Source organism: Glandiceps talaboti, chromosome 18 (genome assembly GCF_964340395.1).
Source record: "Glandiceps talaboti chromosome 18, keGlaTala1.1, whole genome shotgun sequence".
Classification (NCBI taxonomy): domain Eukaryota; kingdom Metazoa; phylum Hemichordata; class Enteropneusta; family Spengelidae; genus Glandiceps; species Glandiceps talaboti.
In genome coordinates, this window is record NC_135566.1 from 18010938 (window position 1) to 18076932 (window position 65995).

Sequence of the window (65995 nt, forward strand, 5' to 3'; positions counted from 1 at the left end):
TGCTCTGAATGTGCAACTGACAGAAAAGTATGTAATTCAAGCCAGGAGAGCAGACAGACGGTCTCAGACGACATTCACAGACACTGTACAATCATAAATCATCTAGTAAACAGAGTCCATGCAGAGATGAAACATAATATTGCTGGGGCATAGAAATAATGTAAATTTCATACTTGGAGCAACACAAGACAATATCTGTACGTTGAAGACAATAATACCTTTTTGGCTTTTTTTTTAACTCAGAACTGAATTCTGAGGCAATATCACTGTAAACAAGAGAGATGAAATAAACAGAGTCTCTCTCTGTTTTTCATACACGTTCATCTCTATAAAATCTTAAAAGTCATATATATTTATAAAGGTGAAACTCTGTTTTTGTAATAGACATATTTGACCGGATCTGTGATCTTTAGAAGTGTGAATATATATCAATATAATACATGAAGCCCCAGGATGGAGTGCATCTTTACACCTCTCATCTGTGTGATGTTCTTAGGATCTCAGCTACAGCTGTTGAATTGCAAATGTCACTTAGTTTGTGTTTCTGTTAAAAGCCATTGTCTTATTTCTTAAGTCTCATAATCTAAAAGTTCGGCTAACAGAGGGGGAATCTCCAGCAACGGACACTCTTCTCGAAATTCCTTCATTTTCATATTATAAAGCCTGGAGACGTTCCTTAGTTTGGTCACCTGCATCAAGGTTTTTGCAAGTAATTGCTTGTTTTTCCAGTCTCGCCTTGTGATTTCTCGGCATAAACAATCCATAAACTGTTCCTGGAGTTTTTCCACTTTAGCTGGGTCCTTCAAACCGGGACGATCTAAGGATGTTAAAAAAGGTAATGACATTGTAACTACCAAGTGACCATAAAGGAATGACTTCACTATAGGATATATATATACGTTCACAAAGCACAACACACACATACCTAAAAATTTGCATGGATTTCCAAACATTGTGGCATAATTTTGATGGGGAACCCTGCTAACTGAGGTAGGAAATCTGGTAAAATTTCAATGGTTTCAATAATTTGGCGGGGAACCCCAGGTATAGTGGAAATCTAATCAAACTCACATAATTTTGGTGGTTTGGTGGGGAACCTTGTAAAAAAAGGTAGGAACTTGGTAAATTTCACCTGCTACACTTCACAAAAACACTGCATAAAATACAAAGTTGGTTTTATCACATATATAGGATTTCTATATCTTTGGTAAGGCATCCTGGTAGAACATATGGATATCTCAAGTAGAGTTTATTTCTGTACTAACCCTAACAAAATCACTGGCTATAAAACATCTTTCAATGGTTTTCAACCCACGACTGCAGTAAGACAATATTTTTATTTTCAATTATCCTGATCAATATTCTCAATTAATATCAATAATCAGATCACATTCACTTACAAAACTGAACAATAACTTAAATAATGTTCATCAGTATCAGTTGTCCATCATTTCATATCTGATTTCCATACCTCTGTAGATCTGTCATACTTTGATAGTGCTATTAAAACATTTGCTGGCTACTATAAGTACCACATGTACACAATTTTCTTCTGATTATGAAAAATCGTTTTCCACATTATTACAATAATAAATAGTTTGTATCCAATTACAGATTTGCAATCATATACACAGTGTATCAGTAAATGTACTAGCTGCCACAAATATATCTAGTTCACTGAATTTTGTCATCAAATACCCAAAATGTTTACTGTTAGCATTTCCAATAATTCAACAAAACAATTTTATTTTGCAGATGCTTATCTTTTTCTGCGCGTAACGTTTCTGACTTACGAAATCTGAATAAAACGTGTCATAAAATGGAAGTCTTTTCTCTTTGTTCTAAATTTGTCCCCAACATTGTCAAATCTTAGTACCATACTATACGGTTGTATAACCCCTTTACATAGTAAAATTACAGGGATGGCCCACACTGGACTTCTTGGGAGACAGGTAGTATAAATAAAGATTATTATTATTATTGAAAGATAATATATGGTTCTATATCATCAAATTCCTTGAAAATAGGATATGGATTATTCATTTTTCTTTGTATTATGTGAATGTCTTTGCCTCAATTCTGGCTTTGGTTAAGAAACGCATTTCGAAAAATATCCACAGAAATTCAATATTCATGAAAATCGATTCTTGGGGTGATAAGTTTATACTAATGCAACGGTATCAGAAGTACTAATTAAAGGGAACTTACCTCGACAGAGAAGAACCACCGCAGAAAAAAGAGCAACCTCTACATCGATGAGTTTGTTCTTGCAGAAGCCCTCAGTAAATTGAAACACGGATGACCACAATTCCTCTAGTTGTGAAATCTGAAACAACTCGGAACGTAAAAACATAGGACCAAAACCAAACCAGACTATGTCTTTTCCTTGTAATATGCTTTCACTACTCCTTACCAGCCAGATCTCAAAGAAACTTCCCTTCAGGAGAGTCATCTGGTCCTCCTGTTGACACATAAACAAACAAGAAAATTAATAGAATTTTGCACCTTGAGGACCAAATATGTCACTAAAAGTCCTCAAATCTCACCAAATGTTGCCACATGAAAGCATATGCCTCTAATTAAAACGATTGTGGCCTGTAATTAAAACGATTGTGGTTCACTGTCTTGCTTTCAAGGAAACTAATATTCATTAATTTTCCTATACAATTAATGTTACGGTAGTATTCAGATCAACACACACACACACACACACACACACACACACACACACACACACACACACACACACACACACACACATGTGCACACACAACCTACACACATACGTATATACATACACCCACATACACACACCTACACACACAACCTTCACACACACACACGCGCACGTATACACATACACCCACACACACCTACATACACATGCACACACACACACACCACACCCATACCATTGAAAAATGTATTTTCACAGATTCTACCTTTCAAATCGAGCCACACTAAGGAAATGAAGGACAACAGAAATAGACAGTAAAAGGACCGGAAGCTACACAGGGAAAATGAACAACAACCAAAAATAAACTGCATGGTAAAATGAAGCCCTTGCTTACACTCATTAGTAGTAGATTTATAACAGCCATACCTGTGAAAGTTCCATAAATCCTGGAACAAATTTAGCGAACTGCACCAAGTAATAGACACACGGCGTTAACACATCCGATAAAAATGTTGTCATAATGGCTGCATCGTCTTGGGGAATAGATATGTCATTTAACGGTACAACTGTAGAGGCTATGGGGGTTTCACTGTAACTTGTTCTCTCAGTCAATTCCTGATACCGAGAAAAAAGAGAAGGGGCAAAAATATGAATAAATAGTCCACTTTTAAGTCAGGAAATACCGCACACGTCATCTCATAAATATGCACTCAAGTTGAACTGCACGACTTCTTTTATACACACACATTTGGCAGCACCTTAGTAACGTTTAGTTGTAAAACATTATTACATAAATGAATGTCGACATGTAATTGATGTTGTAAGTTAAAGTACGCCCTAATCTACAAAGAACGACAACATTATTTATAACCACAATAATTGAGCAAGACTGAACATTGACTGTAAAATGAAGTCATTAATAAGCAGCATTTCACACATTCCACTCACCATAGTGAGTAGAATGCGGAGAGTGCTAGCCAAACAACTCCATTTTCAGTCTATCTTTACTGTAACAGATTTTGACACTGTATGTATCACTGTTTTAAAGCCCATGATTCAATCCCAAGTTTTTAAATTAATGTTTATCTTATCAGTAAAACCATTCCTTTTCTGTTCAGGACTAACCTTTTTAAGTAAAAAAAAATGTTTTCCACACTTAAATCAAACATCTTGATTACACGGTGACACGTTCATAAATTCAAATAAAAACACTCATTTTCATTTTTCATTTTAATGCGTTTTCATGTGTTTATGTGATAGGCCGTCAATCGTTTCTGACCGTTTACATGGAAACACCAAAGATGGAACAATTTGAAAATGGTGCTGTTGCACATACACAAACATTATAGTGACACGGTTGCGATGGGGTACGTAATTCCTGACTCAGGTCAAATTTGTGCGTTTTTCAAATTGTAGCATTTCGTTCGGTCTTTTAGACGGCACTGTTTTTGAATCTTTTCATTTTCACCCATTTACAGAGACTAGATCCGTTTTCAAATGAAATTGAATCAATTTTCAAAACAACCCTCTTTCAGCAGCATTTATAAATTGTCTAATCTCGTCATCTTGTATCCGGCATGTGCATCAACACAACAAAATAGAATCATAAAAAGTGAACCTAAATCCTACTCTGAACAAAGGCTTTAGTATTTACTTTTGGACTTCCGTAACTGTTTCTTGATGAAGTTAATTAAATAGTTACGGAAGTCCAAGAATAATAAATACTATGTTGAATCCTATCCATATTTCATTTCATTCTTTAAATAACTGAGCATATTTCAATCCTGTTATGAGTACCAACTTTAATTTTTGCTCAAATTATCTATCTCATTTACATAAATTAGAATATGGTTCCTTTGAAATACTAATTAAAACGACCAATAAATTTATAAATAACATATTTTGAGAATATACTGAATATGAAAATAGATGGAACTATAGCTGTTATGGATTTTTTAGTCATTTCTACTTCATTAACATAAATTTGTGCATTATCTATACTTAATCATACGAATCAGTAAATACGCCAGATTTCGGTATAGAAATTCTAGCCGCATTCACATGTGGTGACCACAAGAGGGGGCCCCAGATTTGGCAACGTGAGGGCTAAAATTTGGTTAGGGACACCGATAGCAAATATGGCAATACACAAAGCTGTGAACAAATTGTGTATAGAAGCTAGAACTTCCTTACAGTGGTGGTTACAGGCATATTTTGATTATTGGTTGGTATAGTGACAAATAAACTGTAGTAAAAACTTCGTGTTTGATATCTTTACGCAAAACTACTCAACTATTCTAGTCCTCATTTTTAGCTACAAAGCAGCTTACTAATAGTACTCCTATTGGCCAAACCATGAAATATTATCTCTCTGATTTACCTCAATATCATTAGCTTATTGAATTACTGAAATCCCTGTATATCAAGTTGCCATTCTGCGTTTAGGCAAAAAAAAAAAAAAAAAAAAAAAAAAAAAAAAAATTGTTTCTGGTCAGGACATTTTGTCTAAAGTGGTGCGATAACACAATTTGTTTTTTTTGATTGTCAAACTGGTCACTCAATCTACGATTTATGGCAGTTACTGTTCTTTTTATTCAGTACTTTAGAGTGAGTGTGCGTACATGTTCATGACTGACTCTGCAGTTGTCTTCACTTTAATAAGTAGGGAGGGGTATTTTTCTGTTTCTCCTCTGATCTGCAGACTGCTTGGGCTTTACAAACATGAAAAAAAAGACCGACGCAAGGGGTATTTAAGTGATGTGCATACTGACTAGAAACAATTCTTTCTTTTTTTGGCTTTAGTAGAGGTAAACTCTATTTAAATTCTTCTCAATATGCATGTAATATAATAATTATCAGACTACTGTGCAGTATTTTAGTTTCATATGTTCAAATCCTAACAACTGGTTTGCAAAACCTTATATTGCTTCATTAGTAATATACTCCTGTTTTTGATAAATTGCACTTAGAGCTTGTAAAAATTACCTGAGTTCCCCGCCCACTTTAACAGAGTTAAGAAGTGTATAGTTCCCAAGTCACTTCATCAGGGTTCAATGTAAGATAAAAAACTAATAAAATTCTTTTACTTTGAGGGTGGAGGGGGGTTGAGCCATTTTAGTTCTCATCCTACAAAAAACGATTTTACTTCTAATGGGTCTGATTTTGTACTTGTATATGGCTTTGTATTAATTCATAGTACTACATACTACTACATACTGACTTTGTATTAATTCATAGTACTACATACTACTACATACTGGCTTTGTATTAATAGCACTACATAATACTACATACTGGCTTTGTATTAATTCATAGTACTACATACTACGACATACTAGCTTTGTATTCATAACACGTACTACTTACTACTACATACTGATCTGAAATTGATTGTGCTGTCTGAACTAATGTTCAATTTTGGCCAATTTAGTTGGAAGGGGTTCAATGAGGCCAGGACAGTTAGCTAACAACAAGAATTTAGTTTTTTTATCCTACATTGAACTATTGATCTCACCCCTTATATGTAATGTGCAGAATGAATTCATCCAACAGAATCAGGAGTACAAATTATACAAGTCCACTATAATCCTGTGTTTTTCCTGCTATTTTCATTTTTGTAATATCAAAGATATGTAATTATACTTACGGGGATAGTCTTTGATAATATATAAGAATATTTATGACAGCTCGAGAAGGAAAATAATGATGCAGAAGAGATGTTTGAATTTGAAAGACATTTAAAAATTGTCTGCCTTATGTCAGAAACAGGTGGTCTGTATCTGTATCCATGCAGTTACGGTGAAGGACCTGTACTTAGAAAACACTCCAGTCAATCTGGGACTGATTATACTTCTGGGAAGAGTTATATGAATTTGAATAACATTTTCTGCCTTTTCAGTCTGACACATACAATGCAGGTATATACTTCTGATGAGATTCATTTGAATGTAAACATGTTTATTTTTGAAGTTGAAAACAGCGGATAGCCAATATATGACAATAAATGCTGGAGAATTAATTGTACCACTGTAAACATGTTATCACTGATTATATACCCCAGGTAAGTTTAGTTGATCCTGTGGGAGCCATGACGTACTGTATCACACCCTACCACCAACCTCATCATCTTCCGGAGTTAATGTAATCTGGTATTGTTGACACACAGTGACTGAAACCCAAGTTGGCTTTGGGCTGAATGGTTAACTTTACAGTTCTTTGAATTTTAAATTTATCCTGTCTCCAAAAACTCATGTTTTATGCATTTAGAATGTATAAGGCTTTCGGCAATTTAGTTCCCTGTATTAAAGAGGTCGAGACATCCCCACTTTACGATGGTTATTAGTTAGGAGACTTGGAGTACAATTTCTGAAGGTTAAAAGTAGTCTTGTACATGTATAATACTATTTTGTTGACTAGTGTAACAAAACACCAACTGTCTACAACTATAGTAGTCTAGTTCCTATATGACGCGTTACGATAAACTACATTCATTTCCACTCAATGTATCGTGAAAATCGTTATTCTAGCACAGAAATCTGTGCTACCTCCGCTGGGCAAAGGATATTAAATGACCCATGTTAGTAGTAATCCATCACACAATTAACAGGCAGTTGAAATTGGTTAGTTCCTTTTCTAGACAATTGCTCATTAAACGAACTCCACCTCTCAAGTCTGAAACTATAAAATCACATGGGGACGTGATACCGTATTGCTGTTTGTTTACAGTGCAATACAAGTAGGGTTCTGCTGAAAAAAGTGTACCTGTACTTAATTTCAATTAAATAATTCTGAAAAATTTTCAGAGATGAAAAGTTCATTTTCAATAGTTAAGTTTGAATAAATGTAAGCTTTACAGATAGACGGCTGGCTGATACAAGTAAGGTGAAATGGAATGGATTTGTTTGTGCTATTTTTAGTCTGAGGCAAGTTTTAATACTTAATGCTAATGAAATGCCGGATTTATTTCTGTGCCAGATTTATTGTCATGCTTGCTTAGCATTTGGTCGACTCACGTTTTAGCTTACACACTTTGATTGATTTTGTCTTAAAACATATATTTGGCTGGTGTAAGTTAAGGTTACACAAGTTGAATGATGCAAGTTTAACTGACAGGTTCTACATTTATTGGCTGATGAAAGTTTAAATGACACAAGAACTGACTGATATAAATTTGAAAGGACAAAAAATTGACTGAGGCATTGGTTTAAGTCACACAAAATTGACCGAGGCAAGCTAATAGCTGACACAAAATTGACTTGTGCAAATTCAACCAACACAAAATTGACTGGTGCAAATTCAACCAACACAAAATGGACCCCTAATGCAAATTCGGCCAACACAAAACTGACTGATGCAAATTCAACCAACACAAAACAGACTCAGAGACAATCTTAGCTGACACAATATGGACTGGGGCAAGCTTTCATAGCTGACACAAAATTGACTTGAGGCAAGTTTTTGCCAACTATTATACACAGAGTACAAGACCAACTGCTGCTAACTGAACGTGTATGTTGAAACTATTGTTGTACATGACCCACGATTTTGGCGTCAGTTAAAGTCTTCAAGATATGAATTTTTCCTCTTTTCATTACCAATTCTAACCCCAGGGGGCATGACATTTTCATCTGACTTCTAACATTACACTAAGTGAAAAGTTCAGGGATAACATACCGAATGTACAAATGTTAACCGTGTCATATTGCAATAGTACTGTAACTTTCCACTTGCCCTTTCCTCGAGTTTCTCTGACGTTTTGAATACCTTCATGAGGAAATGGCAATCTAACATAGTATATTCTCTTTTCCACAGATAATATTTATTCAATTGTGTGTGTGCGTGTGATACTAAGTATACTTTAAATATACTTTATTTGCACCAAATAAGTACAATGAAAGTATACTTTAAGTATATTTGATGTATATACTTTCATTGTACTTATTTGGTGCAAATGCTAGTATATCGCACACACGCGCACACACACAAATGGATAAATGGACAGAGCCCATTTCGGAACTAAAAAGATACTTTCCTTGCTTCCCCTAATACTTTATATGATACAGAATAGAGATCATGGCGTCTCTACTCAATTACTTTGACTCAAATTAGTCTGTTGCATACCATATAAGAAAGAGATAATTAATTAACAATATTATTGCCGAGGGCATAACCATAGTTACGGGGAATTTTTATTCAATTTGCTGACCTGGTAATGCCCTATGAGCAGAGCAAATCAGAATACCTAGAAACCTGTAGAGTTAAATTTTATTGAGATCATACTGTTTTCAATTTTTGTGTTTTTATTATAAAATTCAGTGTATAATTACCATATGCCTGCAAGCAAGGTTATCATTGGCTGTTTTTTCAAGAATTCTTACCAATATTCTTTCATACAAAGAATATACCAGTGCAATGAATATTTCTAAATGCAGCGTACATAAGATTAATTCCTCCACGAAATCAGAATCAAAGAACGTTAATTATACAAAACTTCGTCAATGACACAGTTCCCCCATCATGTGACTGACTCAACAAAATTTAGAAGAAACTGGTGCATGGTAGCCAATAGATACCACAAAGTATCCATGTTATCAAGGAAATGGCTGGATTTCGATAATTGACCCTGAATATCAAATTTTATGTTATTATATTCAGTACTGACTCTTGATATTTGTAGAGAAAACATAACAGGAGATTTTGAAACAACTTTAGCTGAGCTTACAAGTTGCAAGATATTCTACTTACATAATATTTCATTATGCACTTCATAACACACAACTATAGATATAACATTACATAGAACTGATTCCTTGACTTTGTGTAATTTGCATGTCCCATTTCACAAAGTACATACCTACCTGGCAGTTACCTGAGGGCACTTGTAACAATTCTTAGTCATAATTCATAACCCAAAATGACCACCTAAGTTCCCTTTAATACTACTATAACAGTAGAAGTTATAAGGCTAATGCCTACCTTGTTCCTTTATCCTGACTGACAACAAATCGTGCTTAAATGCAAGTTTTGACTCAGAATCTTCCAAGGCATGCATCTTTGTCCAAAGTTGCCGTGACAACCAGCCATGCTGATTTCAATACTTAGTCTGTGTCTGTTAATATCACCTTGACAGTTCAGAGGTTCTCTACATCGATCAGTTTCCTTCATACAGGAAGTTCTCATTTTTACGAACAACAAAAGGCTGTCTGTATAAGCTGATGTCAGAGACAATTAACGGCAACAGCCAATGGACAAAGATGCATTTTATAAAAAGGAGGACCTGACTGTGTCTCTCTCAAATTAAGGATGTGAATTCTTTCCGAACATTGTCACAACTGAAATGATCTTGTCAAAAAGTAAGCGCTTACCACCTTCACATTTCTGGTCGTTAATGCTGGACTCAATTCTGACTTGCTCCCGATCTTGCTTTTCAATTCCTGTTTTCAAAGATATACATATAAGATGTACTCGTGAGAAATATATTAGCATGCTTACTATGGGGCTCAATCCCCTTGTGAAACGTACTTGGAGTGTGAATCTAACACTTCCTGTATCGCCATCATTACATTTTGTATTTTAGTCATTTAAGCATCATTGTATGTTTGTTGTCATTGTTTATTGACTGTTGCCATGACAACAAGACAACAATAGACGATAATTGCTCCTTGTGATTTTTTTTTTGCAGAGATGACAAATCATGACATAAACGTCACTGAACTCAAAATTGCACTGCTGTGCAACTTTCACTTTTCAAAGAGTAGAATTAAATTCCTATATGGTTTGGGGTTTTTTTTGTCTTTTTTGTATTAGTTCCAACATCAGGACATAAATAATTAACATAGTATATTATACCATGCACAAGCCAAGTGTAACAAATATATGGAATACATACTGTTACCGTTCCAAGTCACGACAACATGTGTCTATGTCACAACAATGCATGTCTACATCACTGGTTCTGCTGTGTTCAAAATATGACTCAAAACGTTCAGAATTGCCATTCGTTTCCCCGATTTTTCTTTGATATTACTGGCACTGGTGTAATTATGTTATTCTCCAATATTTTTCATCATTCAGTCAGAAAATACTCGTCTAGCAACTCGGAGTGATAAAGGCCCTCGAGGTCACTCATATTTTCCTTGGCTGAACGAAGTAAAGTATTGGGGAATAACATGAAAATAGCAGTATTTGCATCCATCCCCTCAAGCCGGTTTAAGTGACATGCTGCGGTCACATGACTCGATCTACATCACTGAACTGTATACAATGACAGCTGAAGAAGAAGGCTGAGTAATTCATCCGATATACACTAGGTAAATTATTTATACTCTGAGTTTAGAACTAATACAAAATATTCTAAATCAAGGAAACCATGTATATTTGCTTGTGTTCTATACTTGTTCTGACATCTGATCTATATAATGGCTTCGAGCATGTGCTTGCAGTGCACCACTTTTTTTCAAGAGGCTGCCATGTACGAGTGACAATTACGTCTTTCTCAATGGAGTACAAATTAAAATTTAGTATGGCTATAATTACACAATTTGGCCATATTTTAAACTCCCTCCTGCATTATTTGAGTATCATTTCAGTTTTAAAGCCATTTAATGTTGATCAAATAACATTCAATTATTTTAGACTTCAAACAAAAATTCTCTCTGATTAGTATTTTACTATTTAATTTACACCAAAAATAGACTGGATGGCACTTTGATAGGCTCGGCTATGTATCAGATGTATAACATATATTGCACACAAGCCAGGTTGAACACATTCAAATAAAAAATGTGAGTTTACCCCAGCTGTTCTATGTCATGATATTACGTCTATATTTAAAAATTTGATGACTTTGGTTCTGTGGTGTTCAAAATAGAGTCAAAATGGCCATTAGTTTTCCTAAATTATGCTTGAGGGGGTATAAACTACCCTGTCCCCTTATATTTTTCTTTATTCTGCCCGAAAATACTCGTGATCTGATGGTTTGACACTACTCATCTAGCGACTAGTAGCTTAAAGGCCCCTTAGGTCACTCATATTTTCCTTAGCTGAACATAGACAAATACTGGGAATAATATCTCTATTAAACAAGCCTATCAAAGCACTACCCTAGACTTTAATTGACAGTCAACGACACGACACGACACGACATAAAATGTACACTGCCAACATCCGATTGGACAATAGTCAAATAAAGGGTGAGTGAACCACTCAAAGTCGTGCACCACACTCGTGCTTAAGTAAATTCAATTTGTCATTTTTATACCCTTTATAAAGTCATTTCCTGTGTGCTCCTTACAGAAAGCCATGACATGCTGATAACTCGGGGCATTTTTATGACAGATTAACATACACGAAGGAAGTATTATATCTAATACATGGGATTAATGGTTCCAATTTTCACTTATCTGTGTATTGAGAATATTAGCAAAGACTTAAAATTGTGTATCAGAGATAAATCAATCTGGAAGCAAATGACAAATATTGATACATAAGTTACCCCTAAATTCGTAGTATTCAGGAGAATGACTTATTTTCAGATCATTATTCAACTAAAGCTGAAAGTAGTTTTCCTAGATCTATACATTTGAGGCTTATTAGATAACAGGTTATTTGTCAAGTTCCATATTATTTCAAATAAATAAAGTTATAAGTCACTTAATCTTGATATGATGTTTACTAAATTTTGACATTTGGCACTTCTTTTCAAAGTTCAATGCAAAGTCATTCACTATTTCTCTTCTTACGATTTACCGTACACAAACAGAAAGCAAGGTATGAGCGATGAATATTTGACAATATTTTCTTCAAGCTTCTTGCACGAATGAATTTCTTTGCACTTTCTTCATTATACATGACAACTGTAATACATTAGGAGCCTTGTGGTATGCATATCATTGGAATGAACGAACTGTGGAACTTTGAAAATCTTCAGTACATTACATTTTTTACAACATCAACAGATAATTTTGTAGAATACTACCGTTTGCCACATTAAAATCTTTTTTTTTTCCATAGCCTTCACTTTTTTTAATCTGCAAATTAAATTACCATCTGCACTGCAACAAGCATGAGGCAATTTTTTTTTTAAATCCACCAAAAACATAACCAGATCCTTGAATACAGTGTCTAAAATCTGCAGTTATCTGTTTGCACAAAAAGATTTTGTACATCCTTGAAACTAGAAAGATGGTTCTGTATACATACCGATGTCTCTATCTTTATATACTTACACGCCCAAAAAGACGATCGCTTCATGTCATTCCTGTGTTTCTCCGTCGCGTTCCTGCTTGTACTTACAAAAACTCATTTAATTTAAATGGATTGATCAAAATAATTGGCAGTAAAGTTTTCACTAGAAATCTACACCAGTAGATCAAGAAGAAAACTTGAATAAAAATTCAATTTAATTGTCATTTCAGGGCAAAGACACATGTACCAATGCAATATACTCACTGTCGCAGTTTTGGGACAGGGTCATGTTATTCGACGATTAGTATTGGATAAACACTGCAAAAAAGTAACACCCATCATTGCTGCTTAGACAAAATTTTCCTTAGGATCTTTTTCAACAGGATTTAAAGTCAGAAATAACTTTGTTGATGACGAAGTCCCCAAATTTATAATGCTACATCGATGACTTAGTAATCAGACAACAGTATTGATAATCGGACACAAACTTCCATGCCAATTTACATATGTGTCTCGTAAATTATGAATTTCGCGTCTACATTTGATTTAAATATTGAGCAAAAACAATTATATTGTAATCACAGTTACACAAAAGTTGATTGTTTTTTGCAAAGAATTATCATGAACACTGTCCCAGTATACTGAATTTGACTCCAGGATTCCATCACTGTTCATGGCACTGCTTGGCAGTCTATGTCTTGGGTACACAAACGTCAGTACTGTCCGATATCTGAGACACTTTTTTGCTCCAGATACATACCATAATTTTGTTCACAAAAACACCCAGATTGAATGGAAAATATCAGTTTGAATGGAGAACTGGGAGAAAACTATTAATGAGATATATGTAGCGTTAAATAATAGCAAAATGATATTCAAGTGATTTTGTAACATTTCTGCGTATTTTGCTGTAGCGAAAACACTGACAACTACGGCAGCGTTGTTACATATGATAATTTTGTGATTGCTGATATTAGTGCTGTCAAAGCCGACACCACAAAATTAGCATTGAATCAAAGTTTTAGTATCACCATATTTAATATGAATGCTTGAGCACAACAATATGACAGTTCTGGAGAAAACAGCAAGACGGGATGAGTTGATATCTGTCCGAAAACCCCGACAGTGAGTATAATGATGTATTTGCTTGTGAATTTAATTGTCAACTGGTTTGAAAATTTGAAAATTTGAATTTTTGAAAGATGACATTTTAAATATCAATACTGTGTCTACTAGATGTTTTATGATGGTGATTCAGACATGACTACATGATAAAAAATAATTGCTCTACACATCATCATTGCATCAGCACTGGCTCACCTTTGACCTGCCATGACACAGGGCATTGTGGGAGACATTTTTTCGATTTTGAAGAAACATTACGACAAAACATTTCAGATTACTTTGAAATTTGCTCACATTCTGGAAACTTGGTTCAACAATTATAATGTCATTTTCTATCAGGAACACAACAGAATTACAAGAATGCTACTTTTTACAAATTTTACATTTTCTCCCTTTTTTCTGAAAACTTTGACTTTCAAATTGTTGAAATTTGATGACAAGCCAAAATGGAAGTTTTGATAGTCACATGTTTTTTCTTTTGCTTTTTTTTAAAAAATATGCATTTCTCCAAAACAACAGAATTACAAGAATACTACTTTACTTTTTTTGAAACTTTCACTTCAAATTCTTGAAATCTGATGAACTGGCAAAATGAAAGATATGAAAGTCATTGCTATTTTTTTTTAAAATATGCATTTGAATGACAACTTTCATATTAGGAAACTAAAAGTCTACATTCGTGAGACAACTTTTTTTGATAATTTTTTATATCTTCTGTTGAGCACAAATTTGTGATAAAACAACAACAGCGCTATCCTTATTAGTGCTAAGGAAAAGGGAAAGGTATATAGGGAAAGGGGCAAATGCAGGAGGCTTTGAACTTCAATTGACGTTACAGTATGATTACCACCAGGATGAAATAAGTTATAAGAAATATACCTCGAACATCCTTTCATGAAACAGTACCTTCATTTGAAGTTTAACACTTGCTGCAGTTACTGAAGTTATTTGTCTACAATTCACCTGAATTGCTTTATTCTTTTCCTGCTCATCTTTTGTAAATTTGGTTGTCTCTTGGGCTTTCACCACCGCTTGAATCAGATTGTACATCTCGATGTCTCGTTTCTCCATGGCGATTCGTTCTTCTGGCGTCACATTCATTGAGTTGAGTCGTTCGGCTTCAGCTTGGTTCTTGATCTTCTGTCGCTTTGAGTATCTGCCAACTCGGACAGCTGTGACATAGAATACACAAAACATAATCAGAAACAGGAAGAATACCATGTACATAAAAAAAGATAAAATTACCTAGATTAATTGCTGTAACTCCCAAATCATGGCCTTTAAATGTAAAATATTGCATTTCTTTTATTGCTTTACTATGCATGTCAGCCACAGCTGGCACTTTCTAACTAATTCCTCATAACATTAAACTGTGGAGCATCTTCCATTTAACAGCCAAAGCCTTTCACTGTACGGGTTACCTTCAAATTATGACACATCTGTGCAGATATTGCCATTCAAGTTTCCTTTGAGTCATTGGAATGAATTTTATGGCTTTCATATAGCAGTTTCTTCGAGTAGTCAAAATAAAACCTTCAAGAATATTAATCACCAGGTTTCAATAAATCTGATATACCTCATAATAAAAAAAAATGAAGGAAATGTGCAAGGAAGTACTTGATTTCAACAGACTCTGAGACGAATCACGGTGGGATAATTCCGAACATACAGGCTTTAGACAACATACAAGAGAATACACTCCAATGTTAAGTTAGTGGCTATGCTGTGTGAAAAACAACTTCATTTGACATTTGACCTTGAAGATTAAGGTCAAGGTCAAATCGGATAAATGTCAAAATAACAGGGACTGCCAAGATGATACGGTTACAGACACTGGATTGGTGTCTTAACCTGTATGATACAAACTGAAGATTTTATGTCCAGAAAACTTTCCAAGGTAAATGTTTTATGTTGAAACTTACACTGATCAGACTGGAATGAAATTGGTGGCTCTCCAGGGCTTGCAATTAACAGTATCCCCCCCCCCCCCACTCCACAAAGTACTAATTCTTGTCATGGGCTATCATAATTTATAGCTGGTAGCATACTCAGGTTACAATGTACCGTTGATTATGCAATTATTTAAAGAATAGAAGAATTACAGACATGAATTGTATTTTAATAACAAACGTATTTACAATAGAGGAACTGTTTTCAGTCCAGGGACTATTGGTCAACATCCTTGGGCTACCGCTTTCTGAAATTGGTAGCCCACTTAGCTGGGAATACCATAGAAATGTTAATTTCAAGCCCTGCTCTCAAATGTCATATTTACAGGTTTGATAATCATATAGAAAACACCTACTTTATCTTAACTTTCATCTGTAATAGTTAATGTACATGTACTATTACATGTGCATTTATAGGTTTTAAAAAAGTAAAAAGTAGATAATTGGACAAATTTGCATAATAACCAAATAATATTTCTACAATAACTGTGACCCCTTTGGGCTAAACAAGCATAGGATTTTGAAACACAATCGCATGCATATATCAAACTTTTGTCAATTAACCCTTGCGCAAGGTTTGATTGAAATCAGTTGCTGTGTACTGTCAGAGAAATTATCATGCTGTACATGAAAGCTTGGAGAGACAGGAAGGATTAGATAAATGACCACAATGAAATATCATAAGCTATGGGTTAAAGGCTTAATATCTAAGTCATATAGAAAAGTCATGGATAAAAAGCAGATTAATTTGAGTGAATTTTTTACATCTCTTGTAGGAAAGAAAGCTATTAAGAATAATAGATGATAAATGCTCAATTTATATGTCTAAATACTTTGAATTTCTACCATCAAGGAGATAAATACATGTTCTAAATTTAGAAGATCTAGTTAGCTACCTAGATCAAAATCCTAAAACCAAAGTAGATAGTATGAAATCATTTTTAAAAGCATGCCTGCCCATTGCACAAAATAAGTCAACAATTCAAGTCATTTTTTGTACTAAATTACTACTACAGCTAAAATGACATAGGCTTGGTGTTTCACCCATGGGGACAGTACGTTTTTGACACAAAGATAGACATATTTCAACTCTAGACTAACAGTAAAAGAGAAATAATAAACACAACAGGATCCTTTGCTGAATCACACTGAATACTGATAAGTATTGCTATTGTTTCACAGTGCAGTAGAAACAGGCTTCTAATGAAAACATTACACATGGACTTGATGATTTTAATGGCTGCAATTGTTTATTTTCTAACTGATAATCAACATTTCAACTTGACTACTTCTACATCCCTGTAGTGTCCGCGGCACCTATGTAATTGTTTTTTTTACATCAGAAGTTGTCTGAGGGACACTGAGGAGGAGGGGGGGGGGGGGGGGGGGGGGGTCTGATAGGCATCCCTGAAAGGCCCACTTTGAACAATTTGTGTGTGAAAAATAGTTGTCTAACATAGCTGCATAGAAAAAGTTGGTGCAGAACAAACATATCCTCATAGCTTGATTCAATGGTAAGATAACACTAACATGAGAACCTGGGATTGAAACCCTGGTCTTTAAAAGTATAATTTCAAAGAACTTAGTAAGCTACAGTTACACAATTTTGGGGGTTATTTTTGCTGCATAGATACAAGTTGTTCTGAAGCATAAATATATTTTACCATTACGAACTATTGACAGGAATCAAACTCGGTATTCCTGCAGGCATAATATGAACGATTCTAATCAATAATACTATACAAACTAAATGTCGTGGGAATTAACCCTGACTTAATATGCTGTATATCTCAAAGTAAAACCAAAATAACATCAGACTGAAGACAATGACATCAGAGGCTGTCATGTATTGATGGGATTATAGCATACTAAATAAAGATTTTATGTAAACTTATAATGCTCAGCTAAGAAAAAGTATAACTTCAGCTTATGCCATGTCAATAAATAGGTCTATCATACAATTTACAGATGTTCTATTGCAATGTCTCACGGCAATATTATTTGTACCACTGCAATGTTTCACTGTAATGTTTCATTGCAATTATTTGTACCACTGCAGTGTTTGACTGCAATTATTTGTACTACAATGTTTTACTGTAATTATCTGTTCCAGCTGCAATGTTTCACAGTAATGCTTCACTGCAACTATCTGTTGCAGCTCCATATGTTTTACTGTAATTTTCCACTATAAATGTTATGGCTAATTGGTAAGAATAAATGGTGGCAATTCTACAAGACGTGGCATTAACTTCTATTGGACATTTTAAGGTGATAATGACAGACCCCCCCATGATGCACGAATGCTAAATCTAGAATTGGAGTAACTTCATGAGTGCGTGTGGTGCACGTTCTCTGGGGCTATGATGAGCGTATAAGCGAGCAAAAGTGCAGGACAAAACACAGCCATTAAAGTCATGTTTATTCAAAACAGCATATTTCATGAAAAATATGACTACATATACACGCTCACATGATTTTGTACACTAATTTGAATACAAGTACAAGTGTATGCAAATGTAATGTTTTCGGTTATCGCACTTCAATGTGAATACCACTAGAATGCACATTCACCAAGGCAAATATTTAATGGTACAACTATAGTTGGGGCAGGCTTTTTAGTTAGTTAGTTTGTTTGTTTGTTTGCTTGTTTGTTTGTTTGTTTGATTAATTTTTTTGGCTGAAAAACTTGAATCTTATAATATATTTTAAATGAGAGGCATATTGAGAAAATGGAATTTGCAAACCCGCTTCCTTGAATATCCTGAATAGTGCATCATGGGTAATACGGTGATAAATATGAATCAGTCAGGATTGTAAACAATACTGTTACATTGTTTGTAACCACAAATAATGTAGTCATGGTTACCATGACCATTGTAGGAGGTTTTAATACTCTATCAGATTAGGTATTACGATAACTACAGATAATCCCATAATCCTTTGTGTCTGAGCATGCTCAGTCTGGATTGCAAGTTCCCTATTGAGACATCATGCCTCTTTTGTTTATTTTGTTTGTTTGTTTCTTTCTTTCTTTCTTTCTTTCTTTCTTTCTTTCTCTCACTTTTTTTTAGCTCAAAAACTTGAATGGGTGAGAGCTCTATGATAAGGTCGGAAACACTTTGAATAACAAGTTATACAATTTGTATATACCTGGGTAGTAATATGGTATATAATTATGCTTAGCGTGGGAACTAAAAGTTGAGGAAAGAAACCTTTATTATGCCAGTAAGTGTACTAATGAAACCAAAAGCTGATTTGCAATGTCATTTCAACGCCCACTACAAAAGCTTAATTTAGGGTTTATGCAAGCTGCTCTAGAAAATTATGAACTGGCTGTTCATACTGTCGATATATTTGTGTTGAAGAAAAGTATTTTCAGATGCTTGCATGTAAGGCCGAAAAAATGTCTGTGATCACTTACATGGATGATCCCATTTTCAAATGAAAACATAGAGTTTTTCAAAACAATTCATTTCATTCAAATTGAGGCATCAAATGCAAATTGAAAACTCACCTTTTCACTCAGTGTTACAGTGTGTATTCTATCAGAACTACTTTTACAAACATTTTTTGAGATTTGTTTGATATGTCCTACTCGAAACCTGTTTTTGATCATTTTTAAATCATGCTTTTTACTACTTTTAAAAATGTTTTACCTTTGTTGAGATGATGTTTCTGCACAACTTTTGTTTTTACCTTTTTCAGCCATTTTTTAATAACTTTTTTTCGAGCAGTATTTTTGTTTTTTATTGTGTTTTTTTTTTCTTCTTCTGTGAAGTGCTTATGAGCACTGTTGTAGATTATATGGCGCTACACAAATGTTTATCATTCTTATTATATTTTTATTATTAAAATTTCGGCATCTTCGTGTAAACAAATGTTGGGCTAGTGAACTCTCAAAATGGCTTATTTGATTTCAGTAGGCCATTTCAGACTGCAAACTGGAAATTGAGAATACAGCACCCTTGCTCAAATTGAGGGTATCATCACCTCACATTTACCATTTCTTATCCCTCGGTATGCTGTAGAATTGTATTAAAATCAGGGATGTTTTTCAAATTGTTCAGACATCAGGCCTATTTCAATACAGATAAGTTGATCTTGGTTTTATGCTAATTTTACTTAATGGTGGGTGACAATTATTTTTACGCCTACATCTCCAATATGTGTGAGGTCATAATAGACACAGATTATACGCTATTTACAAGTACTCAAGTTTTTTCAGGTAGTGAGATATGACGTTTATAAGAAGTTATTTACGCAAATTCTTAGGCGCAAGGTCATACTGCTCAGGTGATATATTAGTATCTAGTTTAACAGTGACAAATTTGGTGGTGATCTTCTGAGAACATGGATTATGGATAGCAAATATGGCAATGTTAACCATTTTTGTCATACCAGACAATATACAATGTTAGTAGCAATGTTGGTACGATATTTTTGTAATATCAAATGATAAAATGTAGCAATGTTGGTAAAAATATTTTTGTTAAGCCTGACAGTGTATGTAATTTTGTTTATAGTCACCTGGTTTCGATTGTACATGTCTATGCCTATGACAATGTACACATGTAGATATGTGTTAAAATATACTTCATTCGTATATTAGTGGACAGCAAACAAAAATTCTGTACCTATAGTCAATTAAAGTGGCCATATTGATGAGGAATGGCTATTCATTTTGGATTTTTTTAATTTATAAAACTATTTTATCATGGCTTCCTACTTGAAAAATCAGTGTGAAACAACATAGACCAAGTCCTTGTTTGTAACTTAATAAATTGCAAAAGACTGATAATTGTGTAAAATGTTTGTTAGTGTATGTATAATAACAAACTTTTTTTTTTACACATTTTTAGTTTTTTGCAATGTATTGAGTCAGGCCCTGAAGGTCTTGAAATGGGTTTGCCACAAATACTTGTCTCTGATTTAATTGCAAATATTGAAATACAGTGTGTTTTATAACAGTTACGTTCTGAAATACATGGTATGGTCCTACGTCCCACAACAATGTAACCTCGTTAGCTGATCTACTGGAGACACACCTTACAAGTTGTTTGGACCTCAGCTAATTACCACCAATAGAAATATGCACCTGCACCTCCATATGGCATAGAAAAACTAGGTCTTCTTATTGGATAAAAATTGAGAATATTAATGCGACATATTTCTCTTGGGTCTTATTTTTATCATTACACAATTGTAACAGAATATATAATGTCATCATAAAAGCATGTCACGACTGTTGAACGCTGACTTTTTCCAGAGAAGTCATGAACTACAATTCCCATTTGTTATATAGTCCAGCTAGTAATAGTTGACAAATCCTGATCACTACTTCGCCAAAGCCTAAACACAGATCACGACATAAAACAGACTGTAACTTTTATTGATCCAGGTGTTAAGATTTGAAACTTTGTCTTAAAAATGGTCAATCAATTGCCAATGAGCAGCATTCTAAGTTCCTTACTGTTAATAAGTGGTGCAAAAGCTATTCTGCTCAACCATCGACATGCCTTAATACAAAACATTTCACCATAAATACCAAATGTATGCAATTATCAATTATATGTCATTCCTTTCATCTTTTTATTCACACATGTTGTTGTACTTTCTTGTAAATAAACAACTTACTTGTACCAACAATATCATGAATGTACTTTACTCATACCATTGCCATGTTTCCTATTTCTTTCTCAAACACTAACATATCGAACATTATTCCTCCTGCCCACATCAGACTTCCATTATTTCTATGCAACTGCACGTTAAAACAAACCTCCAAATAACATCTTTTAGAGTAGAACAAGTGCACATATAGCCTTGGTTACCCAGACTCTCACTGTTAGGGGCTCTTCTACGAGACCACCCAGATGATCAAGCGTGTGGGGAAACAACATTCCAACTCGCCCCGCACCGAAAGTCACACAGTACATTTCTTTCAAGTCATGAAAAATGGGCTTACAAGGCATGTTTGTCGTACTTAAGATGTATCAAATCACATCGTTTCATTTTCGAAAAACATACTAAAGGTTTTTTATATTTGAAATCCAATACAAATACTTACATGCATACAATTCATATGGCTAGTTACTCACTTAGCTTGCTACCATACACAGCATCATAGCAACTGCTCAAATATTTCACCTTCTACATTCATGACTCGTATATTTAATTCATAAAAAGACACTATCAGACAGAGAAAATTCCCTCTCCCCTTCAAGCTAAATTTATTAAAACACAATAAATATTAATATCTATGCACTATTGCAAATGACCTTTACAGTCTTCCTTTGCCTCCCTTTTAGAGCATATTAAGACCTAAATTACATACCTAATGGTCTCAACATTTCAACCTGCATCCTGAACTTACAGACACATGTACACATCCATATAGACTTTGACTGATAACTAGACATTCAACTAATCATCCCCTTAAAAATGTACTTTTGAGAAAGTAGATAGCATGTATATAATTGCATCACTGGAGCCTTTTTTTATAATCCATCTTCATCTGCGACAGAACAGTGCAGTTAATCTGAAGATGAATCAATAGGACGCCTATACATCGCCATGACATCAGAATACAAAGGTTTTAGAGGGACAAACTTACACGAGATCTTACTTTTATGATCACCAAATTATCAAGATATGTTAACAGTATTACATAGGATGAAGTGAACGAATGAGAATATTTTATTAATCAGTCTAACATCTTTCTTTCTTTTCTCAAAATTCATCATCTTCAGTTTTCCTTTGGGTAGATGTTTAAAATATAGGACTTAAATTCACAATTATTTCTCGATGCCAATGAACAGAGGCAGACACACGAAATAGTGTAGGTCTCAGAGGGTTCAATTAGAGTACACAGAAGTCACATCTGTATTGGAGATTTCTGTTCTGTGATGTTAAATAGAGATGTAAGTATGATGAAGCCATACTGCGTACTTGGTTAAAGTTAACGCATTCAATTTTATCAATGAAGACTTCAATATCATATACTTCTTGTCTGCCCTTGGGAGTGAATTCAGCCTCAGATTTAAGGTCGAGTGATTTTATACAACCATTACAAACCACTTGAGTAATAATCTGACTTCAACCACCTTTTCTCCTTCCGGCTAAACGGAAACATTTTCCTGTTTGCTTCAGAATTCTGTTTTGTATTTTGAAGACTGGCTATCAATGTTTTATTCCATTCATAGTGCAAAACATTTTGAACCCAAGAAAAAGAATATGAGTCTAAATGAAATCATTTTTACGATTTTCTGGGGTTTTTTCAAAAGATAGGTTATCGAAAGCTATTATATTTTATGCCTTTACTTGCACAAAATATTTTGTACTCCAGAAATAAAATAATCCTTTGGAAATAAAACCTTTTTTTTTTAAAAATAGCACCCAATTTTCTGTTTTATATGTTAAGGATAGTTTACTTTTTATCAAAAACTATTACATTTTACTTCATTATTTGTGCAAAACATTTTGTACTCAAGAAATCAAAGAGACCATTGAAATCAAATCATTTTTTGAGATTGGAATCAGATTTCCTGCTCAGTATTTTGAAAGATAGGCTATCAAATTCCTGTATTTGTGCAAAACATTTTGTATTCCAGATTCAATCAGTGTATTATAGACATTCTCGCAAACCAGAGGTGATATTTGCACACATCAAGTTAATCAGTGCTGAACTGTGTGTCTCACTCAAGGTATAGCTGCATCCCTTCCATACAAATCAATAAAAGGGGAACACCACTCCAGAATATAGAGACATTTCAATAAACTATGGGTTCTGGAGATTCATTTCAGGAGAGTGTATATCACCTACAATTACTTGCAATTCAGAGAAACACCAGGTTGATCTTTATTTCCTGGAGTGGTGTTCCCCTTTAACCTACGGTAATAAATCTTCATTACTCTATATGTACATACACTAACAGTGGGTTATTGTTGACAAGACTGAAGTGTACAGTCGAACATTTCAGGTAGCAAATTTCAAGAGTTTCGTGTTTCAGGAAGTAAAGTTTAATTTGCTACTAACAACGGCTTACCAATTCAATAAACACATTTCATTCATTTAGGGGGGAGGGGGTTTGGCATCAACTCAATGTAATTGCTAAACTTCATTTTCGCACTTCTAACCAAATTTCAAAAACTTTCATGCCTTCTGTGTGTACTATACTGAGATAAACAGTTTACATTCACATCTTTTGAAGACCGTTTTTGCAAAATTTATATGTCAACAGATGTTGAGGAAAAAATCCATTTCATTTCAGTTTGCCCCCTGTACCACAATCTAAGGCAAAAATAGTTACCACAGTGGTCATATAGACAACCTACTATAGAAATATTGTATGCGCTCATGTCATGTAATAAGAATTTTGTAATATTCAACTGGCAATTTTTGTATACAAATCTCTCAAGTTAAGAAATGAGTGTATTTAAATTATGTAGTTATTTCATTCATGTATGAATAATTATTTTACTTTTCTCTCTCTATGCTGTAACCATAATTATATTTCTTTTGCTTGTTTTTTGTAAATGTGCGATTTGGGCCAATGGTCTTTAAGAGCAATAAATATTATATATATACTGAGATGTTGATTAAAATGTACTGCTAATGTGACACACAGTGCTGGGTTTCCGGTTAGTATTTTCATGTGTAAATTTACCATACGTTTTAAGTTGTATCGACCATAGTAGTTTGATCGCTACCATTTTCTCAATGGTTATACATACACCATATATAAACATGTCGACGTTGAACTTGTGAACATTCGTATACTAAGGGGAGGACGTTTTCGTCTAAATGAACAAAAGTTCGTTTAAGCTTGAGTGACATTGTGCAATATAAGGTCTTCATATAACTGCATCATAATCCCCCTCTCCCTCCCCTTTCAAGTGCCCATGATCTACTGTATATCCAAATCTTCTTTGACATCAGACTATTGTAATCTGTCACAACAATTTTCACGAAAATGAAACAAATCCTTCGCATTCTCATCCTCATCCTCATCCTCAATCACAGCAATTTGCACAAATCCTTCTCACTCCAAATGCTAAAATGTTAAAGCCTCTTATCCATCACATCTATTTTTTAGGATGTCTAATGAACAGAATTAAGACTTCATTCATTTTGTAATTTTGTACCTTCATTTTGTCATCTCATGTGCAATCATGCAAGATATTTTTCGACTAAAGAATAGATAGCATAAGTTGACTTCCATTGTCAATAAGCAATCCATTTCTGATAATTGGAAATCAATTGCTATTCAGGCGATGCCTTAATCTCCCTGTTTTCAGCCTTGTGTGCATGTATCAAGTGTACTTCTGGGAATTACACAAAGTATGAGTTCTTAAGCTAAGAATCATGGATGTTGTGCATTATGAATTCTACCATTTTTTTAGGCCTGATAAACATAAAATTTTGTATGTTATGAAAATTAAAAGTCAGTCTAACAAACTTGAACCACACTTTAAATTGAATGTGTCTCACAAGAATGAACTTCCAGGGTTCATAGTTACCAATGGAAAAGTCTACTCATAGAGTCATAAAATTACTAGGAGGCGATTGCGAATCACATTTTTCATCGACATCTTGTCAGCAGCATAAGAGGTGTATACTGGCTACACTGTATGACTATTGTATGGGCAAGTGTGTAATGTTTTTACAAATATATTATATGAGACGCACTACTCTAATTTGCAGTTGGCATTTAAAGTTGACAAAATATCCCCAGTGGTTTTCAATTTTTTTTTACGTTTAATAGTCAAAGAAGGGAGAATTTCCTCAGGAATAAGTTGATAGGTACAATGTAAGGAGAAAGCATTCATGTTGGCCCCAATAAAACATGGCAGTCATTATTGTCTGTTGTTGTTGTTCATGAACTGCATGTGTACCAATCACCAAAGTAGACCAACTATCAGTTGGAGACAAAAATAAATTAAGTTTATATTAAAGTCATAAACCCTTTCATGTTTGCGCTTCTATAAAATTAATTTGATAATACAGAATAAAACCATTATCTCAGTTTTCTTCTTTGGTGTCCACTTACTATGGTTAAGCTTTACCTCAGTAATCAGTACGCTGAGACAGTCTCCGGGAAGGACGAGACTGCTCGGCAGCGACATCCAAAGTGTACACTGCTGAGTAAATTGTTCAAATTGGGACTGACATTACAGATGGGGTTTCACAGATGTATTTTGCCCTTCACTATTTATTTTGCTGCATAAAATGTTTTGAGATGCATCTCTTGCAATAATCTATTAAATGCAGCTTGCGGTATAAGAATTAAAAAACTCCCATCACATGTACATGTACCTTCAAACATCAATTATGTAAATCATTCATTTATCCAAAAATACTCATTAAATATCAATACACCACCCTGAAGGATTTTTTGTGTAAGTGTCAATGTTGTTGAAGTAATTTGATTTTAATATATCACATGTTTCCTAAGATAGATTAATGTATTATTATTTTATTTCCACTAAATAAACTAAAATGATGTTACGCACCATTGATATGTGAGTTCACAGTATTTCCTTCACCCCTTTGATCCTTATTTAATAAACATTTTCTAGTACTTACAGTGAATGGACATGCCGACAGCAAGACATTTCTTGTATCTGCACTCCGGACATCGTCCCCTTGTATTTTTTCTGATGGAGCATTCTCCCCCCTTCTGGCATTTTACAATAATATTCTTCTGTGCTATACACCTCCTAAAGAATCCCTACAAGAGAAAAGAAGAGAGAGACAAAGTCAGATGTGAAAGTGTTCCTTTTGGGATTAAGTGTAATAAGAGAAGGGTAGATAACATTGCTGTTCATGAGAAGAGTTGATTAGGGCAATTGCTACGTTTTCTTGACATAGTAATATATTTTGAACAAAAACTAATATAAAATAGTGCAAGAATAAATGCTCATGGACTCTGGGTCAATACGTAGTAATGACTATTTCTGCTCACAATGTCAAAATATTTTTTAAAGTAAATCCCAAATTTTTGCTGACATCTGATATTCCTTACCAATTAAAAATACTTTTTTGTTTTTAAACTGACGAATAGCTATACCCATCAATAATATGAAGTTTTTACACAAGAAACTTCAACAGCTAAATTAATAGTGCCAATGGTATTGTAGCACAACTGATGATTATTTTAAGACTTTCAGCTTACCTTACATCCTTCACATGAAACCACACCATAATGAATACCGGATGATGTGTCACCACAAACTCGACACGTTGGTAAACACGGACTCTTCTTACAACTACTAGTAACAATTGTTGATTTACAGTCATCAACTGCAATAAAAACGAAAAAAGTTTGTAAAACGACATATCTTACATGAAAATCAAGTTGAACATGTTCTAACAAAAAATGAGTATGACCTTTATTTTCTGGGCATTCGACACCACAACATTCAGTTGTTGTTGTAGGAAATAATGCCCTCTAAATAAAAAAATATATATGCATGTTGAACATCCAAATTGAAAATAGCATAGAGTGTGAATGGAATAGTTTACTCTTTCAAAATTCTGCATTGCTTCATACATGCATGAGGGACATACATGAAGTCATTCTTCCCATTTTTATTAAAGACAGTTTGATTTTCCTTTCATTTTGAACAACACAATAATTTCTTAAATCAGACCAAAGTTGAAACAACATTCCGTAAAACATAACTAAAAGATATTATTGTGAATGACTTTATTTCTATACTGGAATTTATAGTACTTCAGGACGTGAATCTGTGTGAATAATTTTTCTGTGGAAAGAACTCCGCTAAACATGATTAACAGAACTTGGCTGGTCGAATGATTCAGATGATTAGTTTTTTACTGTGATGTCTAATTTCCCAGGTTCAACTGTCCACCAAAATAAAGTGTACCAGATAAGTCCTAAAATGCTCTCCTGCCAAACTTTTCAAGCAACAACTTGAAATACGTATACTCACAATATGACAGTGATATTACAATTACAACAGCAGTGGGAGCTATAAGTACACAAATCATGAATAAATAAAAAGCTGAAAGTCTTGTAATGTCTCCAAGATTTACATCTCGCCTTTTAGTATACACTGACTTAATGGATTTCTAAGGATTTGGCGATTTCCTCACTGGATCTACTGCATGAACATTTAGTAAACCCTGGGGAATGCATCCACATGGTCATGTATTTGCCAGAGGCAAAAATATATACTGTACTATCAACACTGTCCAGTAAATACATAATCACGTCTCCCAAAGATACTTGTTCTAATATGTTTGTGTAATCCACACATAACACCTTCAAAGACACATCTAGTATAGTATTAGTAGTCTCTCCCTGGTATCTATGAGTTTCGCAGTACCTACGTCAGAAAAGCATCTATCGAAAAACCTTTTTCCTTCGTAACTTAATTTTAAATGAATCTTTTCTTGAAGTTTGGAATACAATACAAGTATAAGGCAGATTCCTGGCTTTTCTACGGTTTAAAGACATCTTTTCGGGGGATTTCAAATTTCTACAGCATCTTTTCTTAACATTCATCATACAAATTTCTGACCAAGTTCAATGTATCATGGCATCTCTTTGAAATTTAGAATACCATTCAATCATTTTGAAGCAAATTCCTGACTTGTTTCCTGAGTGAACCATTTACTTTAAGCTGTTATCATGCTTCTAAGTCATTCAGCTAGTTATGGAATTTATATCGTGGTCATTCTACATCAAGACAACATGTGTCTATATGACATCAACGCTTGTCCATATCAATGGTTCCGCTGTGCTCAAAGCATGAAGCAAAATGTTCAAAATCACCATAATTATTGTCTCCACTATTATATTATTCTCCAATACTTTTCTTAATTCAGCTGGAAAATACCTACGACCTTAAGGGTTTTGTAACCAGTCATCTTGTGACTTGTGTGACAAGGCCCCTTAGGTCACTCATTTTTTCCAAGCTGAACGAAGAAAATTTTGGGGGAATAATAATATCTAACTATTTACGCAACATGCATCAAAAAGCTGAGGTGACTGTAACATAAGTATTATTTTTTCAATTAGACAACCAACAATATATAACAAGAAATTGTTCAATAGTAATAATTTAAAAGACATTTTACATAGTAATTAGAGGTTTGGTTTCACCCAAGTACAGTAATAGGTTCAAATCATGATAACATAGGGGGCACTGATTGGGTGTGACCCCAAAAAATGAATTTGATTGGATTTATTGTACAATACAAATGTTCTTGGTTTGTTTTTCTTTTCAATGTAACATTTTGCCTTTGTCACTTTTGTGCTTGATGCTTCATTTTTCAGTCTTGCCTTTTTAAGTTTTGAGCTAATCTGATTTTTTCAGAATGTTTAGTACATGTATGTATGTTGTCATAGTAATAGTTGTTGTTGTTGTTGTTGTTGTTGTTGTTGTTGTTGTTCTTATATCTGATATTGTGTTTGTTTGTACATCCTGCGACAGGTTTCATTGGGAGAACAATGTTATCCAATGAAATGAAGTCAGCATATGAAAGATTAATTTTTGAAAAAATATGTGTACCGCTACACAAATATGTTTATGAACAGTTGAATAAATACTAATCACTGATGTGAGATATTACGTCACTATAAAAACCTACCAAAAGATTCACAAAATATTCCAGTTCCAGCAAGAGCAGCTTTGAATCAATGCGCTGTAATTCATACAGTACAAGAAAATAAAATACACCTTGCAGCTATTCACACTTTTAAAGCTTGCATAAAAATGACAAGTTTTAATCTACTTTAACAACACCTTCTAATATGTCACCCTCACTTGTTGACATTTAGAATATATATATATATATTATCAATACATTGATTAGTGAAGGAGAATCAATGTATGTCTATTCCAAAAACCTCTTAACTTATAAAGGATGCTGCTTACAATTTCTACCCTCATTTCTCTCCTTCTACATTTTCACTATTAGCAAAGTTTATTCCAAAGATACTTTACAGCTTCACTAGCCACAACTGGAATTTTCTTTTTTTTTCACAACAGATTTGGTCAATGTAATGCCGACACATACATATCGTACACCCTGCACAATTCTTACAAACATATTTTGAGATTTGTCTTACATGTCTATCTAAGTCGAAACCCGTTTTTCATCATTTTTTAAATCGTTGTTATTGTTATTTACTCTTTTAAAGCTTGTCACCTTTGTTGAGCCAATGTTTCTGCACTACTCTTGTTTTTGCTTTTTTTCCCTGCCTTTTTAGAAAATTTCTTCATGCAGTGCTTTTTGTTTTATTCATATTTTTTCTTCTGTCAAGCACCTATGAGCGCTGTCGTGGATAGATGGTGCTATATTAATGTTTCAGTATTAGTAGTATCATTATTTGAATCAAGGTGTAGGGAAACATATCTGAGTAGCCATACACACTGTGATACCATGAATCCAATCAAATTGATTATGAACCCCACACCCAAAAATCAATGACCTAATGCAATCGTGATTTCAACCTGTCACTATTGTACTGCATGGATAAATTCAACCTCTAATTAATACCTAATTGTAACAATTTTCAGTGAATATGGTGGTTTTCTGATCACATCAAGCCTTCATAGAATACATAGACCCCACCCTCCCCCCCTAGCCCTACCCCCTCCCCCGCTAACTCGTTGTTGTAAGGCAAAGTTATTCTGCAATTTACAGTTTTACCTTGAAAATGGAATTTATGGTCAGACATCCATCTAAATAGTAAGGATATATCTTTAACAATGTGTACACATTTATATGGTGTTACTGGGAAATAAGCTTCCAAATAAACTGCCAAACAATTTACTATTTGACATTGAAGATGAAGGTCAAGGTGTTGTAACCTCTATACCAGTATATATAGGTGTAGACACTTGAATGATGTCTCTAGATACAAAATTTAATAATTCACCATACTGGTATGTGTTCATTGTATATAAACATCGCAATGTCCCGAGATGACTTCCTGTTAAATCATTGTATATATATCTGCTTAATAACACACAATTGAAGTGACCATGGAATAACTAATTGTCACATAATCCTTAGCTCGAGCAGACTTTCCCGACGGTGACCATAAATGATACAAAATTCCACTGAGCAACAAATAATTTGCCTGCGTGTTTACAATACATTTAGCCAACTTTTTATCATTTGGTAAATCCCCACTTGTTAAGGACTTAATCATCGGAATTAAATGACTGCCACTATTCTGTAATTACGAAATTAAAAGGGTGAAAAGGGTGATGATCGATATAATGCTCCAAGGCAAAAGTCATACAAGTAACCATACTTTAATTTCCATAATTCATCATTTTTCCATAACTTGATCAAATCATAAAAATTACTACAGATATTAGAAACATATCTACAGTTTGATTACAGGTAGTTGAACCTACTTTCCATTCCTGCAGAGAGTTCCCATTAAAGTACAAAATGTCTCACTGATTTCAATTACAGACAAGGTATTATGGACATGGACTATGGACTTTACTGACTGCATCACATGCTGAGATTTCTTGTTTTCCACTCTAGGGGTATGTCAACTAGTTATGTACTCCATCATATACCTTTAAAGTGGGGCTTTTTCCATGTGTCATGGACTGAGAAAGCAATGTTTGTATGCTCCAAAGGAACCATGTATTAATGCAAGGCTGTACAACACTGTTGTACTAAGATTAGGATGAGAAAATGAAGTCTTGGGTGGTTTAGCAGAGTTTAATATGTCTATAGAAGAAGTTTGTCGTGAGCAAATCTACATGAGTAAACCTTATTTTAAAATCCTTGTGACTCCACTGATAATAAGATGGCACTCAATCTGAAATTGTGGGATTGAATTATTTTAAAGGCCTGTTTTATCAAGTATTAAACATTAGGTGTGAAAAACAGTTGTCTGACAAAGCTATAGACAAGTTTAGTCCAGAACAAAAGAATAATCCCATGCAATCTGTATGGCTCTAATGATAAGATATCACTAATGTGAGAACCTGGGACTGAAACCTTGGCCTTTAAGTTCATTTCAGATTATATAATATAAGAATAGGACTTATGTTTATGTGAAAAAGGTTGTATGAAAAAAGTTTATTGAGAAGAAGAACGATCCGTTCAATCTTTAATGGCTCAATTTTCGAGAACACAAGATCCAAACATTGGGTTTTAACTTACCGATGCTGTTTAACAGAACAATATTTGTGCACTTTAAAAATTCATTTTGATTGATTGATTGATTGATTGATTGATTGATTGATTGATTGATTGATTGATTGATTGATCGATTGATCGATTGATCGATTGATCGATTGATCGATTGATTGATTGATTGACTGACTGACTGATTGGATGGATTGGACTAATTGATTGATTGATTGATTGATTGATTGATTGATTGATTGATTGATTGATTGATTGATTGATTGACTAACTGATTGGATGGATTGGACTGATTGATTGATTGATTGATTGGTTGGTGGATTGATGGATTGATAGATAGAATTCAACCTTGATTTTTTAGACAAGTGAGTATATACTTACTATTATCTATTTATTCATCAATTATTGACTTTTTTGACTTCCAAATAAGATTGCTGACAAATATAGCAATCAGGCTTTCACGTGTGACCTATATTTGCCAAGGATAATTAAAGCAACAATTGCTGTGCATCAAGACACATACTAGATTTAGTAACCAAACTTACCTTCAACTTGTAAATCAGCATCACAAAGATCAAAGAAAGTTGATCTTTCATTATTGGAATCGCTACAGTAATCCCCTGGGCTGTCACTACCCAGGCTCATACTACTGGTGACTCCACATGACCCAAGGTCATCCATAATACTGTCGAGGTCAAAGAAACTGTCATCCATTTTGACTTGTGGCTATGTGAAGTTTGGCAAGATGGTCTGGATGAAATAAGTAAAAGGATCTCTGCCTGGCTTCATGCAAATTGCTTTTCAATGGCAATTCTGAAATGGAAAAAAAAATGTACACTTTGAGTATCTTTCTAATATAGCTACTCAATTCTATATATTCAATGAAAACAGCAAATTCTTTAAAATGAAAACTGTATGAATTTGAATATTAATATTAATCACTATAGTATTCCCTTCATTATTGAAATCTATATGCTGGTTGCTCAATTTTAATGTTTTGGAGACATTCAAATTATAAATGCTAATTCTGAGGGTCACATAGATTGTATACTCGCTAGTCAAGTCATATTACTGGTAGATAAAATGAAGCACAGAGATAATAGCATGGTGATCAAGACAAATGTTATGCGAGTATCTAACTATTACTGATTTAATCATAAAGCCTTTTGGCCTTTCATATTTCTATATATAAATGACAAACCATTTTAAATCCAAATTATTACCCTTTTACCCTTTTTCCCTTAGACCTACAAAAAAAAAATTGTTTGGTTCCGGTTACCCAACCCCACCTACTCTTTCACTGCCACCCCTAAACTTTTTTTTTTACATATTTGAGAAAACATATACATATATATATATATTAAAAAATAAAAATAAAAAATCCATCTACCCATCTACTCTAAAATTGAGTGTAATTGGAACCACACAATTGTTTTCTTCTGGCCTTATGTATCATTATTACACATGTACCAGAGATTACTTGCACCGATGGATGTGCATACTAGTGGTATTTGCACTGCAGTGCAATAAGAAAACATTATTGTATACCTGCATGCAAATGATATGCAAATAAGGAAGCGATCGTTTTCTTGTTTCAGATATAAATATATGGAATGTTACAGAACCTTATGACATACGAATGTCATTGTGGATACTTGGGTTGTGTTTTGTAATTCACAACAGCCAGAGAATACCACAAGCACTCATGCAAATACCGACTACACCATGTTAGCATTAATTCACACATAATGTAGTTCTGTCATATTCTGTAATAATCTGATAATTTACACAAGGACATAACTTCCACAGCAGTGTTCACCATTAATCCTACGAGTGGATTAAAAGGAATATATTATCCTACTTCAGTAAATCAAGTGCCTCTTTAGAGCATTATCTCAAAACCCTGCTCAATGCCATGTACATATTTATGATGTTCTTCCATTTTCAAGTGTGCTATTAAACAGCTGACCATCATTCTATTGCACGTACATGTATTTGATGACAAAAAATAACTCATCAGCCTTGAATCAGATAGTATGTGTATGATAAAGAGGAAGGCTTATAAAAGGCACAGAGTATTCAACACTCACGAGAAGATAGTGTCTTCACATTTTTTAATAGACTTTAAAGAAATGTGAATAGTTCCGTTCTAAGTTTAAAATATTCCAGTATTTGGGCAGCCATACTTTCATGATCCAACGACCCCTATATTATGATTATCACTTATTGCTGAAATTCAGGAGCTCTAATAATATAAATATGGTAAAACTAAACATTTTCCTCCCCCCTCCCTCTAAAAAGTCCTTCGTGAGATTTACATTATTAAAGTCAAGGTAACAACCCTATTTTATCTATCTACGTACTTTCATTGCTCAATCAAATGAAATCATGTACTCATGTACCCACAATTTTTAAGATGTTACGATGAGGACTATAGAATTAAGAGTGGGTTACTACTACTACAGTGATATTGTTGTAACTATATGTTACAGCCAATATATCAGCAGGACTACAGCCTTCATTATCAACTCAAGTATTCAATTTTTGTCTTAAAAAGTCCTTTGTGAGATTTGCATTAACGCGAGGTAACAACCCTATTTTATCTATCTACTTTCATTGCACAATCAAATGAAATCAGTACTCATGTCTTCAGATAGACCCTTCTCAGGAAGCATTACACAAACCACAATGTCCCATGATGAAACCATAGCTACCAAGAGCTCTTACAAAGTAAGGGGCTAATTTTCAAGTGTCTCGAGCCAACATTTTCACAAACATATGTATGTCTGCTGTTATCCATAAGGCAACATAGAACCAGTGCAAGAACAATACAAGGGGCGAAAAGTTAAAATTTGGTGTTTCCTTGCAATCGTGAGAAATTTGCATGGTGTTATATGATGACAGGACTTTCCAGAAGATGAACAAACGTTTATGAAAATACCTGTATGTCCTGGAGTGGTACATGTTCTTCTTAATACATCATAATAGCTTATATAAAGTCAGTACCAAAATCATTTCTGTGAATTGATTTTGTGAGGTGGGAATCCTATAAATCACACAATAACACCATATTGTATGAAATGCCAATCCCTGAATAGATCTACACATGAGATACCACCTGGACAGATATAATAAATTCTCACAAGAATCATTTTTTCCCTTTTTTTTTCATATAAGATCAATAATTCATCTTTTGTATTGTCTCATTTTTAACATGTTATTTGTATCAGTTACAAATCTATTGACACAATGACTATATATTATGGACATAAAGAAGATAACCTTTGCTAAATAAAGGAGATAGGAGATAAACAAATTGATATTAAAAGATTTGTATCTAGCTAACATACAATACACAAACAATGACGGAAGTATACATATATACTCAAGTGAAAATACATTCAAGTTGGTTGTAAATCAAATCAATTTGCACTGATTTCACTGGAATTATCCTAATTAAATTTAATATAATCATTTTATCATTCAATTTCTATGCAAAAAATTATGCAATCATGTTTCTGCACATACATTTCAGTACTTAAAGTTTACAAGTTCAAATTGATGCTTTCTGACAATTCTCATTTTTTTGCCACAATTACAATTTTTTTCATTTTCAGATGTACACACAGGTGCACTTTAAGTTTCAAATTGGGCTTTCAATGATAGTCATTTCAATTCCCACAAATTCGGTGTTTTTATTTCAAAGACTAATATACCAGGCAAATATGCAAAAATCATAATCTACATGATCTAGCGGAAGTCCTTATGAAATGCAATCTTATTTCAGCTTCCATCTAACACCACCTTTGAAATGAATCCCATCCCAAGGAGAAGTCTCTTTAATACCTACAAAATCCTAGCTAGGAACAAAGTTGATTTTTTATTTAGCTGGCAAAGGGAGATATATCTTGATATCTTATATGTGCTTCTCCAGGTGAGCTCAGTGTAGCTGACACAGTTCTCACTGAATCCTAGAAAAAAAAAAACGTGCCAATGGCAAAGAAGCATAATTGTACACAGGACTCAACATCAACTCCTTTTGTTGGTAGTCACTTTGACTACCAAGTTTTGAAAATGGTAGTCAACAGGGAATACTTGGTAGTCAATTTTTTTTTGTACATGACCAGAAGAATTGTGCAATGAAAAATGAACGTTTTGATAGACTGGCCTGAATTCAGGTTAAAACCATTGCCAAACGAGACAGCCATGTCTTTGGCCTAATTACTCATTTGATTTTGGCCTCATCATCTTATACATTTGTTGTACCTTAGTTGACAAAAAGTTGTTAATTTTCTTTCATAGATCATTTATTGAATTTTTTTTTTTAAGTTTCCCCATGATTTGCTAGGTTTGGTAATCTGAATATACAAAACAAACATAGGCTTATTGAGTAGAATTGTTAACATCTGTAGCACAATCATTGCTGTACAACAGGGCTAAGCCTTGAAAGTTGTACGAAAAACAAGTTTTTCGCAAAGCAATCATACTATAAAGCAATAATCAACACCCCTATCACCAGGAATTTGAACATCCAGTCAAACATCCAGTCAGAGTCTAGAGTTCCAAAGACAAAAACCAACAGATCTAAATATTCATTCATTCTGAATGATTAGTAACTCATTGTTCCACCATTTTAATGTATTAAATTTACCTTTGTTTTAATTTGTGACTATCTCTTCATTTTTTAACTGTACATGTATTTATTGTTTGCATTTTAATTTTTTTTAAAAATCCTGTATGGTTTTATTCTCTACTGTTGCACAAAGAATTCCCCACCATTGGGATAATAAAGATATATTACATTGTATTGTATTGTATTGTATTGTATTGTATTGTATTGTATTGTTATACAGTACTTATACATGATTTTAGAAACTCTAGTAGCATGCACATACATCTATTGTTGAAGAGAGGGTCATTGAACTCTAATGACTATAGACCAGGTGTGCTAAAAATAGCTATGAACATTATGTAATAGCCTGAGATTGTAAAGTCTGCAAACAATCAATATGTAATACATGCAAATTACCAGTACAACAGTTGTAATGCACAGCATTAATTCCTGGCATTAAACTCCCAAAATCTATTTGATTTTATGACTTGGGCCTCCACCAATCAGAACAAGTCCTCTGCAGCAACCACATTCTTATATCTATTTACCCATTTTCTTTAGACATTTCTGAAATATCTGTAGACATTTTGTTTGTCTATGGTCATTATACTTGCATTTGTTATTGTCTTTGCATTCAGTTATGCTAATATGATGGATTGTTCCATTTTGCAAAGGAAGAGGAATGGGTAGTATTAAGTCCTTCCAGGTGGGGTGATAGATTGGACGATCATAATTGAAACTATGATTCCTTGATTATTGTTTGGTTGTAAGTCAAGACAACCTTGTAAGTTTGCATCGGATGACAAATTTCAGGGTGTACCAGTAGCCATCTCTGGTAAATCAAACACCCCATTTTAGACCATTACAGGCTTCTAAAAGATGAAAGTTTAAACAAAATACATTTTCCTTAGGAGGCAACATTTTGGGACAATTTAATGATTTGGTAAAGGACAACAGACCGCATTTTAGACCAAGCAAAATAAAAAAATAATGGAAAGTGGACCCTATTTTAGGCTCTTCAGCTTGAAAAAAACAGACCCCATTTTAGACCAAAGGCTAGGAAACACACCCCAAAGGGCAGCATATATATGTACACTCATATACACTTGTTAAATTCTATTTCTAATAGTATCTCTTTCATTGAGATAAAAGTTACTTTGTTACAGTATGTTTCTCATTTAATATATGAAAATATAATTTCAAAAACATGAGATTAAATGAATGAATGAATAACAATGAAAGAATGAATGAAGGAATGATGGAAGGACAGTATGGAATGAATGAATGAATGAATGAATGAATGAATGAATGAACGAACGAATGAACAAACAAACGAACGAACGAACGAACGAACGAACGAACGAACGAACGAACGAACAAACGAACGAACGAACGAACGAACGAACGAACGAACAAACGAACGAACGAACGAACGAACGAATATGTAAAACTTTCTTGGCAAAAAACACCAAAAGAATCACTTCCAGCAGAGAAATAAATGGACAATAAAAGATTTAACACCATGAAATAAAACTATTTTTACCCATTACAGACCATGTTCATTATTTGTTACGTAATGTATTGCTATAAATGTCTAGACATCTGAAATTAATCATTTGGCAATCAATACTAATAACAAAGAATACATAAACTTATTAACCATCATTAGGGGAGCAATACGAATCATTTGCATAATTTCAAGGTTCAATGAGCATAGGTTACTTCAAGTCAAAGGTACATACTGTAGACAGCTGATTAAAGAAGCCACGATAACAAACCACTACTTGACTATATCTATCTAGAAATCATTGGAGTGCTGACATGGTTAGAACCATAAGTACTAAAGTAGTCAACAACATGGATTTGAATGTTGGGTTAAAACCACTAAAACTCAACACAAGGATGTAAGCCTTTGGATTGGAACTACTGCAACTTTTAATACAGGGACATCTGCTGTGCCAACTGTTATTAATCCATTTCAATTGTCTACTTTCCTTGTTTGTAACAGGTTATGTTCGTCAAAGCTTTGATGTCTGTGGTTGTAAGACACTGATTAGTGAACAGCATTACATAATGTAGCTTAAACTGCCATATGGATCACAAATGGATATTTATTTTTGGATTTTTAATTCATAAAACAACTCTAGTATGTTTTCGTACTTGAAAAACAATAAGGAAACATTACTAGGGTATTGTGTATATTAAAATCCTTGTCTGTATAATCTCAAAGAATTGCAAAACATTGAAAATGTGTAAAAACAAAAAAGTTTGTTATTGTATATACAGCAACAAATTTTTTATGTACCTTTTCTAAAACTGTGGTCCCACTCGGGATCACGATAGTCTCTCCCTCTTTGCTCCATTTTAAGTACAGAAAGTTTGGATGAAGGCTCTTACTTGTACATACATTATAAAGAGGCTATATAAAAATGAAGGTGAAAGTCCCACAACTCGAGGTCACCTGACAATTAAAGTTTCCCATAATACTGTTAGAAACAACCCATCTAGAGTACAACATTGTGGTGATTCACATTTCAAGGTGAATGACAAGTCCAGTTCAAAGGCTAAATATTACCTCGTCATTGCTAAAATGTCAGAATGTTTGTGGGGTTTTTTTTTTGCTCTGTTAATATCAAGACAGTCCCTGAGACTTTTTGTATCTCTATTGAGAAATGATTATTGTTCACGACAGACAAATCTTGGTGACTATATACATTGTACATGCATGCAAATACACATGTACAATGGGCAAATCATGTTGCCTTTAATACTCAGAGATAAAAGTAATACATGCCAGGTTAGCAATACGCTCTAAAAGAGATTTAGCCAATTTCATTTTATGCAGTACAATCTTGAGCAGATTTCAACAGCTTTTTAAGATGTTATAAGTATATAGCTACAAGCTATCGAAAATTTGATGTGATTCAATCACAGTTAATTGTACATGTATGCCAGGTTCCAACTCCGAGCCCTGTCGGACTTAAGGTGGCCATTATGAATGAGGATTGGCTATTTATTTTGGATTTTCAATTTATAAAACAGTTTTATCACGGCTTCCTACTTGAAAAAGCAATGTGAAACAACACTGACCAAGTCTGTGTTTGTAACTCAATACATTGCAAAAAGCTAAAAAAAAAAAAGTGTAAAAAGTTTGTTATTGTACATACAATATCAAGGATTTTACACATTTATTAATCTTTATTAATCAATTTATTGAGTTTCAAACAAGGAATTCACATATGTTGTTGTTTCATATTGGTTTTTCAAGTAGGAAGCCATGATAAAATTGTTTTATAAATTAAAAATCCAAAATAAATACCCAATGTTCATCCATATGGCAACTTGAAGAGATAATAACTAGCAAACTCATAATTTGCCAGAAGGATGCTAGTTCATTCTATTTATCCAGCAAAAATAAATTATAACAAGTTACAGTGAAATTGTAGTTGCTTGGCATTTCCCCACATGTGATATGGTGTATTTGCTGCACACTCAGACAACATCAAATGCAAACTAAAGACTTAGATATTATTCTCCAATATTTTTCTTCATTCATTCAAGGAAAATACGAGTGACCTAAGGGGCCTTGTCACTACGAGTCGCTAGATGAGTAGTGAAAACTCTTAGATCAAGTGTATTTTCTGGCTGAATGAAGAAAAATATTGGAGAATAACATAATTATACCCGTGTCAATGTTGTGACTCATATTTCGTACCCTGGGATGTGACGTATAGGCACACGTTGTCATGACGTAGAATGACTGGAGTATAAATTCCATATTCCATATCGTTTCAGCGATATCAATGTTACTAGTGCAAATTGGTCATTAGCTGAAATTTTCCCACAGCCATCTATTTAAATCCTACTGACCAAAGTATTACAAAGTGTTGTTGTGTAGTAGAAAGTAACAACACTACATCCTCTTTGTCCTACATTATCGGCTTGCAGATTGCATTTCAAGTCCAATTATTTCAACTTCTTCTTTATGTAATTGGGTAACGCCAACCAAGGTATGAATTTAATTGATTTCTGTTCACTTTTTGCCAACGCGAAGGGGTCACATGAGAAACACTTTACAATACACATTGCTTGTGCTTACGCCAGGGGTAGAAAAACAGTTGAATAGAGTATGACTTTTTACACCGACCATACAATTAATTTTTAGGTGACGTGGCTACCAAGTAGGTTGACATTTAATTACAGTCATTACTAGTTGCCAATGGCTCACATAGCAAACCTTTGTCGAGTCTTATTGATAAACAGCTGAATACTTTGGGATTACTCAATGACTGAGGTATGTAATTCGCCCAAAACTGACCAAGTACGGGCAGAGTTACGAGCTCGTAAGTCTCAAGTACGAGTGACGTCTGAACTCGTAATTTCCATATACGGGTGACGTCACCTAATTTTCGATGAGTACGCAGAGGACTCACGCTTGTCGTATTCCGCAAGTACGTGGCGAATATTTGGTTGTTGTAAATTAAATGTAATAATAATGATATTCTCTTATCATTGATGTGAAAAAAATTCTCGGCAAGCTAACGTTTAGGCATATGTTATTTTGTATTCACTCGTAACTTGAAAGTTTAATCGGCTCTGAACTTGGTGTGATTAATGTGAGCGGTGCGGAGGAATACTTTTTGGAGTCAAAAGTCACAGAAGTTTGCGTCCTTCAAGTTCAATTCAGTCTATACCGCTTCACATTCTTATTATTTGTCATCATTTGTCACTTACATAAAAAACTTGGAAGGCGGGTCATTACTATAGCCACACACCCTTCAACAGAATGATATGTCCCAGGAAAAAAGATGGCGCAGATAAAATGTACAATGTACTGAGTCTAGGCATGGAAGTACTTCCATGGTCTAGGTGAACGAAGGGATTGTTAGCCTAAAAACGATAAAACAAGACTTGTGCGGCCACAAGTTAGGTTAGATAGGGTTCTTAACATTCTAGTTCAATCACAAATCGACTTTTGATATCGATTTGACGTTTAGATTTTCCCCGGGCAGTAACTCACTGAATCCCGTATCAATGAATCATGCAATGGTAATGGACGTCACCAGCTACAAAATTTCAGGCTGAAAAACTTGCACCTACACAAATTTTGTTCCGTTTACCCTCCAGTTTGCTCCCGGGCGCTTTCTTTCTTCCCTGGTCAGTAATTAGGAGGACCACTACATGATGTCACTCGTATTTCAGACTTACGAGCTCGTTACGTCACCTGTATATATACGTTCAGATGTCACTCGTACTTGAGACTTGTGAGCTCGTAACTCTGCCCGTACTTGGTCAGTTTTGGGCCAATTACTTACATGCAATGACTACCTAATAAACAGTTATAAAAATGTCGTGACTTTTCAATGCCAACTTACTAACTGTCGAGCTTCAGGACTTGCTCAAGGCCTAATCCAGCAGACCAGCCTGGCATCAGCCAGGTCAGGGTCGTGAAAGTCAAATCGCAAAGAACTGCTGACCAGCTTCCTGTGGTCATGTGATCGAACCTGGCAGCCCTCATTACGTGATACCCAACTGTACTTTAAGTGCTTTGATTTGTTCAGCTTGGCTTCTGTTTGGTATAATTATAGAGGCGTTGTTGTACACAGTTGGGATGTAGAAGCCAACAGATTAATCACGGTCAGTATCATTAAGAAAGTAGACAATTGAAGCCTTTAAAATCATCCATGTCCATCAATCAATCAAGTCTATGCCTAAATCTGTTCAGCAAAAGCCGTTCAGCGAAAGCCTGTTTCTACTGCACTGTGAAAGAATAGCAACTTACTTATCACTTTTCAATGTGATTGCATGAGTAAAGGATCCTGCTGAGATAAATGAGATATAAAGTTGCATTGGTTGCATTCACTTTCACTTACAATTAAATTCAAATGACCAGTGTGAAAGGATTATAAAGACACAACTGTGATTTTCAAGATAAACTCAATTGATAAGACCCCTGCATATAAACAAATACACTCCTTGGAAAGTCCAATTCAAACAATCAAAGCCAAGTGTGGTATCTGATAACTGGAGGTTGTAAAATAGATGTCTTGTGTTCAATCTCAGTTTAAGGTTCACTCCATTGTATTGCAACATTGTCTATACAAATAGTGTTTTTAGTATTATCAGTTAGTCTAGATATTGGCGGCTTGTATTGTATGACCTCCTGTATCAGATACCACACTTGGCATTGATTGCTTGAATTGGGATTTCCAAAGAGTGTAATTGTTTATATACATTGTACAGGGGTGTTATCAATTGAGTTTATTTTGAAAATCACAGTTGTGTTTATTCCTTTCAGCCTGGTCATTTGAATGTTATTGTATCAGTAGAAAGTGGAGTTGGCATCAATCATAGGTGGCAGGAACTAATACACAGCAAACTTTACTATGTTCATTAAAAACTTGAATATTGGATGAGACATTCACTTTCACTTTCATTTTAAGTACAGAGCTAGAATCAATCAAAACTTGTTTAGTTTCCAGATTTTTCTAAATCAATGTGAAATCACAAAGTTTTTCCCCTTTAATTAATTCCACACATGTAGTGATTCCATTCAGTTGAAAAGGTAAACTACAGAAAACATACATTCAGAAAATTGTTCATTTCTGTCCGTAATGTATGAAATAAAATCTATTTTTGTAAAACATGTAACATGCATAACTAGGAAATCACTCCTACTTTACACAACCGGCAACAAGTTTGTCTCCGATCCTATCAGGATGATGTTTCATTTTTCACAAAAAATAAAGTTATCATACTATTTTATTTCATATCTCATTGTTTTGGCTATCTTGTCAGGATGAGTGGTTTGATCCTAGAAGTATCATTGATGAATTCACACCAGCACTTTTTCACTGCTATACACTTTGCCAATATTGTTTAAAAATGAAGTATTAAAAAGTTAAAACATGCACAAACTAGCCCATAACTATATATAATGCACACATCAATTTTATGTAGCCTAGCTAGGCTCCTGGAAAACAAGCCAAAGGAGGTGTGAAACTGGTCAAAGATTCAAGCTATTTTCTAGCGTGTGAATGCTCCCCTCAGGCGTTCCTTCCACTAATGTGGGGTAGCCAGTGGTTTATACATAGGCAGACCAAGTACTGGGCCTATCAGACTAGCTATTTTTGTACTCTTGACAAATTGAAGTCAGCTGGTATGTCAATTCATAGATCAATTGGTTCAAATTTGTACATGCCATGGTCATAGGGTAATGACCTCACATTCAATATCATCCTTCACAGGAATGTAAGGACACCTTCCAATGTCTGTGTAGGTAGAGTTGCATGTCAAGGGACAATGTGTGTACAGTGTAAAGTCCTTGTGAATTCCCTATGACATGGTGTAGCCATGAAGCCATAAAGACAAGCAAGCTTGGACATGTTGAGTGGAGTAATTGAAAGTAGAGTATATAGTGGACTTTTTAAGTCTTGAACGTGACATATGGAAACCCAATGATTGCCTTGATGAATAATAATAATAATGTTGGTTCTTATAATAGCACTTTCCCTCCCAGTCTGGGTGCTCAAAGCGTTTTACAATTATTACCCCTGGCGCAGATCTATAGCGGCACAACAGCCTTTTATACTTCCTCAACTCCCCGGGGAGTATACAATCCATTGCAGCCTTTATAAGTACATAGGATTAAAGCATTTACATTGCAACCTCTATCCTACCTGGTGATATTTATTTGTTCATTGTTTTATGCAGAGTTTAAGTTTGCAATGAAGAGGGAGAATGCCAATGTGCAGTACAGATTTGAAAGGCTATACATGTAGTTCTTCAATAAAAGAGTGCCAATTTACTTGCCACTGGTTACTATAACTGTTAATCATACATACCAGTAGATATAGATTGCATCACTTACATAACCTTTCATCTCCATTTTTTGTCTGAAAACTTATACAAAATTAGATTATACATCAATCATGTTGGTTTAAATCCCATTACTGCCACCAATGTAACTGAAAGTTTTGCGCTTTACACAAAGGCTGACATCATATTTCTTTGTTTCATTTCCTGGGGTTTTTTTTTTTAAAAACCTCTACATGAAATGTATTGCTCATTGCTGGTGGATTTGAATCCCATCACAGCCTGTACCTATAATTTTCAGACTTTTTTCTTTGGATTCATCACTGTCGCCAAACCTATATATAAGTGTGGGCATTTTGGTTGCCCCTCTCTACTCCCCCTATGATAACGATGTTTTTGCTAAGGTTGGGGAACCCCGACAACAGAAAAGGAAAAGGGGATTAAAATGGCAGTGTTTCCCCATAGAGTCTATGGTAATTTTGTTTGGGAACCTGGATAATATGACATAGGATCCCCGGCAGATTTTCCCTCCTTACCGCTTTGAATACGTAGGTGTTAGCCTAATTATGCAAGTCTTAGTGGGAGGGAACATAATTAACAAAAATCCCACATCATTTTTTCGCAACTCTACGCTACTGCCACCTAAAGCTAATGTTAAGTATTCTGAACCCCACCCACCCCCATCCACCCCCACATATGGTCCAGAGTACAATCTGTGTATGTCAAACAATTGATACCTTTCATAAAATATTCTTCTTTTGACATCCTAGTTAGTAGTAATAGTAGCAGTAGTAGTAGTAGTAGTAGTAGTAGTAGTAGCTAGTATAGTAATAGAGATATCATTTAATAAACACGATACCATCCACTCTAGAAAACATGCAACTCAAGTACCACAGTGTGGTTTACGTTTCACTTCTTATTATTTTGATTCAGAATAAAAAGATCTAGTTACTACGTACAGATCGCAAAAAAGTACTAAAACTTGCCCCTCAGCCATTCATTCATCCTGAAAAGATGGTGCATTTATAATTCATGTATACCTAAAATCTTCATGCAACTGTCATAATTGCAAGATACAACTGCCGACATCAGACTGTGGACAAACAGAACCTGTTATTGGAAAGATGTAAAATGGCAATAAAACTGTTTTTATCAAATGATGGAATGTAATACAAGTCTCTGTACTTTCAACATGCTGTGCCAAGTGTAACTTAATCCAATTGATTTGTTTACTTTCCGTGTTTGTAACAGGCTCCGTTCCTCCATGGTCCGATGTCGTCAGTTGTAAATATCATAGCGGCCTGGCTTGAAAGTTATATATTCCTGTTAGGAATTACACAGACAGGTGAACTTTTTATGAAAACTAACAAATTAGCAGTTACATCCTAGGCACATAAGACTACTATATCGTATCAAGACTATCAAATTAGCAGTAGTCCTGGACACATAGCCTAGCTACTAAACATTGTATCTAGACTACTAAGTTAGCAGTAGTCAAAGGTACATTGACTACTATATATAGTATCTATAGACTACCAAATTAGCAGTAGTCCTGGACACATAGGACTACTAACTATCATATCTAGACTACCAAATAAACAGTAGTCCTGGACGCATAGATATTGCTAAACATTGTATCTAGAATACCAAATTAGCAGGAGTCCTCATGGGCACATAGAAACATTGTATCTAGACTTCCAAATTAGCAAGAGTCCTCATGGGCACATAGAAACATTGTATCTAGACTACCAAATTAGCAGGAGTCCTTGTGGGCACATAGAAACATTGTATCTAGACTACCAAATTGATAGGTGGGTAATCAGTATTACTATTACACCGATGGAAAACAAAACAACAGACAAACAGACAGACATCTCACCATGCCTCTAGTACTACTGAACCCTATCAGCTCAGTTGTGCTTATAAAAACATGAACTTTCCTTTTTACAGCATTCTAAAAAAAAATGTAATCATTGCAAGGAAACATGATCACTAGACACTACTGGTTATCAGTAATAATTTTGTACAGAACAAGATTGAGATCAAAATGTACATTTATGAGAGTAAATTAAATGAGAAATAATAACCATGAATATCTTTGTTATTAATCATATCTGGTAACATAACAATTATGCCGGGATGATGTAATATATATGTACATCGAAAAATGACCTAAGCTGAGACTCATGAATAGCGCGGATCTATACTGTACAAAAACAAATAGAGTACCTATTGTATATGAATAAAAAGAACTACAGAAGTCATGTGTTCCCAAGCATTTAAACAAACATGCTGTGGTACATGTGTCTCGAGACTCGAGACCAATTACACAGATGCATGCTTCATCACGTTTCCCCACCTAGAATGGTTTGCTGTCTTTCTCTGCGTTTACATCTCAGAACTGCATGTTTTTATAAACATTTCCTGTAGTACTTGTCATGTATAGTTACCGCGCTCTGAATTTGAGTGACTGTACCGTTCCCTGTAGCAGATTCTATCAATTACAACCCCATTGATCTCTCACTTTCACTGTCTTTAAACTGCTTTCTATTTCCTCTGGCATGCATCACATATAACAGTATCCTCTCCATTAAATTAAAGCACGTCCTCTAGTAATGCAGTACACTTTCACTTCTGTGAGCATGAACTAACTGCTTTCAATACCTGAATTGTAAGATTTCAATCGTGTACTATGATACAGAAGGACAATACTATGTGAGGGTACACAGTGTGGTATAGTATATGTGGAGCGGTGTGGTACGATATGATGTGGTGTGATACGGTACGGTGCAGTATGGTGGTATGGTATGGTATAATATTGTACATGTATGGTAAGATACAGTACCGTACCATATGATTTGGTAGGTATGGCATGGTTGACATGCAATATAAATGCATACATTAGCTACATTATCTAATGTGAACATACAAAAATAATATTTTAATAATTATACATTAATTACAAATTGATGTAAATTATTATTATAAAATTAACTTTTGTTTATTTATTTATTCTTACTCAGTTTGCAACAGTTCATTAAAAATATATGCACATGTTTCTAGTACAAGTAAATTCTAAACAGAGAGATCATCACTTGTTAATCGTACTACAGTACAGTGTAGTTGCCTATTCTAACCTATGCTATCCAAAGATCTGGAGACAGTAGACCACTCACTGTCATTATAATCTCCAAGGCTTGTCCAACATTTTGTACAAACTTGTACATTTATGATTTAATATTGAGATATACACTTCTAAGCAAATTACACACCAGTGTGAGGCTTTGAAGATGATAAAAAAAAGGTGTAAACCTTGATGTTTTTGCAATTAGAAATTTTTACAATTGTGTTTCAAAAGGGGCTTAATTAACCTGTTCATCTATGCAAAGTACAGAAGGCAGAATACCACGAAAACAAAAAGAATACCATGGCAACAGGAAAGATTTCTCAGACAAAAATAAAGAAGGGTAACAAGCAATTAATTTCATTTTTACATCTAAACAAGCTAAATCCCAAGCTGATTTCTACGGTATAATCAATATAATTTCTGATTGATGGCCATCCCATTAAAGCCAGTTTTGTTCAATACTAAAATGAATTACAGATGGAAATAACATCGAGGATAGTTTAAACATTGCAACAGCTGCAATAAACTATCTTGATTTCCAATTTTAATCATCGGAATCTTTTATTATCAGATCCATTGTGAAGATTGAGATGACATTTCAAAGGCTGGTTCATTGTTAAGATGACATTACATAAGACAAAAAAATGCAGTCTAATCTATGGTAGCTGTTATGAGAATTTAACAGTTGGTAGTAATACTAATAGTGCCTCCTTTTGCATTACTTGTAGTGACAGCAGAAACAGTGTTGCTTTGACTTTTTACGAATAGTATGTGACATTTTTTTTACACACACCCCCTTAGACTGAGTTGTAAGCTCAACATTGCTGTCACTTAATGTAGTCAAATTTATTATTCCAATTGAACAATCAAACAGACAACTTATAAAAAAAAATAACTGAATTTGTATACAGGTACTTTGTGTACAGTTATGAGGCTATTAGCAGACAAGTATTTGTGTTGTTTATCTGTAGAAAAATATATAATTCTAGCACCTTATAAATACTTTATCCATGTACACAATAGCTAACATTCACTCACACACACACAAATTTCAAGTTCCCCTGCCTTTTCATGTACACATAAAATGGCATAAAAATGTTCACATCAAACTTTGAAATGTAATGTGTATAGTTCCTTCCTGTTGCGTGAAGTGTTTATGACAAGTGCCACTTGTAAATGCTTGCCTATCACTGGTTGTATGTGTATATGGAAGTTAGCATTTATACAGTGGCTCAAATTTAGTCACATAAAAGAGGACAACACTTGACAGGGGAACACTTACATAATGACTGAAATACAGACTGCCATAGTTAAAAATATACATATACCGTAACCATACGGTATGTACACATTCAAAAAAAAAGAACCAGAAATAAATTATGGATGCAGGGTAAAGTATATCAACTTGACAAGGTATTCTTAGCCATCTGAGTGATCAAGATTGTACAGGTATACTTTGTACAGTCATAGACATCTCAGTGGTAAAGGTATCAATAAGCCTAAAATGTTGTGTAAAGGAGTACTAACTTCCTGGCTGAACCCACTGCATTTTCTTAGCACTAGTACTAGTAGCTGGTCCAAGCAAACGAGCAAGTCCTAGAGACTAGATTTTATAATGTCTCACTTGAACATGACGACTTGAATCATTTAATCTTGTGGTTTTGAATGGAGAAGAATTCAAGCCTTAATTCTGGAGTGACAGAGGTTCAAGAACCCATCTTTTAATACTATTCTGTCCTAAATCGCTATTGTGGAGTTTTCAGATACATTATTTGTTTGAAGACAACTACATATACAAACTATGTATCAAACAACTTTCTTCAATGACATTCATATCTGACTTTAATAAAATTGCCAACAGGTTGTTACTATCCCATTTATCCGTATTGTCAATTTTGTGATACGGCTAAATTTTTAACAGGGATTCAAAAATAAATCCTCGTATCACAAGCAAACTATCATACACGCGAGCAAACTGCACTAGAGGAGAAAATAGACGAGACAGTTTGCCGATGTGTAACAAAATGTAAACGTTGTCCTTCGGAAGATAAAGAACGAAGACTATAAATATAATGGGCGTTACCGTGTAAAAAAAATGTACCGTGGAGTCGCAACTGACGTGTACTGCACTGTATTCACAGTCGAAAATCACATTTTGATAACTTTTAACTAGTAGCTAGCAAGTCTTGATCAACTGACGGTCAAACTAAACGAAAACAATAACATTTGAAGACAATGGCGCAAATCCATGAAAAAGCGACAGACGACCATTCATTAAACACTTTGGGCCACCAACCCGGGCACCAACTATGGGATGAAAAGGGAAAAAGTTTCAATTTTAAACAGAACTTTGTTTATTTATACGGATACGTATCAATAAAGTTTTGCTCTGTTCATCAACTATATGTGAAGAAAACGTGAGAGTGTACACGTTTTCCATTATGCGTATCTCGTCGATCGAGTCACGTTGACTTCCATGTTGTTTGTGTGGCAATATGCCAGCACGTTGTTAGCAATGTGCATCTCGACGGTATCCAGTCAAAACGTCCCCGGGTCAAAACGTCCCCGGTTTCCATAAGTCAAAACGTCCCCGGGTCAAAACGTCCCCGTCTTTCCATTTTCCTCGACCCAAACTATTTGTGTGTGTGTGTGTGTGTGTTACATTATATCCTTATTTCTTACTATTTCTTACATCACAATACAGTAATGTGACTGCGTACCCACCTCAGGTGCCCAAAATACGTTTATGCGGCTCCCATGGATCGGCTAACACAAGTGCTAATTAGCGACACAAATGAAGAGGGTGGTAAGGTTTGAAGTCACACGTGGCGACGCTTCAAATACTTGAATGTTGCGATTGATCAATGTATTTAGCACATCATGCAAATATAGTTAATCGTGATGAACGAAAGTAGTATGCACTGGCGAGTCGGTGAAAACTAAATTGCAACTTTCACGGTAATTATTGACACTTACAGTCAAGTGTTGACACAATACTATTTATAAATAAGGATTCGTTTACCGAATGCTTTACTTGACCGTGTTTTAGGGAAGGAACGGAAACTGTTACACAGTCAAGTCTCTTGGTTAAATTTTGGTCATACCCGAGGACGTTTTGACCCGGGGACGTTTTGACCCGGGGACGTTTTGGTCATACCCGGGGACGTTTTGACCCGGGGACGTTTTGACCCGGGGACGTTATGACTGGTAAGCATCTCGACAGCGCAACTCCGATCACGTTGCCACTGGCATGTCCTCCCAAAATGTTTACTTTCCGTCGTCTCTTTCAGTTTTAAAGTTCTTCTTTTACATTCAGCATGATTTCAGTATATATATATTTGAAATGGTAGATTACGATTTCATATATATCATAATAGTGTGTTTCTTGATAGGTATGGGAAGACCGTTATCCCGAAATATCGATCTACGCTGCATTCACATTAGCGACCATGAGTAAACATACGTCTGCGGGGATGTGGCACAATTCCATCGTTCACCTTTTCCGTCACATGTATACCGGCATGTTCGCTACCTCAGGGACCCGCTACCCCCAGCCGCTACACCTCACATATCACGGTATATTACCTCTAAACAACTCTTATTGGGGGTAAAAATGAAAACGTTCAATAGTTACCTTCCTGTTCTGGTAGATGAGCGCCGAGATAGTGTCAAAACCACTGACTGTAGGTCTTGAATAGTAATCGCTTGCAAAATCCTGCCGCATATGGGGGCAGACCAAGCACGTTCCACAACACGCTGTTGCCGTTCCAAATTTCAAGAAAACAGTATTTCATAGAAATATAATATTCTGATTCACACACTGCATGGGGCAAAGCGGGGTTTATAGGTAAACCGGAATTAGGGCAAATCCCTGACTTGACAGGCGCAGGCGGAAGTTTCTCCTCGATCGTTTACGAAGCCGTTCGGCTTGATTATGTAAGCCCCTGTCAAACTTATATAAAGACGACTGTATTATGCACTTAGGTGTGGTCGAGCACATGTAGGAGGGGCATCTCGTCCTTCGACCATGTACCAGATTATACTGTTTTCCATAGTCAATGAAACGACCGTCTTATCAATTCCTTTCACCACCCAAAATACTTTACTATACTAGTATGAATGAACTGAGTATCACGAACTATTGAGTTCTCTGTATATTGTATCTAGGTATTGTTACAAGTACGGCAACATGGCCTCATTGCCGGGTTCCACAGTCTTTTGACACTTTTTCTTAAAATACAAATGTAATTTCTACTTCTCTCGAAGACAAAATGTAATAGGGTGGGAACGATTGAAGCAAGGTTCTATTTGTAACGGTACCCTTTGTTGACTTTGGTTTATTTTTGTTCTCTGTTTGTTTGTTTTCCTTAAAAGACCATTATAGGGATAGTGATTCGCTCTATCATGCTATCATGCTATTGTCAGCTAGCTAACACCGTGACTCACACCGGGGACTGACACAGGTACCAATACTACCATTGTACATTTTTGTGACTCAAAACCGTCACAATATCTTGCAAGGTGGAGTAGTTTTGTATCAGGTCGAGAAATCGGCATTTGTTTACAAACAGTTGGTGTAGCACCTTGGATCAAAAAAGTTTATTTTGGGCCAAAAACATTCTAATTCTAACGCAGGTGATCTGTATAATTACATACATTTGTAAAAACGACTATATCAATATAGTATATCAATCACGAAGACATGAACCTCTTCTTGTTTTTCTTGAAAAGTATTTTATAATATATATATATATATATATATATATATATATATATATATATATATATATATATATATATATATATATATATATATATATATAGTGTTACTATTACGCTCTGCCACTGCGGTATAGAGCACTGTCTTAGCAGATTGATACTCACCGAGTTATACTAATATATATATATATATATATATATATATATATATATATATATATATATACATACATACATACATACATACATATAAGTGTTTTAGTGGAGAGAACAGTGCAGTAGCAGAGCATTAGGAAGCGTGAAACTCCGATATATATATATATATATAATTATATAATTATATATATATATATATATATATATATATATATATATATATATATATATATATATATATAATTTATCGGCATAATTACGACCGATATAATTATGATAATTCCATAGTTCTCGGCTTGTTAATCAAGTTTTACGACGGTGGTGTTCAATGTAGGATACATTCTTTTACTTTGAGGGGGGGGGAGGGGGGTTTCGCCATTTTAGTTCCCGATCTCATCCTACTAAAACGATTGTACATTTAATGAATCTGTTTCTACCCCTGAATAAAAATATTTATATTTTAATCAAATTGAGAAATAGAAGAATTTTCGCTATAATAGTAGTAAAGTGTCAACAACAAAATTATTTTTCATTAACCCTCCCCAGTAAACATTGGTCATTCCCTTATGTACCAAAATGTATGCGTCAGCACATCTACTAATAGTAAAAAGAAATTAAGTAAAGAATCGTTGCCATAGTATAATGTCGGTGTTCTTAAACCCCCCCCCCCTCCACACACACATACACACACACACAAGATATCACTCCCCTTATGTGAGCTCAAGTTAATTAAGGAAGAGTAGACTGACAGAAAGAAAACAATCCACTCCCTTAGATATCCACATCTATACATCTGTGTGTTGAGGAATTGTAGACAGTAAGAAATTAAAACAATCCTTGTCATAGTGTAATGTCAGCATTCTGTACCGTAGGAAACATAAAGTACTACGAAAACGTGACTTCAACTTTTGCACCTATGTTTCAAGGAATAGAAGAGTCTGGAGACAGAAGAGAACTACCCTTGCAGCAGCGTTACCCACGAGGTCCATTGTATCTCAGACTACTATAAAGAGATTGGATTAACTGCATCATTACATGTAGGCTAATAGATTGGGCCGTTAATGTGGACTGGCTCTTGTTTGTGCTGGGCTGTCTGGCTGGACTCATGGGCCGGGCCGTTGGGCTGGGCTCTTGTGCTGGGCCACCAGGCTGAGCACTTGTGCTAGGCCATCAGACTGGACTCTTGGGCTGGGCCGTTGGGCTGGGCTCTTGTGCTGGGCCACCAGGCTGGGCTCTTGGACTGGGCCATCAGACTGGACTCTTGGGCTGGGCTCTTGGGCTGGGCTCTTGTACTGGGCCATCAGGATGGACTCTTGGACTGGGCTCTTGAAAAATGAAATTGATATCATCAATAAAATGTGGTCCTTTGAAATACTTGGAAGTTTTACACTACACTTAACTCCCTTTTCCCAATAACAGAATACACACGCACTAAGTTGCTGCTATTGTTCCGACGATGAGTTTGTTTGATTGATTGATTGATTGTTTGTTTGTTTGTCTGTGTGTGTGTGTGTGTTTGTTTGTTTGTTTGTTTGTTTGTTTGTTTGTTTGTTTGTTTGTTTGTTGTCTTTTGGTTTGTTTTATTTTTGTGTAAAGTTGTGGTGGTATGTACGTCTTGGTGACGTCACCTGCGATATAAAAAGGTCATCGCTTGTCAGTAACAGATATAAATCGAGACATTATTTCCATGGTTTTTCACGTTGTTTTTCTAAAATTTCATTCAAAAATTGCAACATTCGAGTTAGTGTCATCGATGTTCCGTTCAGATTTCTTTTTAACCATATATAATTGAATCGTAGGCATCAATCATTCATCTTAGTGTATTGAAGGCGTGAAATGTTAATTTTCCCTGAATACATCATGTATATGCAAGTGAGAACTCCGACTGAGACAAGAGACATCCGGCGATTATGTACGTACGTAAACGTTCACATGTGACGTGACGTATATAGGCGAAATGTGAAATTACCGGTACTTTTTAGACTCCCAGCAGATGAGGTCATTTCACCGATAGAGGTTAATGTCCCAGGTCAGTGACTTCAATTATTATTTATTATTATATAATATTATTTAATTATTATTTTATGATTATTATTATTGTTCAACTGATTATTTTTCGAATGCACTTTTGTGACATACTGGGCCAAAGTTTTCGTGGTTCCATTACAAATAAATTCGCTCTGATGCCAACATGTATATAAAAATATATTTTGATATCAATATGACTCTGTCATCCCATGCCATCGTTTCTAAAGTGTTTCAAAAGACAGTATATCGCACGCACGCAAGCACAGACAGACAGACAGACAGACAGACAGACAGACAGACAGACAGACAGACAGACAGACAGACAGACAGACAGACAGACAGACAGACAGACAGACAGACAGAGAAAAAAGACGACAAGTGACAAAAGAGAGGACCGGGAGAGCGAGAGAGGAGGGGAGGGGAGAAAGAAAGAGAGAATAGAGATAATTTAATGGCATGCATTATTTTACTCGTATGTGATACTGCAAATCTTTCCATTGTGACATTTTCAGAGATAGACATACTATGTTGTTATGCAGTTGATAATGATATGTCTAAATGCACTACATACATTTTTTTATGAAAAAAGTGTAAAACATGGATTGTTTAAAATGTATCGATTTAGCTAGAAAACCTACTGTTCCCGATGACGTCATTATCAAGTAATAAAGTTAAACATAAAATAAACCACATTCTTATAATGTTGATAAAACTATGTCTATATTTTGTCGTTCAGCCAATAAAAATACGAGTGACCTAAGGGGCCTTGACACCATAAGTCGCTAGACTCGTCACGGTAGTGATAAAACCTTTAGGTCACGAGTCCAGAATATATTGGAATATTAGGAAATAATATAATTGTTATTATTTATTTTATTATTATTTCTTTATTTCAGGCCATCAAGATGTCCCATAAAAATATACAAAACATACAGAATGATATTAAACTAGCAACTATCATGTACAGTACATGATGACACGCCTATAATTTCCCCAAAAGTTTGAAAGAGAGTATGCACCCGAGTAAATGCAGATTCGAATTAAAGCACTCTCTCTAGAATACATCTGTTAAATATATATAGCAGCTTTAGGTGGAGCGATGCAATATTTAAAATATTTCAGAAAGCACTATCAATATTAAATAAGTGCATGACATTGCGTTTACCATATAACCACAGGATTGTTAAGTGAAGTTTGTTGATAAAATTAAAAGGAAGCATTTTCCAAAGCTGGTTCAAACTTGATTATTTTTGTTAAATTGGTATAATAAATTGGTTTAAAGGTCCTCATGGATTTTTTACCCGCTATCTATCTTAAATAGAAGCATGGATTGTTAACTGCGACTTATTGCTACTTACACAGAACAAGTTAGTTGTGAACCAGTGACATGTAGGTATAGTTATAAACTGCACATTACAAAATTGGTAACCGAGAAAAAAAATCGCATTTGTGTGCTTCTGCATATGGAAAAAAATAATTTGATGCAGGACTGACAATGGATTAACATATCGCATAGATAAAATGTTCTGCAAACAAAATGTTATACCTTCTCAAGCTTAATTTATGAAAAGTTGGGAAAAATAATTGCTATTTTTAACGTTTTGATTAATGTTTCAAACACTACAGAACAAGTGATGCAGACACGCTAAGACATACATTGTCTTGACGTAGAACGACTAGGGTATAGAATCCATATTTTCAGTTAAAAAACAATAAGATCGCTTGTGCGACAGCAGGCAAACAGGGTGGGTGCATTTTTAAAAATAGCAGCTACCTTTTTAATAGCACGATTGTTTGTGATGAGATTGGGCACAACAACACAACACAACACAACACAACACAACACAACACAACACAACACAACACAACACAACACAACACAAAAACACGACACCACACGACACGACACGACACGACACGACACGACACGACACGACACGACGCGACGCGACACGACACGGCACGGCACGACTAAAAAATAACAGAAAACTGTACCGAACTCGTCATTTTGCGGTCAACAAAATCTTACACAACCTCTACGCACTAACCGTAGGCTAGGATTAATGTCCTACAAAATTCATGCATTTATGATTAATTCTCGGTACTTGCAATAGCTTTTTACCTTTAATATACTAGAGAGGGTACGTCAAAATAGAACAAGAAGGTCGACTTATTTTCACGCACGCCTGAAGTAATGCATGTGACGCTTATGGAGCGGAAGTCTTAGCTACATATGGTACGGTGCCGGTCAACCATTTTATATCATTCGTTATTTTTATGATGCAGAATTATTCTATTTCACACACGATATGTGTTATTAGTGTCACAAAACCTATACGTACAGTTTAGATGAGAGAGTTTGATAAGATGAGCTAAATTTGGGAAAAGTTCAGTCACAAACCTAGCAACTGTTAACCAACTCTTTTATTAATTATTCAGATGACCATATCTCGTATCACCTTTTACGTGTTGGGGGAAGAAGACTGAAGGGCACATTACCTGTCTGGCGCCAAGTCATTCGCTACACCAGTAAGTTGACACCATATACATACTTGTATATATTTTCAGTTTTTCGTGTTAGACTTAGCGACAATTCTGCTCCTTGTATGCATCTAGATCTACTCTGCTTTTAATGATTGTGTGTTTTTCTGACCATCTTTGGATCTGAATGTGAATCCTAAAAGAAAAATTAGTCAGTCGATACCTGACCTGGCCTAACATGGCCTGGCCTGTATACCTGCCTTTTGTACCGACCGCGGGTGGGTACGGGAGGGGTTTTCGCTCTCCTGCCTCTGGCAATTTTTAAAATTCAAAGAGTTCTATCTGGTACGTTCTGTCAAGTCGATAATAATACCCACTATGGGCCGATGGCCAAAGTGTGTGTGTGTGTGTGTGTGTGTGTGTGTGTGTGTGTGTGTGTGTGTGTGTGTGTGTGTGTGTGTATGTGTGTGTGCGTGTGTGTGCGCGCGCGCGTGTGTGTGTATGTATGTATGTATGTATGTATGTATGTATGTATGTATGTATGTATGTATGTATGTATGTATGTATGTATGTATGTATATGTGTGTGTGCGCGCGCGCGTGCGTGCGTTTGCGTGCGTGTGTGTCCTGATATTTGATCCCAGTTATGGAAAACAAACTCGTGTGACCATAATCGAAAAATACAAGTGTAACTCATAGACTTTTGTTTCATAGCAAATGTACATGTTGAAGGAAAGTGTGTTACACCCAATACAATAGAGTTATCTTTTTCCAGTGCAGTTAACACTCCACGTATCATCCCCACTAATTGCGGTGTATAAGGGCGAACTATTTCATTTTCGTGTTTTGCATCATAGCGTTTAAAAACGGTTGGTTGGTTGGTTGGTTGGTTGGTTGGTTGTTCAGATGCTAATAAAAATAAAATAAAAAAAGTGTATTGGGTGACGCTTTTCATTCATAATGGTACTTTTTGAAGCCTTATGATGACCATAAAAAGTCAGTGGGAAATTATGACCCATTTATATCGGGTAAAAGTCCCAAATTTCAGCGATAAAGATCCTTTTCGCCCAGAGATGTGTATGGTATCGCCATCTCACCATCAGTGGCATTATTAATATTCCTACTAAGGTCTTGAGAGGGTCGGTTACTTAAATTTATTATTTCGCTGGCTCGAAGAAATAGCTGATCGATTGGGTCACGGAAAACATGGAGACGGAGAGCGTTGACCTAATAATATATATGTGTAAGTGTGCAATAAAAATACTTCAAGGAAAATGTTCGACTCGTATTTATTAATAGTTAATCTACCTGCGTCACGACATAAAAAAAGAACAAATTTGAGAAGACATATAACGAGTTAGCTGACTGACCAATCGTGATGGTCTTGTAGTGGAAAGTGAATCCTTTATAATACTAGCAACTTAATATAATTATTTGATCATCAAAGGCGATCACACACGCCTCATCAACGAGTCAAGTACTCATACTGAATATAATTTGAAGATCTTTTAACAATAATTTTGAAAAATATCTGACAACTAAAGTTGTTTTTTTGCTGTACATCAAGTGTCTTTTCTATTCAGATGGGGCTTTGGAGTTAACGATGGATTTTTAAATAATTTTTATCTTCTTACAAACGTCTTAGCATTTTCTTACGAACATCTTAGTAACCACACAATTGCTACGCCAATGTTGTACCCTTAGACCTGATAAATTGAAAAATAATAATAGATGAAGCTCAAAAGTAATAACATAGGCTAATTCCAGTCAAGATGATTAGTATGTCATTGTCGTAAAACACACAATCTTTTACGGCACCGTTCAAGACGTACCGTGTCGTGGAAGAAATAACAGCTCTGGTTTGCGAGGATGTTCCATGCATGTAATACGTATACATTTTCTTGTTGGTTTACGTTAAAGTGTGGGAGCCCAGAGACTCTAAGCTTATTACCGACTAAAACACATTTTTTTACGCTGTCACGTTGGATAATCACCGCCAAGTCTCCAGGCTATGTGTACTGTATAGTAAGGGTGATTGACAGCATCCCGGCGTTCTTATTATTGTGTTATTTGCCAAATACTGCATCTTGCTATTCGAGTCATCTTTCCGGTATATATCGGACAATGACCGGTCGACCTCACGCAGCAAAATATGTATAATAATTTTGACGATTTCCTGTGGCAAGAAACGTACTGTTCAAAGACTTGTTACACTGTATACGATGATATTATTGTATGGTTGACAATAAATTTGGCGTTGGAAATGTTGGTTAACTTATAGCTGGTTTTCTAGTTGTCTGCTAGGTTTGTTTACAAGGGGACGTGCAGTGATCACGTGATACAACAAGCATAAAATACGGCTGTTGGTGAAAAATACGCCTGCATTTCTTAAACAATGAACTCTTGATCTTGACCTAAATGCAGTACTATACTGTAGCGGTTCAAATAGCTACGTCGACGTCACTCTCGGTCTTCCGCTAGAACCCCCGTAAGAAATAAAAAGTAAAACGAAAAATGCTGAGTCACACAAAATAAAATATAAAAAAGAATTATTTACTTTAGTTAGGTTTACTTAGGTGTTTTCTGAACGTAGGCTTTCCGGTCTATGTTCAGATCCGTCTGGTCTGGAATTCTGCTCTGTTTGAATTTAGCCCTGTAATTATACCTGATATTAAAGTTTTTGCATTGATTGTCCAGGCGTTTTTTTCAAACGAGTTAATAGTTGGTGATGTAACTGTTTCATTTAAATTTGATAGTGAGTTCCAGGGATCAACAATGCGGTTTGTCAAGGAGTATTTTCTGATGTCCAGTTGTGTATGCTGTTTTGAGAACTTGCGTGAGTGTCCACGAGTTATATCTGATGTTAGCAACTGATCTATCGTAGCATCCATTCAAGAGTTTATATAGTCTCCACCATATCTCCTCTGAGTCTTCTATATGCTAGAGTTGGTAACTTATTAAAGTTTTTCCAAACGTTCACTGTAACTCATACTTTTAAGAGATGAAATCTGTCTTGTTACTCCTCTTTGAACTCTCCAGATCTCTATTAGTTCAATATTTTTTCCTTGTAAGTTTAAAGGTGCCATACTGAGCTGAAATTTTTCTAGATGTGGTCTGACTATTGCTTTGTAAAGGAATGTGAAGTTTTCAGTGTCTAAGTACTTATACGTTCTTCTGATGAGTCCCATGGTCCTGTTTGCTTTGTTTACTTTTTCATGAATATGCTTATCGAAGGATAGTTCTTGGTCAACGAATACTCCGATTTGCAATATCTTTCTCATTGTCAACACAATCCAGAACATATGCTATGTTACCAGAATCCAGATTATATTGAAATTGAACATGCTTATTGATTTTCTTCTAATTGGTAGAACTTTGCATTAATTGTCTGAGTTATATATATTTGAAAAGTCATGTATTTGTCCAATCTTCTACTTATAACTTATTTAGGTCAGACTGAAACTGCTGTGATTGACTTGGTTCCGAAACATCTCTGAATAGCTTTGTGTCGTCAGCGAATAAATAAATATCAGGACTAACATTCTGTAATGTGTTGTACATAAAAACAAAGCTATAATTATTGCATCTAATCTTGCCCCTAAGTATATCATTCCATCACGTGTGGACTGCAGATTGTACACGTTTTACGAGCGCCACCAACTTTAGGAAGAAGATTGCAATTTGTCCATTGTTCAGCTGTGAGGGCGCTGTAGAGCAGCTGGTTTGGTAGAGTTACAGGCAGGACGTCGAGTTCGGTGTGACATGCTGTAACCAGGAGGGAGTACTCCGGCTGTTACCGTACAAGCCACAACATATATGAAGATATTCACCAAGTTACTTAGTAAGATTAACTTTAGTGTCATTATCTGAAGGAAATGTTTTTAATTGCCTGTTATGCTAACTGTTGTCACTGTTAGAGTTCTGTTTGTCGTAGCCCTAGATCCTGCTTGCACACTTTGCACGCGTTTCACTCAACTTCCAGGAAAGGAACGACTTTCTCCATCTGCAAGCAGTGCTTGACCTTAAACCACTAAAATATTTCACTGGTCTGAGCCTTGTGTAATAAGTCGGGATTCGACTCTCACAATGTCCCATTCCTTCTCCGGTGTTCAGGGACATTGTAATAGCTCTGGATGTACGCTGCGGGGTTCCGACTCGGAGGGGAGACGACGAGTCGGAACCCCACATCCAGAGCTAGGACATTGTCAGAATCGAGTCTCGAACTCCGTTTGCAGGCATGGTGAAGCAATAACTTAAACAGTACGTAGTCAGTGAGTATGCATAAAACCTAGCTTGAAATGAGAGGTATCGAACGAGATCTACAAATAGCATACAGAAGTGTTTACTACACGTGATTTCACTGTCTCTATACGTTCTTCAGACTTCATGTTTTCCCCGGGTACTCCAGTTTCTTCCTGCATTAACACTGAACCCATGAGGGATGGCCCTCACTGGACTTCTTGGGAGACAAGTGTTTTTTAAAGAACTATCAAATAAAATATTATTATTATTATGTTCTCATATTGTGGTAATGTACTTCCCTGCATAGAAAGTTACTCAATAACAGAATACTACCGCCATCTCCACAGACTCAACCAAGGAATCTACGACAAACTCAAGAGCACCAAGAGTCATCGTCGTCAAGTATGGCTGCCTTAGATAGTACTGCGGACAGTGCTGTTCTGAGTTGGTATCCTTTTATCCATTATATTCAATTCCCAACCCCTAAGTACCTATGCCCTAAAGTACCCCACCCCCTACCCCTCACAAGAAAATACTCGGTGCACAATATACTTATTCCAGTGTTTTTGCTAAGGGTAATAAGTAAAATCTACCAGGATTCTCATGTTATTTTACCAAGGGTTCCAAACAAATCTATGATATATTGTATTGGAAATACTACTGCTTTCACCCCAGTCCCCTTTCTGTTATTGAGATTCCCCAACTTTAGCAAGACCACTGTAGTATGAATAGATGTGAAGGGTAAATATGATTTGATGAGTTGGGAGATATGATTATCGTCAACTTGGAGGGGGGTGGGGGTGGTGGTGAGGGTGGGCTGGGGGGGGGGGGATGGGGGCGGTGGTGAGGGTGGGCTTGGGGGGGGGGGTGTGGAGGCTGCTACAAAAAGAACTCCTTCTCAAATTTTGACCCAGTGGTAAGAATCAGGTCAGCCCACTTGATATTTTTAGGTGTTTATTACGATAGCTGGTCGTGGAAGTATCAGGTCATTATAATTCTAGTGTTATCAAAATCTGGTATGTTATCATATCGTGTATATTATTTTTCATGAAAATTGTCTTTTTGTCAGTAATTGTTGAAACCTGGGGTGGGGGTGGGGGGTATTGGGTGGTGATGTGGTACTCTCGTTAAAAAGCCTATTGTGGTGCCCAAAGCAAGGGATCCACTGGTTGAATGTCCGAGTCTGAAATGGGATGTGCTTTTTGCATTTGTTTCATCTTAAAAGAGATACCAAATATTTATATTGTCTTTTTCATGTTGAGTTGTAATTGTATGATTGGTTGTCTATTAAACATGGAATATCTGGAAAAAAATGAATATGTAATGTGTTATTATGGAGGGGAATAGGGTTAGGGATATTACCTCATGCTAAGCCACACACACCAAACACTTTCTTAGGTGAGAACAACTGCAGTTCTGGTATTTCTTCCTTGATATACAATACCAGTGAATTAAAAGTACCGTTTCCTACTAGCCGGGAAGCTGAGATTGCATTGCATACATTAAGTGTTGATCAAGAACCAAGGAAAGGTCAAGTGTCAAAAAAGTTGGCTGTGAAAGGCACTATATTACAAGTGTAAGTATTGATATTGGTATTGTGAAATGTCAGTAGAGTTTAATGTATACAAAATGTCACCTGATAAAATATGCAATCATGTGACCAGAATTGCAATAGATATCTTTGTAACCATGGTTGCAAGTTTTTTTTGTGTCACCTGATAATGCATACAATCATGTGACCATTGCATAGCAAGGTCACACTATCCTGAAATTCAAGGTCAGCTAAATAATCAATCTGATTAAAATCTGATGTGGTGAAAACAGCCAAGGCGACAATCGCCCAGAACAAAACAAACGACACAAAACGATGGAAATAGAGGTAAATAAAGACATCTAGCCGCTTTCACCAAATCAGATTTTAATCAGATTGATAAATAATGTGAGACAGTTGAAATTGTCGTAAACATCAAAATTTCATTTGAAGTAACTTTGGCAACAAAATGCTCAGAGGATAGAGATCTGTATAGCAATCAGTGTGCCATCTATTGATAGCGAAATTTTGTTGTCATGAGTCAAAATGATAAAAACTGTTATATTTTGTGAGTCACAACATAGTAAGAGATAGGAGTACACCAAATTTTGGTGCGTCACTAGAAATTGTGTGCGTCAGTTGCACGTCAAATTGGCTTAGAGGGCACACTGATAGCAATGTATATGTTTATAGTTTGTTGTTTCGCCTACCTACATTTATATACAAGGGAAATACAAGGGACAAAACCCTATGGTCACAAGTATTGTCGTCAGCTGCACGAAAATAAATATTGGTTTAAATATTGGGAGTGACATAATTATACCACCACAAACAGAATTTATGAAAATTAAGGAGAAAATTGTGTTTTTTAACATTTTGACCCGTATTATTAGCATTTCTGAATCTATCTGGTAGATGCACGTTGTGATGTTGAACAACCAGGCTGTAAATTCCATATTTTCTGTTTGAATGCTTTCAACTTGGCTTACATGAGGTATACATGCACCTAGTAATGCATCTTATTTTCACATTGTACATCACTACATCAAATTATAGTATAGACTGCAAGGTATGCTGTGACTGGGTGCCCTCACACATTGGTCATTCACGGATAGAGCAGACCCGTAAAGGCGGAGTGACACGGCCTATATCTTACAATATAACCATAGTATTAATCATAGACAACAGATTGTACAATGTAGATGTAATCAATTGTAACACTACTAGACTCCAATTGTTAAATTTTATTCTTTCTTTTTTTTACAGTAACATCACTGCAGCAGAAGCCAGGTTATTGAGAGTTGCAGTCAATTCATTCATAGACCATTTATCACTTGTAGTCCAAACTATTGATCAATTCGGACCACCGAAAGATGGTAATTCAAGACACAGCTAGTAGTAAGACATTGACAGACTATGAGACTATGATGCCAGCAACACAGCTAGCAGTAAAAATCGACAGACTGAGACAGACTGATGCTAGCAACACAGCTAGCAGTAAGAATCAACAGACTGAGACAGACTACCAACACAGCTAGCAGTAAGAAATCGACAAGACTGTGAGACTGATGCTAGCAACACAGCTAGCAGTAAGAAATCAACAGACTGTGAGACTGATGCTAGCAACACAGCTAGCAGTAATACATTGACAGTGAATAAAAAGCTGGTAAAAAGTTTGTTGGTGTACGTACAAACATTTTTACACATTTATTAATCTTTTGCAATTTATTGAGTTACAAAGAAGGGCTTGGTATAGTTGCTCCACATTGATTTTTCAAGTTGGAAATTGTTTGGAATTGTTTTATAAATCAAAACTCCAAAATAAATACCCAATCCTCATCCATATGGCCACTTTAAACTTATTCAGAAGCCTGTTGACATCAGCACTACATGATGGAGTGATATAGTATACACAGATATGTGGTATCTAAGAATTTGGTGTTTTTCAAATATTTTGGTAATAAAATATTATGTCATAGTATTTGTTTAGTTTATTGTTGAATAAGGATGAAGTGATTGTCTGTAATGTATGCCTTGGACGGAGGGCGCCCTCACACACCAGTCAACCTCTAGATAGAGCTGGCCGGGGCAACACAACATATCTTGGGGACGATCGCACAATGTCACACAAGCTCAATAAGCGAACATCGTTCGGTTGGAGGGGGGGTCTGTCGTCACTTCTAACCAAATTTGGAAAACTTTCACGCCTTCAATGATAACATATTATGTAATTACTCCTGAGATATTGATAAGTTGATAAAAATTTACTTCTAATATGATACAGTGCTTGGTATTCCGGTATTATTTTGATGTGGTTACCATCATTTCAGTTTGGAGCTTCATGTTTACCATATAGCATCGATCATAGTGGAGTGATCGCTACAGTTTTCATCATGGTTTACATCATATATAAATGTGTCGATGTCGTACTTGTGAACATTCGTTTAGGGGGAGGGAAAGGGGTTTTTTGTCCTAAACGGACGATGTTCGTTTATTGAGTTTGTGCGACATTGTGTTATGGTTCCTAACAGTCTACATGTTTTAGTAGGTTGAACGATATAATGGTATTTCATAATGAAACAAAAGAAACATAAAGATACAGACCCTGTAAGATCAGGTGTGTGTGAATGATGCAAGTTTTCGGTCATATTCTTTTGATGAACCTTTCAATGTTCCTAACATTTCAAATCAGATATTTGTAAAGAATGTACTGCAGAATACAAGAGGAAAGGAAAGTTTAATTGTTTTTGTTCAAGACCTCAAGTTCCAAGTATTCTTTTCTTCAAGATAGAGGTAATGTTGCATTTGCCTATGATAGCGATAAGGCCACTAGAGGGCGCCCTTCAAATCCAATCCATTGTTAGTGCATGTTGTTAGTGTGCTAAAATAAATTGTTGCCTCTTTAAACCTACACCTGCAACTGGGATGTTTTCTTGATCAAATAACCAAAGATTTATTCACTAAAAATTGGTCAATTACTGATGAAAAGACATTGTATCTGTTAATTAGTGTTCGGTATTATCTGTAGGTGGTGTAGTGGATAAGCTTGGTTTTGAATCTGTCACCATGTTAAAACTTTACTAGTAACTGGACTATCAAGTTTCAATCAGATAACCACAGTATATTAACTGGAAAGTGTTAAAATACCAATAATTAGACATTCAGCATGTTAATCAGTGATCGATCTTATCTGTAAACA

The 65995-nt window shown here is 35.2% G+C and overlaps 2 protein-coding genes across 2 annotated transcripts; one reads left to right on the forward strand and one right to left on the reverse strand.

Moving 5' to 3' along the window:
• Positions 1 to 569: 569 nt before the first annotated feature.
• On the reverse strand, positions 570 to 32767 carry LOC144449773 (nuclear hormone receptor E75-like). Its single transcript, XM_078140349.1, has 8 exons — positions 32632 to 32767; positions 27111 to 27238; positions 26522 to 26666; positions 14894 to 15159; positions 10042 to 10110; positions 3104 to 3292; positions 2209 to 2461; positions 570 to 817 (listed from the first exon to the last, which is right to left on the reverse strand). Exons 1-8 carry the CDS (start codon positions 32765 to 32767, stop codon positions 570 to 572), a joined length of 1434 nt encoding a protein of 477 aa, XP_077996475.1.
• A 27983-nt stretch (positions 32768 to 60750) lies between these two features.
• Positions 60751 to 64728, forward strand: LOC144449540 (EKC/KEOPS complex subunit Lage3-like). The gene is made up of 4 exons (XM_078140085.1): positions 60751 to 60864; positions 61613 to 61713; positions 62713 to 62841; positions 64063 to 64728. Exons 2-4 carry the CDS (start codon positions 61670 to 61672, stop codon positions 64190 to 64192), a joined length of 303 nt encoding a protein of 100 aa, XP_077996211.1. The 5' UTR covers positions 60751 to 60864; positions 61613 to 61669; the 3' UTR covers positions 64193 to 64728.
• Positions 64729 to 65995: the final 1267 nt, after the last annotated feature.

What these genes read in the sequence shown, in the direction of transcription:
- LOC144449773 (XM_078140349.1), bottom strand. Translation starts at nt 32,767, where the DNA reads ATGGATGACCTTGGGTCATGTGGAGTCACCAGTAGTATGAGCCTGGGT. An exon ending in GATTTATGGAACTTTCACAG is followed by an intron (nt 2,462 to 3,103) that starts GTATGGCTGTTA and finishes ATGTGTCAACAG; the next exon opens with GAGGACCAGATGACTCTCCT. An exon ending in GGTGGTTCTTCTCTGTCGAG is followed by an intron (nt 818 to 2,208) that starts GTAAGTTCCCTT and finishes TAACATCCTTAG; the next exon opens with ATCGTCCCGGTTTGAAGGAC.
- LOC144449540 (XM_078140085.1), top strand. Translation starts at nt 61,670, where the DNA reads ATGGCTGCCTTAGATAGTACTGCGGACAGTGCTGTTCTGAGTTG. An exon ending in GACAGTGCTGTTCTGAGTTG is followed by an intron (nt 61,714 to 62,712) that starts GTATCCTTTTAT and finishes ATACAATACCAG; the next exon opens with TGAATTAAAAGTACCGTTTC. An exon ending in AAAGGCACTATATTACAAGT is followed by an intron (nt 62,842 to 64,062) that starts GTAAGTATTGAT and finishes TTTTTTTTACAG; the next exon opens with TAACATCACTGCAGCAGAAG.